The 72,089-nt window shown below is 37.6% G+C and overlaps 5 protein-coding genes across 5 annotated transcripts; 4 read left to right on the plus strand and 1 right to left on the minus strand.

Annotated features, from left to right (window-relative positions):
* Positions 1-13,970: 13,970 nt before the first annotated feature.
* Positions 13,971-14,258, plus strand: HRG_01212 (uncharacterized protein; the record flags this gene model as incomplete). The annotated part of the gene is made up of 1 exon (XM_044859683.1): positions 13,971-14,258. One exon carries the CDS (start codon positions 13,971-13,973, stop codon positions 14,256-14,258), a length of 288 nt encoding a protein of 95 aa, XP_044726083.1.
* An 833-nt stretch (positions 14,259-15,091) lies between these two features.
* On the plus strand, positions 15,092-15,622 carry HRG_01213 (uncharacterized protein; the record flags this gene model as incomplete). The annotated part of the gene is made up of 1 exon (XM_044859684.1): positions 15,092-15,622. The coding sequence occupies one exon, from the start codon at positions 15,092-15,094 to the stop codon at positions 15,620-15,622; it is 531 nt and encodes a 176-aa protein (XP_044726084.1).
* A 45,425-nt stretch (positions 15,623-61,047) lies between these two features.
* Positions 61,048-61,886, plus strand: HRG_01214 (transposase-like protein; the record flags this gene model as incomplete). The annotated part of the gene is made up of 3 exons (XM_044859685.1): positions 61,048-61,400; positions 61,462-61,738; positions 61,800-61,886. The coding sequence occupies 3 exons, from the start codon at positions 61,048-61,050 to the stop codon at positions 61,884-61,886; spliced, it is 717 nt and encodes a 238-aa protein (XP_044726085.1).
* Positions 61,887-62,166: 280 nt separating this feature from the next.
* Positions 62,167-62,626, minus strand: HRG_01215 (uncharacterized protein; the record flags this gene model as incomplete). The annotated part of the gene is made up of 2 exons (XM_044859686.1): positions 62,167-62,525; positions 62,596-62,626. 2 exons carry the CDS (start codon positions 62,624-62,626, stop codon positions 62,167-62,169), a joined length of 390 nt encoding a protein of 129 aa, XP_044726086.1.
* Positions 62,627-65,096: 2,470 nt separating this feature from the next.
* On the plus strand, positions 65,097-66,931 carry HRG_01216 (uncharacterized protein; the record flags this gene model as incomplete). The annotated part of the gene is made up of 2 exons (XM_044859687.1): positions 65,097-66,859; positions 66,910-66,931. 2 exons carry the CDS (start codon positions 65,097-65,099, stop codon positions 66,929-66,931), a joined length of 1,785 nt encoding a protein of 594 aa, XP_044726087.1.
* Positions 66,932-72,089: the final 5,158 nt, after the last annotated feature.

Consider the following 72,089-nt stretch of genomic DNA (forward strand, 5'->3'; position numbering starts at 1 on the left):
TTCGAAGCTAATTTAAGATATCCTTCGTAAATAGCTCTCCGTTAAACTATATCTTCTTTACCTCGTAGCTAAAGTAGGATTTTATCTAGTTAACGAAGTCCCGGAGGGTAGACTAGTTATACTTACTTAAGTAGGTCCGTAAGAAATAGGGGAAAACCATCCTTAAAAAAGCGTCTATAAAAAACATTACCCTAACGAAGCTTTCTTAATCCCTAGAGACGTCGGTCTAGTCGACCTAAATTTCCTTATACGGCTGGTCCGGCCGTTAAGGCGTTTATCTAGAAATTCGTCTCCTAGTCTTCCCTTAGCCGTAGTATTCGCATTTAACGGTCTTTAGGCCCCTTATTCGTACGCCCTATTATTAGCCTAGCTTATATAAAGCTAGGGGGCCCGGGTGACTAAGTCGTGCGTGCTAAAGAAGACCGTCTCCTTAGGCTGCCGGAAGAGGGTCCTTTAAACCTACCCTCCTTCGAGCAGGGAAAGCTAACTTCTCGAGAGATTCCTTCCTAAGGATAGGTCGGAATTTAAGAATAAATTAACCGAATTTCTCCTCGATAAGCCTAATAGTCTGATTCTTCTAGACTAGCCTCGTAGGCTTAGACGTTATATCCTAGAAGATTCCTTCCTCTCGAAGAAAGCGGAAGAAAATTAAGCTCGTTAAAAATCGAGGGCAAAAAGCTACCCTTTTTCGTCGAAGAATTCGTATAGACCCGTTAGGTAATTTTATCGTAAAATTTACCCTTCTATATCCCTCTATCCGTACGGTTAATTCCCCGGTAATAAGATATTCCTTTCGTGCCTTCTTAAAGGACCGGAATCGTAAGAGTATATTATAAATATCGATAGAAGCACTAGAGTTAAAGATAGCTGATTTTCGTAGGGGATAATTAGAGGGTTCTAACGGCTGGTTTTAGCCTTATTAATCTATAGGGAAGACGAAGGCCGGATTTACTATACTAACGATTTTTCCTCGAATTTACGGCTCGAATAAGGGCAGCGGCGTTAGTTGCTATTTCTTAGCAACCCGAATCTCGTCTATCTTCTTCTATAACGAGGGGTCCTCCTTAAGAGACTATTATACTATTTCTCGTAGCCTCTTTAAAGGGTTAATTCCTTTAGGTCGGTTTTCCTCGAAGACCTACTAGCAGTCTTCTAGCCGATAGGGCTTTTTGCACGCTTAGTAGGTAGGTCGATTCCTCCTCGTACGTTGTTTCTTCGAGGAATCCTCGTCCCGGTCTAGAAGGTCTGCTTAAAAACCCTTTTACCTTATTGCTAATTTTAACGAAGAGGTTCGATTTCGACTAGTTCCTTGATTTTTCGACTAACGGACTAAAAGGTCTATTAGGGGACTAGTCGGGCCGGTCTAACTAACGGGACCGGGGCCGGGCCCGGAGCAAGATACGGAGCCGGGGCCGGGCCTAGGGCCGCAGCTGCAGTTAACGACGGCGTTAAGGCTCTCGAGGGAGGAGGAGCCGGAGGGGCAACAGCCGCAGCAGCAGCAGCGGGAGCCGCAGCAACAGGGGCTATAGCAGCTACAGGGGCAGCAGGTCGAGCCGTCTAGGTCGAGTGCTAGCTACGAAGGAATAAGACTGCTTGCTATTATACTCTAGCAGCCTCTTCGTCTAGTTCCCGGCTAGCTTCTCGAAAGATAGTTAAGTAACCGTTACTAATAAGCTTTATTAGCAGAGATATATCCTATAGCTACTAGCCGGAAAGAGCTTCTATAAGGAAGTATTAGTTAGCTTCCTTAAGGATCTCTTCCTACTTAGCTAGCTATAAAGAAGCTAGTAGGTTCCTAGCAGAAAAAGCTCCTAGGTAGGCCGTATAGGTCTTCCTAATACGGTTAGTTATATAACCTCTCGAGGGAGCTATCGAGGTCTCGAGCTTTAAAAGCCACTGCCTAGGAGTCTCTTCCTCTCGAAGAGAGATTAGCTTTACGGCACTAACGGATTCCGTTATCGCCGTACAAGTAGCCGTTAGTAGCTTCGTTTCGTAGAGGTATTCCTTTCGGTGACTCTCGTAGTCGCCTAAGGTAGTAGAAAAAGCTCTCTATTATATAGAGGTTAGCTTAGAGAAGAGGGTAGCTCCCTCTATAAAGTCCGTTGCCCTAGGACGAAGAGGGGGCTCGAGAGGGTCCTACTTATTAGAGAAGACTAAATTATAGATAGTTCTATCTACCCGAGCCCGTAGCTCCTTTACCTACTTATCCTAATCTTAGGGCTCTATAAGAATCGTCCTATAGGCCGTAGGGATAGTAGAGGAGTCGATTTTCGTTATTATTACGGGGAAAGGTAGAAAAGTCGGTTAAAAATCGGCTTTTCTAGTAAGAGGGGTAAAAGGAAGCTACGAGGGATATAAGAAAGGTGCCTTTTGCAGTAGCCGGAAGGTATAGGAATTCTATTCCTCCCGGGCTTATAACTCTCGCGAAGAGAGATACGAGAAGTATATATAAAATGCACGAAGGTAAAATTAGAAGTAAGGGGTCGGACAGGTAGGGTAGAGGGGTTTAATTCTTATAGGAGTAGTAATAAAGGTAGGGGAGTAATTATTATATTGCCTTAATTATCCTTCTTTCCTCTATCTAACGCCCCTCTTTATACCCGTCTAGTATCTCGATTAATAAAGAAGATCCTACTTAAAGAAGCTACTAATATCCTTTCGACTACCGAGCTTTTTGCTGGTTTTTCCCCTCCTTTCTAGCCGTTGCCGGCCTATCCGTCTTATCTCTTACTACCTCTATAGGAAGCTATCGCTACTTCTGCTTCCCTTTATGCCCCTACCCTCCTTTCTATACCTCCTTTTAGCTCCTTCTTCCTTCTTCTATACCGGGTGTTTTTAGCTTCCTTGGTCCCTCGTGCTAAGGGATATCTCCGAGAACTGCGAAATCAGGCCACGCTTCGCGACAACCTTACCTATCTAACCCTTTACTTTTAATTTTACCTTTATATATTTTATATATACTTCTTATATCTCTTTTTATAAGAATTAATCCTTAGCTATATACTATATATACTTTAGGTATATACCCTTTTCCTTATTAAAAGTAGCCTTTAAAGCGTAAACGTATTATTCTATTTTATTTATATAGCGATAAGTAGCTTTATAAAGCTAAGAATACTTTAAGGATAATAGTATTATTTAGAAAAAATAAAATCTAGGGATTTAATAATTAAAGTAGTAACTACTTTAATAGTTAGAGTTAAGAACCTAATAAAGTAATAGGCTTACTAGGAAATAAATAATTAGATAATACCTTTACTAATAATAAAAGAAAAGTAATAAGTTAATTCTCGTAAAGAGAGATATAAGAAGTATATAAAAATATATAAAGGTAAGGGTAAAAGTAAGGGGTCGGATAGGTAGGGTAGAGATATTTAATTCTTATAGGGGTAGTAATTATAGTAAGGGAGTAACTATTATATTACCTTAATTATCCTTCTTTCTTTTATTTAACGCCCCTTTTTATACTTATTTAGTATCTTAATTAATAAAGAAGATCTTACTTAAAGAAGCTATTAATATCCTTTTAACTACTAAGCTTTTTACTAGTTTTTCCCTTCCTTTCTAGCCGTTACTAGTATCTCCGTCTTATCTCTCGCTACCTCTATAAGAAGCTATCGCTACTTTTACTTCCCTTTATACCCTATAAGAATATACCCTTATATTCCTATTTTACTATTATAAAGAAATAATAGGTATAGGGAGGCTCTATAGAATAAGCTAGTAAAAAGAGGCTCTATAGTATAGTCTAAGGGAATAACCCTTAAGAATAAAGACCTCTACTAGATATCTATACCTTCCTTTAAGAAAGGCGGGTTAGGATAAGCCTATCCTAATAAAAAATATATATATATAAAATGCATAAGTTAATTATAAGTAGAACGGATACCCTACTACCTATTTTAGCCTAGCGGTTCTAAAGATATCCGCGATACGAGAATAGGTAGGGTATAGAACATTCTAGTTAAATCTACTACTTATACTAAAACCTATAGTCTTACGTTAACTATTACGTTATAATTAGACCACCTACTAAGTTAGGAAGACATACTATAGATAGAGCTTTTTAAGTACTATAGAATATACTAGAAGGCTAACTAATCGGTCTATTAGTAAGCGAGCAATAGTTTATAAAAGACAAAGGACTTCCCTAGGAGTAGTAGATAGAATAAGTAAGTTTATAAGTATCTTTTACGACGCTATTCTTTTAATATATTATTTAGCCCTTTATATACTTATTATAAATTCTAGACGAAATCCTACCTTATACTCCTTCGACGGATCTTTCCGCTTACGTTATCGATTACCCGATCCTACGCTTATTACTTATACCTTTTTATATGCCCCTACCCTCCTTTCTATACCCCTTTTTAGCTCCTTCTTCCTTTTTTTATACCGGGTGTTTTTAGCTTCCTAGGTCCCTTATACTAAGGGATATCTCTAAGAACTACGAAATTAAGCTACGCTTCGTAATACACCCCCTTAGCTATAGCTTACCCTTATAGAAAGGGTAAAGCTAAATACTTAGGCCGGTAAGTATATAGATAAGGTCTTAGTTTATACTTATTATTTACTTAAGGAATCCGGGTTTTAGCCTTAGGCTCTTTTAGACCTACTTTTAGAAAAAAGGAGCCTAAGGAGGAAATTAAGTCCTATAAGAAAGGGGGGCTTCTCTAAGGATAAGTCCTTAAAAAGGGGGCCTTTAAGAAGAATAAGTCTTAATTAAGCTAGGGGCCCTCCTTTAAGATAAGTCCTAATTCCTCTCTTTAGCTATAAACGTCTCCTTCCTCTTTCGTGCTATTAGCTCCTCTTATAGACTCTTAAGGCGGGCTTCTAAGGATAGCTTCTCTTAAACGTCTTCTAGCCTAATTTACTATAAAAAGATAGCTAGCTTCTACTTTAATAAGGGCTTTATAAGACCGTTAGCTTTTATTAATACTATTAGAACCTAACGGACGGAAATAAGTCCCTTTTAGACCTCTTAGCATAACTAATACTAATAGATATCGATATACTATAGCTAGGTTAATAGCTTATTACTTTCCTTTATAAGAATTTATATAGTATATATATTATTATATTTTATAGCTAACGGGGACGGAATTAATAGTTATAAAGATATTAGTAGCTAGCTAAGGAAAATCGCTTCTTTTAACGCTTTTAAAAGAGCTAGTAGCTCTGCCTCTATATTAAAAGTTTTAATAATAGCTTACTTTAAAGGTCTCTAAGTAATAGTTCCTTTAAAAAGGAATATAATATACCCCTATAAGCTCTTTCTATCTAAGGAATTATCTATAAAGGATAAATCGCTTAAATAAAGGAAAGTTTTAGTAGCTAATTTCCTTCCTTACCTTCCTAGGTATAGACTATATAATCTTATTAAATAAAGATAAAGGATTACTTAGTCTATTACTTCTTAGTGCCTAGGGCTAGGATTTTAGTTATACCTAGCTAGCTAGGAGACCGTAAAAGAGATATCTAGTCTAGTAGAAATAGCTAAAAAAAGCAGGGAGCCTACCTTCTATTAATATTAATATTTCTCTTACTCCCTAGCTTAAAAGGACGGATTAAGTAAAAGCTCTTTATTTAATATTCTTATAAAGGGAAGCTTCTTATTAAGGGAATTAAGGAGGAATTTATAAGCGACCTTATTAATATAGGCGTCTTAAGTAAGCTAGATAGTTTATTAGGACCTATTCTAAAAGATTTATATCCTTAGGAACTACTTTAGCTCCCTTAGCTTAGTTATCTTATACCTTTATTATAGGCCTTATATAGCCTCCCTAGTAATAGCTTCTTCCTCTTTTAAGTAAGCCTAGATAATATTATTAATATAAAAGAAGACTATAATTTTACCCTTTTATATTATATATAGTTCTTAAGGGACTTCCTTAAAGCCTAGGGCTTTAAGGGAACCGGTTATATACTATTACTAGAAAAGGGGTAATCTTTATAGTCTATATAGAGCTTTCCTAAGCTATAGAACCTTTCCTAGCTATTAAAAGCTTAGTAGAAAGTATATATAGATAACTTTTTCTTTTTTAAGTAGGTAGTTAATAAAGGCGTTAACTATATCTATTTAATTAAGTTCGAAGTCGAATTCTATTACTATAGCTATAAGGGTCTAAAAAGATATCCCTACTAAGGTAGTTACCTTAGTAGGTAGATCCCCTTTTTCCTAATAATTCCTATAAATAACTAGCTAAGCTTTATACTTCTAAAGGAAGCTATATTTATTAGTCTTATAGATAAAGACCTACTTATAGCTAAGGACCTATTTTTATCTTACCTTTTCCTTAAGGACCTCTTTAAAAAACCCTATCTCTTTATATAAGGCTAGGTAGTCTTTCTAGGCCTAGAAAAACTAGTCTTTAAAGGGGTGTTTTTCTAGCTGCTTTTAGTTTACTAGTAGGTCTAAGAGGTCTCTTTTATATACCTTCCTTACTATTAGAGGCTTAAAAAGCTAGCCTACTATAAATGCTCCGTAGGAACCGTCTTCTATAGGCGTTAGATAGAAGTTAGAAAAACGATCGAAATAAAGGAGAAATTAGTCTTCTTTTATATCGGGCCCTATACCTTCCTTTACTTCTCGAAGTAGGGATAAAAAGGCAGCTAGGTAATTATTTAAGAGTAGTGCCTTTCCTACCCGTTTAAGGGTTAAGACAGAAAGACTAACTAAAAAAGCTGCTTTTAGATCTTCTTTTTACGTAGGAGGAGGCATAGGGAGGTAGGCGTATTCTAGCTCTACCGCTTTCTTATAGTCTCCTTCTTCGTTTAGATTATTTAATCTAATAGCTTCCTCTTCTTTTTCTTCGAAGTTAGCGTTATCCTTAACTACTTCGACGTTAGTTTCTTCTTTCGTTTCCTTATCTAAGACCTCTTCTTAAGACTATTAGGAAGAGGGAATTTAGATCTTTTAAATTAGCTAACGTTATAAGAGTAAGAAGGGCTATTAATCCCTCTTTCTATTAAAGAAGCTAGATTCGTTAAAAATTATATCTCTAGTTAAATAACCTTTTATAAAAGAGGAATCTAGATCTAGAAGATATTTATAAAATTATAGCTAATAAGGTAACTAATAAAAGCTCTAGGATTAAGCTTTCTTTTCTTTTTCTTTTTTAGCTATATATTAGTAGTTATAGCGTATACCTTATAGCTATAGGTATAAAGGTAGGCTAACGAGGCTCTTTTCTTTATAAAGAGCTTAAGGGGTAATTTCTAGTTTATTCCTTAGTTTAGTTCCTTAGGGTCCTTAAGGTCCCTAGGGGTCTAGTTTTATAGGTAATAGGCGGTCTTAATAACTTCCCTTTAAAGGTCGTAGGGAAGCCTTATAGTAAGTCTTATTATATAGGCCCTTTCTATTATAGTACCCCCTAACCTTTCTACCCCTCCGTTTTAAGCCTAGGTATTTTATATTAATAGGAGGGGTAAAATACCCCTTTTTTAAAGCTAATTTAAGATATCCTTTATAAATAGCTCTTTATTAGACCGTATCTTCTTTACCTTATAGCTAAAGTAGGATTTTATCTAATTAATAAAGTCCTAGAAGGTAGACTAGTTATATATACTTAGGTAGGTCTATTAGAAATAAGGGAAAACTATCCTTAAAAAGGCGTCTATAAAAAATATTACCTTAATAAAGCTTTCTTAGTCCTTAGAGATATTAGTTTAGTCGACTTAAATTTCCTTATATAGCTAGTCTAGCTATAAAGGGGTTCGTCTAGAAATTTATCTCCTAGTCTTTCCTTAGCTATAGTATTTATATTCGACGGTTTTTAGTCCCCTTATTTATACGCCCTATTATTAGCCTAGCCTATATAAAGCTAGGGGGCCTAGGTAACTAAGTTATATATACTAAAGAAGACCGTCTCCTTAGGCTACTAAAAGAGGGTCCTTAGAACCTACCTTCTTAGTAGGGAAAGCTAACTTCTTAAGAGATTCCTTTCTAAGGATAGGTCGGAATTCGAGAATAAATTAACCGAATTTCTCCTCGATAAGTCTAATAGTCTAACTCTTCTAGACTAGCCTTATAGGCTTAAACGTTATATCCTAGAAGATTCCTTCCTTTTAAAGAAGGTAGAAGGAAATTAGGCTTATTAAAAATTAAGGGTAAAAAGCTACCCTTTTTCATCGAAGAATTTATATAGAACTATTAGGTAATTTTATCGTAAAATTCACCCTTCCGTATCCCTCTATCTATATAGTTAATTCCCTAGCAATAAGATATTCCCTTTATACCTTCTTAAAGGACCGGAATTATAAGAGTATATTATAGATATTAAGGGAAGTACTAAAGTTAAGGATAGCTAATTTTTATAGGGGATAGTCGGAGGGACCTAATAGGTAGTCTTACTAATTTATAGGGAAGATAAATACCGGATTTACTATACTAACGATTTTTCCTTAAATTTATAGCTCGAATAAAGGCAGCGGCGTTAATTACTATTTCCTAGCAACTTAAATCTTATCTATCTTCTTCTATAATAAGGGGTCCTCCTTAAGAGACTATTATACTATTTCTTATAGCCTCTTTAAAGGGTTAACTCCTTTAGGTCGGTTTTCCTTAAAGACCTACTAGTAGTCTTCTAGCCGATAAGGCTTTTTATATACTTAGTAAGTAGGTCGATTCCTCCTTATATATTATTTCTTTAAGGAGTCCTTATCTTAGTCCCGAAGGTCTACTTTAAAACCCCCCCTTTTTACCCCTTAGTACTAATTTTAATAAAGAGGTTCGATTTCGACTAGTTCCTTAATTTTTCGACTAATAGACTAAAAGGTCTATTAAGGGACTAGTCGGGCCGGTCTAACTAACGGGACCGGGGCCGGGCCTAGGGTAAGAGGCGGAGCTAGGGCTAGGGTAGTAGTAGTAGCGGGAGCTATAGCTAAAGGGGCTATAGCAGCTATAAGGGCAGTAGGTTAAGCTATCTAAGTTAAGTGCTAGCTATAAAGAAATAAGACTACTTACTATTATACTTTAGTAGCCTCTTTATTTAGTTCCTAGCTAGCTTCTTTAAAGATAGTCGAGTAACTATTACTAATAGGCTTTATTAAAAGAGATATATCTTATAGCTACTAGCTAGATAGAGCTTTTATTAGGAAGTATTAGTTAGCTTCTTTAAGGATTTCTTCCTACTTAGCTAGCTACGAAGAAGCTAGTAGGTTCCTAGTAGAAAAGGCTCCTAGGTAGGCCGTATAAGTCTTCTTAAAACGGTTAGTTATATAGCCCCTTAAGGGAGCTATCGATATCTCGAGCTTTAAAAGCTACTACCTAGGAGTCTCTTCCTCTTAAAGAGAGATTAGCTTTATAGTACTAATAGATTTTATTATTACTATATAAGTAGTAGTTAATAGCTTTATCTCGTAAAGGTATTCCTTACGGTAACTCTCGTAGTTACTTAAGGTAGTAGAAAAAGCTCTCTACTATATAGAGGTTAGCTCGGAGAAGAGGGAAGCTCCTTTTATAAATTCCATTACCTTAGGATAAAGAGGGGGCTTAAGAGGGTCCTACTTATTAAAGAAGACTAAATTATAAATAGTCCTATCTATACGAGCCTATAGCTCCTTTACCTACTTATCCTAATCTTAGGGCTTTATAAGAATCGTCTTATAAACTATAAGGACGGTAGAGGAGTTATTTTTCGATATCGTTATAAAAGAGGGGGGTAGAAAAGTTAGTTAAAAATCGGCTTTTCTAGTAAGAAGGGTAAAAGGGAGCTACGAGGGATATAAGAAAGGTACCTTTTATAGTAGCTAGAAGGTATAAGAATACTATTCCTCCTAGGCTTATAACTCTCGCTAAGAGAGATATAAGAAGTATATATAAAATATATAAAGGTAAAATTAAAAGTAAGGGGTTAGATAAGTAAGGCAGAGATATATAATTCTTATAAGGGTAGTAATTATAGTAGGGGAATAATTATTATATTTCCTTAATTATCCTTCTTTCCTTTATCTAACGCCCTTCTTTATACTTATTTAGTATCTTAATTAATAAAGAAGATCCTACTTAAAGAAGCTACTAATATCCTTTTAACTACTAAGCTTTTTACCGGGTTTTCCCTTTTTTTTTCTAGCTACTACTAGTATATCTATCTTATCTCTCGCTACCTCTATAAGAAGCTATTACTACTTCTACTTCCCCTTATACCTTTACCCTCCTTTCTATACCTCTTTTTAGCTCCTTCTTCCTTCTTTTATACTAGGTATTTTTAGCTTTCTTAGTCCCTCTTACTAAGGGATATCTCTAAGAACTATAAAATTAGGCTATACTTCGCGATAAAAGCTATCGACCTAGCTATAATATATCGATATCTATTAGTATTAGCTATACTAAGAGGTTTAAAGGGGACTTATTTCTATCTATTAAGCTCTAATAATATTAATAAAAGTAGATAGTCTTATAAAGCCCTTACTAAAGTAGAAGCTAGCTATCCTTTTATAGTAAATTAAGCTATTAGACGTCTATAAGAAGCTATCTTTAAAGGCCCGCTTTAAGAGTCTATAAGAAGAGCTAATAGCTTATATAAGAAGGTAACGTTTATAGCTAAAGAAAAGAAAGAGGTTTTCCTTTTAAAGGGCCCCTTATTTTAATTAAGTTTTCCCTTTTAAAAAGGCCCCCTTTCTTATAAAACTTTCCCTTCTTTAAGCCCTTATTCCTTAAGTAGGTCTAAAAGAGCCTAGGGACCTAAAAGAGCCTTTACTTTCCTTAAGTAAAGGGATAGGTATAGAGCTAAGAACCTCCTTTATACGCTTACTAGCCTAAAGCTATATTAGCTATACCCTTACTATAAGGGCAGGCTATAGCTAAGGGGGTATATTATAAAGGGTAGCTTAATTTTATAGTTCTTAGAGATATCCCTTAGTTAGAGGGACCTAGGAAGCTAAAAAACTAGTATAAGAGAAGGAAAAGAGAAGGAGCTTAAAAGAGGTATAAAAAAGAGGGTAGGGGTAGGAAGGGAAGTAAAAGTAGCGATAGCTTTCTATAAAGGTAGTAAGAGATAAGACGGATATACTAGTACTAGCTAGAATAAAGGGGGAAAACTAGTAAAAAGCTTAGTAGTTAAAAGGATATTAATAGCTTCTTTAAGTAGGATCTTCTTTATTAATCGAGATACTAAATAAGTATAAATAAAAGCGTTAGATAGAGGAAAGAAGGATAATAAAAGTAATATAATAATTACTCCCTTACTATAACTACTACCCTTATAAGAATTAAATATCTTTACCTTACTTATCCGACCCTTTACTTCTAATTTTACCTTTATATATTTTTATATAGTTCTTATATCTCTCTTTATAAGAACTATCGCTTAATCTCGCTAATAGATTTCCTTAAGGGAGTATATCTTAAGTCGTTTCTACCTTAAGGCGGCCCTAGCTCTCTTAAGCCTTAACGGCCGCCTTAGCCTCTTTTTTTTTCTTTCTTTTTCTTTAAGGCTATAGTTATAGCTCTCTACCCCTTTACCGGCCTTTTAGTAAGTATAGCCTTTACCCCTCCCTTAGCCTAGGGCCTTACCTTTACTACTTAGCCTTCTTAAAACTTCTTAGGCCTTACTAAATAAGCGCCTTAAGTACTATCTTATACCTTTTATAGTTTTAAATAAGTATAGTACTATACTAAGTATATACTTTAATAAAGTATATATTAAATAGGGATTTCTTTAGTCTTTAATTAGTATATATCCTTACTACCTTTATATAGTAATACTTTATATTAGCTATATAGCGCCCTTATATTATAGTACTTAGTAATATATTTAATTTAATAGTACTAAAAGTACTAATAAAGCTATATCTTATCCTTATTTAGTTCTATATTAAAGATCTTAAACTAGATTACTATGCCTTTATTTTAAAGTTAATTTACCTCCTTTATACTTTTTATAGTTACGATAAAGGCTATCCTAGGTATATATTTAATATAGGGTTTCTATATATATTGCCGGATAATAAAGACGCTATTAACCCTTACGATCTCTTTTTTTAATACCTCTTTTCCTCCCTTCTTTAGCGCCTTAACTAAGACCCCCTTAATAATAACTATAAGGCCCTTACTAGTAAAGGTAGCTTTTACTTTAAACGCCGATTAAAGCTAAGCTTAGTTACCTCTTTAAGGTATAGCGTTCTCTTAAAAGATAATCGTTATATCCTTACTTAGGAGTTTCTATACTACTACTACTTCTCCCTTACTTTAAAGGTATTAGTTAATTACCTATACTATTTCCTTTAGTCCGCGCTATTTAAGGGAGGCGTTAATTAAGTCTTACTAAACTATAAGCTACTACTTATACTAGTTTAGGACTTACTTTTCTTTAACTATATACCCTCTACCTAAGGCCGCTACTATAGCGGCTTAGGTTTAAAGCTAAGGTATTAGCTAAAGAAGAAGGCCTTACTTAAGGGCCTTTAAGACTATATTTTTAATAACGGACTTAATACTACTTAAGGTTAAGCTTAGCGGTATTATTACCCTTACCTTAGTAGCTAAGAGCCTTTATATAATCTTTTAAATAAAGTTATAAGCGACTCCTTATATATATTTAGTAATACTAGCCTTTACTTTATTCTTAGTAATTAGCTTAAAATCGCATTAGTTTAGTCCTAGGCCTATTATATTACTATATTGTTCCTATAATTAAAAAATTTCCGTTTAGCGGTCGCTTACGTTATTAACTACTATTAGGTCGCCCCCCGTCCTACCCTTATCCTAGGGCTAATAAGCTATCCTTATAAGGGGGTAACTAAGTATAAAGAATTAAATAAGAATATTTATTTTAATTTTAGCGCGCTATAGCTAGCTTAGGACCGCTGCAAGGCCTTATAAGAGCGTTTTTTTTATTAAGATACTTATAGTTATATAAAATTTCTTTAATACTCCTTACTTTATAAATATCTCTTAAATTAAAACTAAGCTAAAGATACTTACTTAGATAGTAATTACCTAAGCTATTAAAGTAGCTTAGTAAGCTAAGCGTTAACTAGATATTGTTTTTACTCTTACTATATCTATATATCTTATTATCTATTACGTTACGCTTTAATCTTACTTATACCTTTTATTTCTTATCTTTAGTCCTTAATCTCTTTATATATATATATTACTGCCTCTATAACTATATTACTTATATAGTACTTTAAGTAGTTTCTCCTTTATAAGGTAACTTCGTCGTATAGTAATAACCTTAATCTCTATTAATATCTTATATTTCTCCTATATTTAAATAACTTATTAGTCTTTCTTTTTATCCCCGTAGTATAGAGGCTCTAGCTTTATATCCTTATACCTAAACATTTTATTTATGACTTATCTTACATCTTCGCTTTTTCGTCTAACTACTCTCGCATGCTAACACCTTGCTTCTTCTAAGTACCCTAGAGTGCTTCCGACGCCTAATAATTAATAGATAAGTGAGTGAATTTGCCATCGAGATCGAGGCTCTATTAGATCTATAATATCACCGACGACTACTTTGGGTATGTATTTGCAGCCGTCGACATCTTCTCAGGCGCTATAGTAAACTATTAAGAGTTTGTCTGACGCCGAAATCTAGCTCAATGTTCAAGCCGCTGCCTCTAGAGATGAACAAACCTGTTACTAGGAGCACCCGAGCCTTGTATGATTCCGGAATGTTGTTGTTCAATGAAATTCGTATGGTCCTCGCACTTTCACTTTAGGGGGCTATCGTTACTCCCTTGAAGGGATCTACGTTTTCGGCGCCTTGTCGAGCGTTTTCATGTCTACGCTTCAACAAACGCTCGGGAAAGACCGAAGGCCAAAAGCCACATATCTCTATGGGGTCTCTTCCATTCTCCCCGCTTGACTGAGGCACTGAAGGGTTGAAATCCCGACAGGTCAACGCCGCCAGCCAGCAAAGCACGCAAACCAAGGTTAAGAGGCTCAATGCGAAGCGAGCAAAAATTGTTCGAGCCTCATCAGCTTGACTTTGTCCCAATTTGGCGACCATGCCTGAATGTGCGTCGGCTTTTGCTTTTCCGTTGATGACCTCTTTGCCGCCCTCAAACTCGTCCGCACCGTCATCAACACCCTGCGTGAGGCATCGGTGTCGGGCGCCACGTTTTGCGAGCTTCTCCAAGAGCTGCTCATCCTGATAACGACGCTGGCGTACGTCACACGCCTCGACTTCGATAATGGAAGGCGCCCGGAGAAAATTGCGCTGCGACAGGCCGCGGGGCAATCCCGACGGACCATCGATGAGTTCTGGATTAAGATGGCCGAGTACCAACCTAATCTGTTATAGGCCGAGACGAGATACCGCTCTCGAGATTCAGGTCTCACAATAAAATGGGCCTTCTATAGGAAGGACGAGTTGGAGCATTTTAAGGTAGACTTAGACGGCGAACTCTAGGACTCGCGAATGTTGGACGATAGACGAGATGCTTAAAATAAAGAGTTCTCTGAAACTGCGCAGCTCTAAGCGGAGTGCGTATAGATAAAGAATAGGAACGCCGCAGGAGGAGAGAGCAATAAGCCACAACTGCCTACCGAGCCTTACATTACAGCGTGAGGTAGTAAAGGGGAAAACTGCCCGAACGGGAGCCTAAGGGCGCAGAATCCTATTAGGCTATTGGCTAGATTCCGCGAACCCTAAAAAATCTGGTTTTGAAGGAATGCTAGCGTCTCTGTGGATAGATGCGCTTTGATCCACAGATATAACGCGGTCTCGCAGTGACTTAAGAGAGGTCGGCGAGGTGCTCGGCCAGCGTATATGTACTCAGAGGCAGGTCCTCGAATGGTCTGCCGAAGAACTCCGGCTGTGGACTCGCTGCTCTGCACCTGGGGTTGCCGAGGAGAGAAGATTCCACGGCCAAATGTCGGCCTCGCGCGAAAGTGGAATGCTGGCGGACAGGACGAAGGTCGGAAAACGGTGGGTCGGACAGTTGCAAGCGAAAGAACTCCGGCCTCTCGCACCAACGCGTGCTGGGAGTCCGCAATTCTCGACAAATATAAGATTCGATGAATCCGCTGTCGTTTGAAATATCTTCCCGCTATCATCCAGCACCTAGCACCCAGAGCTTGAACCTTGTTCCCCACCTCCTTTAGTCAACATCCCTCGTCAGAAAACCTGCAAAAATGAAGGCTCAGGCTATTGCAACGGTCATCGTGGCGCTTGCCGGCAACAGCATCGCTCTTCCTAAGATGGGTGATATTTCCCTCGAGGAGATGGGCCTCGAGAAGCGAGCAGTCAGCGCCGCTACGTGCCTCAGGAGTCTGTGCTGCCCCAACAGGAAGCGCGACCTCCAGGAACACCAGAAGGCGCAGAGCCCCCAGAAGGGGCAGGCTATGTCGAGCGAGCAGCAGGCTCAATGCTTGATTTGCTGGAGTTTCGGCGTCTGCGACCGCGAGAGCACTCAGCGCGAGGGCGAGACCGGCAGGGTTACTGTCGAGGTCACAAACAATATTCAAAACCAGGCCTCCAACAATGAAAACCCTGGAGGCTTCTGGGTCCGTCGACGTGGCCGCGACTACTGGATTGACCAAAACGGCTCGTACTGGGAGTGGAAAGGCGGCGATGACGACGGCGGTTCCGGGAACTGGCGCATGGGCGGCCACGGTACCCTCACGAACGACGGGGACCGCTGGAATTACGTGTTTGAAGATTAGATTCGAGATTGAGACGATCTCTTAGATTCCTTAGCCGTCGAGACTGCGGTAGGAGAGCGGGTAGGAAAGGGTTAGTAGGCGAGGGATTCAACCCAACGAGGGGTTTAATACACCGTTCAGGATTTAGGAACTTCTAGATCTATAAACTCACCAAGTCTAGCAATGCATGGATACTGCAAAAAGGCGGATGGCTTGCCATGCAAGGTGGCTATAGCGTACGAAGAGGTAGGCCCGTGAGAGGCAAACCCGTGTTATGTGCATCGCGTGTTGATTGAAGATAAAGAACTAAAGGACATGAAATGCTCCGTGCCTGGCAGTTCTCTCCTCGCTACTTGACTGATTACCCGACTCTCTGCCCGTTTGGCGGTTCAACCGGCTGCCCGACCGGCTGCTCGCCCGGCCTCTACCTCTTCCTCTGCCTAAGCTTAAAATAGTTACCAGTCTCTTTTTTTATATTATTACTCGCTTATAGCCTCTAGGGCCATAGCGAGGCCAATAAGGGCCTAGGCACCTATTAGCAGTCCTAGCTAGCTATAGAGCCTAGAGGCTTATAACTAATTAGGGAAAGGGTAGCTATAATAGTAAAGATAAAGGAAAGGTTAGTCTAGTTCCTCCCGCGCGGTGATTTCCCCCCCTAAGGGCCTAAGGGCCCCTAGGTTACTCCTTTTCGAGCTACTTAGCCGTTGCTATCTCTATTTTAGCTAAGAGGGTTAAAAGGGCTTCCCTTTCTTCCTTAGAGCTATAAAGAAAAGGTAAGCTAAGGGCCTCCTTCTATCTTTTAGAAGTTAAGTAAAGGACCTCTCTTTCCCTCCTTTAGTTTAGGCACCTTAAGTTAAGGTACCTAGCTATATACCTTCCTTAGCTATAGTAGTAGTTATCTCGGTCTACCTTATTAATCCTTTTTAAGAAGGAAAATAAGAAGTTAGCCTTAAAGAGGAGCTAGTAAAAGGCTAAAAGGGTTAGCCTAAGCCTTATTATAAGGTCCTTCTCTCTTAGTAAGATCGTATATCTAAGGAAGTCTACTTCCTATATATAGAACTTACTTTTCTTTAGTTTAACTAGTAACTATATATTTTAAAGTACGTAGAGTACCTTATAGATATATTCCTTATATTCTTCTAGGGTATCTAAGAAGATTAGGATATTATCTAGGTATACTACTATAAAGATATCTAAGTATTCGCGTAGGATATTATTAATTATCTATTAGAAGGTAGCTAGTATATTTATAAGTCTAAATAGTATTACTAGATATTTAAATAGTTTAAATTTCGTTTTAAAGGCTATTATTTATTCGTATCCCTTTTTTATACGTATTAAGTTATAAGCGCCTTTAAGGTTAATGGCTATAAACTATTTTTTACTATATAGTCGATCTTATAGTTCTAATATAAGTAGTAATAGTATTCGGTCTTTTATTATAATATCGTTTAAGCGTCTATAGTTAATAACTAGTTATAGCTTACTGTTTTTCTTTAAAATAAATATAACTAGGTAGCTTACTTTAGATATTAACGTTTATATATATCCCTTTTATAGATTCTCGTTAAGGTAGTCGTATAGCGTTTATAGTTGCTTTTTATTTAGGTTATAGATCTTATAGAACGTTAGCGTTATTCTATCCTTAAGATAAATTTTATAGTCTTATTAGCTATATTTAGGTAACCCTATCTTAAGTTCTTCTTTAAAGAGTTTATTATATTTCCGGTATTCTTAGGGGATGTTCTTTATTTTATCTTATAGGCTTTATTCTTTCTTTTAAGAGCTAGTTTCTCTTAACTTAAGCTCTTTATTAATTTATTTAAGGTCTTTCCTTAGAGTAGCAATAACTTTTTAGATCTTTATATTATATCCTTTATTCTATTTATATTTATAAGGGCTTTTGCCCTATATAGGCCTAGACTAGGGTCTAGGCTAAGTCTATATATAAGCGGCCTCCGCGCCTATATAGGCTAGGCCTATACTTCTCTTCCTTTTCCCCCTTATAGATTACTAACCTTCTTTTAATAAACCATACCTAAGCTTATACCTCTACTTACTCCGTAATAGTATAATCTACCCTTTATTTTACCCTCTTTATATCCCTATATATAGAATAGCTATTTTTAGCTGCCTTTAAAGCCAACGTTTAATTACCTAGTCTAGTTAAACCGCCCGCGCTAGTATATACGCACGCGAAATATCCGTACTCCTATAGTCGTAAAATTAAGGCAAACGTAATACTTAGTTCGCCTAGGCAATCGAGAGCCTCTTATAATAGTAGGGCTCCGCACGACTAAGAGCGGTACTACCGTACCTTAGTAAGTTCGACGGCTCCTCTATAGAGCTCGAGCTATAGCTACTTTATATAGAAGCGAAGCTCTATACTAATAGCGCCGTAATAAGGGATATCCGCGCTTAATTCGACTATCTTTACGCGAGCCTATCCCTACGCTTATAAAGGTATCTCTTACCGTTTACGCGTATTAGTATAAACGGACTAGCTAACCTCCTCGTAAAGCTCCGTACTAATTACGGCGAACCTAACGTAGCTAAGTTAGTAGGCTAGGAGCTTATAACGCTCCGTTAAAAGCAAAGTAAAGCTATTCCGGCCTACCTCGTACGGTTCGAAGAGGTACTTTATTAAGTAGACGTATATAGCTAGCCTAACGCGGTAAAGTATAATTGCCTTATTACGAGCTTAAATTCGGATTAACGTACCCGTCTAAGCGAAAGGTCTATACTACTAGATATATATACCGATCTCGTCCGCCTTCTTCGCGAGCTTAGTAGCATTAAGTTTCTTTTTTCGTCTTCTTCTATAGTATAAGAAGAGGATAACGCTAGTAATACTATAGATATCTCTATCTCTGCTTTAAGGACTAAGGATAGAAAGAGGTAGCGATAGGAGGGTCGATATATAGGCTATAGTAGTAAATCCTATTAGTTTTTAAAGTACCCGCGCTAAGAGGCGCGGGTAAACGCACTTTAAGTAGTAGAGGGGCGCACGCGCTAGGACGGAAAGGAGGTTAGGTTCGACGATAGCGACTCTAGCGACGAGTAATCTTAGTAACGCCTCTACGGGCTTTATCGGCGTCCCCTCGTATACGGCAGCAGCTGCTATACGGACGGGACGTATGCCTATAGCGACCGAAAGGGCGGCTAAGATATAGGAAGGCCGCTAATATAATATAACTATAGCGAAAGGGAGTGCCCGTATAGCCCTATATAGGAGGGAGCGGAGCCTTATATACCGGAGTACCGTCCCCTACGTTACGGTACTAGGAGCTACTACCGTGCGCCGATATAAGGGGGGCGGGATACTATAAGCTTACCGAAGCTAGCTACGCGCTATTCTATATACCTCCGCTCCTTAGCTAAAAGTACTAAAGCCCGACTCTTAGGGCGCGGCCCCTACTAATAATATAGTCTATCCGAGAAGCTCGCTTAGGAGGGTATTATATATTATTTACTAACGTTTTTTCCGCGACTAAGCGTACGTAGTCCGCGTAAGGGTTCCGTCCCCTTAGGCGCGGTATCGGGTATTATTTAGAGGCGCGCCTCTTTAAAAGCTAGGTAGGGGTATAATATAAGGGCTTTTGCCCTATATAGGCCTAGACTAAGGTCTAGGCTAAGTCTATATATAAGCGGCCTCCGCGCCTATATAGGCTAGGCCTATACTTCTCTTCCTTTTCCCCCTTATAGATTACTAACCTTCTTTTAACGGACCGTACTTAAGCCTACGCCTTTACCTACTCTATAATAATATTAGATGCTAGGTTATATAGCCGTATTAGTTAGTACGTAGGTCTTATTAGTCGATTTTATTATATCCGCTAGTTCGGTTACTATTTTTATTTATATCGCTAAAGCCTATAATAATTTACTTAAACGGTTATCCCTTTTATCCTATTTAGTAGCTAAATTATGATAAAATTTTACTTTCTTTTAAATCTACTAGTCCTAGAAACTTACGTCTTTATTCTAATATAGCTATCTAGTTCTCTAGTTAATTAATAGGTTGCTCTCCTAAAGCTATAGAAGCCTTAATATAAGGTTGTATTTTCTAATATCTATAATATCGAAGTTAACTTATTTATCGTAGCCCTAAATATTAATATCGAGGTAATTAATCTCTATATTAATAATTCTATTATTATAGTTAAAGGCCTCTCCTTCGATATTTATAAGTTTATATAGATCTTTCTTATATCTTTATATAAGTTAATAACGATTAATAACTTTAAGTAAAACGTAATTACCTATTATACTATAGTCTAAAAGTATATATATATAATATCCCGCGATTTAAATATCTAATACTATTTAGTCGCTATAGCTTACCGTTACTATATATAGGGTCCTTAGATCTTATTATATTATACTAGTTTATAGCCCTTTTATAGATAGCGTACCTTATTTTTTACTTAGTCCTTATTCGTTTTATTTAGGTATTCTTCTTCGATTTATTATTAATATTGTTTCTTTATATTTTTATCGCGTAGTATTATATTAGGGCTTAAGAGACTAATATCTTATAGCTAATTAAAGATTTCTTATTTCTTAACGCTATATCGTTTATATTATATTACTTTATAGTTAATTATATACTATACTTCGTAATTCTATTTATTTTTATACTAAAGGTTAAGTTTTCGTTTTATATTTTTCTATTTTATATATAGTATTTTTATATCGATTCTCCCTTAGTCGAATATAGCTTATAGCCTTTATATATATTACTAATAATCTTTTAGTATACTATTATATTATTTATACTATACTTATGCTTTTTTATATTTATAAATTCTATAGTTTAGGTATATATATTTATTATAATCTTCTTTATCGTATTTAACTTATTATATAAGTCTTTAAAAGATTAAGGGTTTAGATATCTTAGAGTAAGTAGCGTTATACTATTCTTTTATTTTAGTATATTTATAGATTTTATATATCTTTAAAAGATATCTCGTTAATAAACTATAATTATCGCGGTATTTAAGTAGCGTGCTATAATCGGGTTCTAATAATATAACTTAGTCGTTTAGGTAGCGTTAATCGATTTTCTAGTAGTTTAGTTCTATACTTAAGTAGGGTTTTAAAAGTACTTATCCCTCGAACCTAACTAAGAAGGCGTTATATCGTGCCTTTATCTAAAAGTATATTATATAATCTAGGTCGACGTATAATATCTATAAAATATACTTATAGTACTTATAAGTAAGTAGTATTTATAGATCGTCTTTAAATTCTCCTTATAGTTACTATTCTCGTTATAGAGCTATAAAGGTATTAACTATAGCGATAGCTATAGTATAGTCTCCTTTACGTAGTACCGGTTAATATCGAATTAATATAGCTTATTAGTTTTCTATAAGATTTAAGGTGTCTATTAAGTTCTAATTTTAAGTATTTCTTTAAATTCTTCGAAGTATAAAGCGTATTCTCTAATTATAGCGTTTTCCCTTAGTAGTAAGGGTAGTAGTATAAGTTTATTCTTATCTTCCGTTTCTCTAAGTATTTCTTATTCTTTAGAGCTTATATCGTTAATACTTTATTATTCCTCTTTAAGTTACTATCTAAGTTTCGTAAGTATAAGGGCTATATTTATATCTTCTTTATTATATTATTTATAAACTACTTATCGTTATTATTAATTTTTATTTTATATATCCTCTTAGAATCGTTTACCGTTCTTCCTAATTTAGTCTTAAGAGACTCCTTTAAGATAGGGGTATTCTAGTTCTACGAATTTAACTTATTTCTATATTTTAGGATCCCTTTATTATATTATTATAAGGGTCTTCTTTAGTAGCTTTAAGAACTATCTAGGACCGTTCTTATTACTCAAGTATACTATATATTTATCGTTATAGTATATAGTCTAACTAAGGAGTTTATACTTTAGTTCCTATCTATTAGTAGCGTTTAGGTATTTCTTACCTTCTAAAGCTAGTGCTTAATAGGTTTTCTTCTCCTTATAAGGTTATCTATATTCTTTAAAGTAATATTTAAGTTTCCTATAGTTAAAATACTTTCCTTTACTTTTCTATATTATATCTAGATCTATCCTACCTAGGTTAGTTATATAAGCGTAGGTAATAGGAGTTTCGCGCTTTTTTTTATAGTTAGCGTATTAGTTAAAGTTATTTTTATAGGAAGGGTTTTAGTTTTATCTTCCTTATTTCTTTTCTTAGCGTCGCGTATACTATCTATCGTTAATTCGTACTACTATAGTAATATAGTCCGAGAGGTTATTAGGTCGATTTTCCTTATAGAGCTCGTCCTTAACTTTTTCTTTAAGCCTATTATAAAATCGTAATATAACAGGTTCGTTATCTTAATTAAGCTTTAAGGTAACTTAATAGAACTTTATAGTATAATTTAATACTAAGATCCTTTATTAAAGTTCTTAAAGTTTCTATTTAGCTTCTTATTCTTCGTTAGTTATCCTAAATACCTTAGTAATAGCTTCTTTAAATCCTTAGAAACTAGTAAAGACTTTATCTATCTTATTATCTCGTCGCGCTAGTTAGTTATCGAGAAAGTCCTTTATAATAGGTCTAAACTAAGTAAGTACCGTTCTAGATAAATAATTTCCTATATAGAGTACCTTTTCGACTAGGTCTAAGAGTTTAGTAAGGTAAAACCGGTAATAAGCCTTAAGTTAGGTAAGAAAGTCTTAAAGCGTACTATAAGTACTATCGAATAGTCCTAGCTATTTTAGTTTAACTACTTCTCTAAGGTCCCTAACTTATCTATTACCTCTTTTATTCCTAAGTAACTATACCTTATATTAAAGGGTAATAATCTCGCGTATTATATCCTAAGGCGATATAGTAGCTTTAGAGTTAGTTAATCTAGTTTACTATATAGGTATATTAATAGTTACGATATTACTTAAAGTAACGCGGTATTATACTAAATAAGAGCTTTTAATATATAACGACCGGTATTATTCCTAAGGGATAAACCTATCGAGGGGTTTATATTAGTAGATATAATAGGGCGTGGTCTAAGTAATAATAAGTATATTACGTTAGTAATAAGTCGGAGGTTATAGACTATAGACTATAACTAGGTATTTAGAATTAAAGATAGAATGGTAATAAAGATCTATATTAAAAGCTAGAGAGCTATTTATCTAAAGGAGTAAAAGTAGGTAGCTAAATATACCTATAGAGACTATCCTTAGATTATAGGCCTAGCTATAATCCCTAACGTTAGATCGTATAGAGTATAGTAATCCTATTAATCTTAGATTACTTAGATCTCTACGATCCCCTCGATCCTATATCTATTAAATAGTCGTGCTAACTATTTATCTATTAAACCGTATTACGTGCTTAATATAGTCGACCGTTAGCGGCCTAGTAGCTATAGTTATAATACTATAGTAGGGAAAGGGGTAACCCTACTATTTAGCTTAGCTTACCTAGATAATAGCTTTTAGTACTATTATCCTTAGCTTTCCCTTTAATCTTAATAGTAACGTTCCTTAAGCTACCTCTTTATATTACTTATCTATAGCGTTAAGTACTATATATACTATTCTTCTCCTTATACTTATTATAATAAAGTTACTCGCCCCTCTTATCCTTTTTATAATCCTTTTAAAATATAATAAGCTTATTTACTCTCTACTTCTTACTTTCTTACTTTATAGTTATAATAGTCGTTTATATATAAGATAAAACACTAATTAACCTTATATAGATATAGTAATATACTATATCTTCCTCTTTACCTCTACCCTTACTATACCTTTAAAGGCCGCTTAATAGCTAGAGAGGCGCTAGTAGTAAAATATCTATAATATTCTTTACTTAGCTAGATTGCCCTTTTAGATTCGCCTACTAAGATAAGTATTATATTAAAGGCCTTAACGCTAAGACTATAGCTTATATCTTCTTACCTCCTTTATTATAGTTACTTACTAAAAGATATATGCCTTTCTAATTAAATACTAATAACTTTATAATATCTATCTTTTTTAGCCTTAATCTCTTAATTTATAATTAGCTAGTTATTGCCTTTAAATAAACTAAAGAGTAGTTTTTTATAAATAGCTATATCTATCCTTACGCCTTTATATAAGAGGTCGAGCAACGAGATAGTCTTAAGTCTAACGCTAAAGGCATCCTTTTTTATACTATACCCGCCCTTATTATCCGCGACTAAGGCTACTAGCTATAAGGACTACTTAATTCCTTTATATATACCTTAAGTACTAAATTTAGCTAAAATATACCTTAAGCGTTCTTCCTAGGCTCTTTACCTCTATAAATAGCTTCCCTTATATCCCCCTTATTATTTCCTTTACTAGCCTTATCGTTAGCCTTAGCTACTCCTTACTATAATAGGACCTTTTACTAGGTTTAGACGCTACTTAGCTTAGGTACTATAGCTTCCTTTAGCTTTCGACCTATATTACTCCTAGGACCCTAGATAAGATCCCTCTAAGGGGCTTCTACCTATTTTAAGTCTTTATTATCTTTCTTATTTACGCTAACCTATAGGCTATCCTTTATAAAAAGATAGCTAAGAGGCGTATAAGAATATACCCTTATATTCCTATTTTACTATTATAAAGAAATAATAGGTATAAGGAGGCTCTATAGAATAAGCTAGTAAAAAGAGGTTCTATAATATAGTCTAAGGGAATAACCCTTAAAGATAAAGACCTCTACTAAATATCTATACCTTCCTCTAGGAAAAGCGGGTTAGGATAAGCCTATCCTTACAAGCAAAAATATATATAAAATGCATAAGTTAATTACGAGTAGAACGGAGACCCTATTGCCTATTTTAGCCTAGTAGTTCCGAAGATATCCGCGATACGAGAATAGGTAGGGCATAGAACATTTTAGTTAAATCTACTACTTATACTAAAACCTATAGTCTTACGTTACCTATTACGCTATAATTAGACCACCTACTAAGTTAGGAAGATATATAATAGATAGAGCTTTTTAAGCACTATAGAATATACTAGAAAGCTAACTAATTAGTCTACTAATAGGCGAGCAATAGTCTATAAAAGACAAAGGATTTCCCTAGGAGTAGTAGATAGAATAAGTAAGTTTATAAGTATCCTTTGCAACGCTATTCTTTTAATATATTATTTAGCCCCTTATATGCTCGTTATAAATTCCGGACGAAATCCTACCTTTTACTCCTTCGACCGATCTTTTTACTTACGTTATCGATTACCCGATTCTACGCTTATTGCTTATACCTTCTTATAACGCGGGACTCTTAATTTTAAACTAATATCTCCTTTACCTATATAAGTAAGGTTGCTAGCCTCCTTAATTACTATATTATAGTCTACTAGCCGAGCTCCGATAAAGACTATATCTTTATTATCGTCTTAGATTCTTAGACTTTTCTCGATAAGGCCGCTACTATTATAGCCGCGTTAGCCTTAGCCCTTATATCGCTACTAAAGCGGTAACTATCCTTTACTTTAGCGGCCTACTAAGATACCTATGCTACTTCTTTCTCTATTACTATACTTAGCGCCCTCCCGCTAAGTCCTCTACCTTTAGCTTCGACTTTAGCTTTAGCCGATCCTATTATACCGCTATAGAAGCGTCCTTATCCTAAGCCCGCTAATACGCTAATAAAGAAACCGCGCCTATTATAGTTAACCTTAAAACCTTCTATATCGGCTACTACTAAAAGCTTTACTACTTAATCGTTCTTACTTTCTACTACCTCTTCTTCCTTTAAGCTAAAGATAATAAGATAGAGTCTTACCTTAGGAACTATCTTAAGACCTATTATTAATTCGATCGTTACCTATATATTAAACTTATTAGCCTAGCTACTTAGAAACCGCTACCTAAGTAAAAGGATAATAGAAATAAAGTAACTACTTAATATAATAGTCTATTAATATAAGTTATAATATTTATAGATATAAGGAACGGTGTTCCTACTATAAATAAAGCAGCTATAGTATACTCTCTTAATTATATAAGCTAATAAGTAGTATATTAATTATAGATAAAATTTCATCCTATAGAGTAAGAATCGCTCGTTATTTTGCATGTTATTATGCATTAAACGGGTTGCCGGTTATCGTATAATCGGGAATCGAAGGAACAGAGCTAGCTTAGAATACTAGCTAAGACCTCTTAAGAATACCGGCACGACCAACCTCCTTTAAACATAAATATTAGTAGAACTAAGACACTTCTAGATTTACTCGAGGTATCACGGAATTCCCTAGTCTTAGGGCTATACGGCAGCCTAAATCTAGTCCTAAAAGGTTCTTCCGTTTAGCTATAATTATCTATATAAGATAGTATATCCGCTAGTAGATAGATTAAGAATCATTAACTTTAACACCTCTTTTATATATTAATATACTACTAATAAATTCCGTTGAAAATCCTACCTTATACTCCTTCTTCCCCTCTATTACGTAGTCTTAAGTAATTCCCTAATTTCCTAAAATTCCGCTTTTACTTATATACCTTAAGAATAGAAAAGTAATTTAGTTCTATACTTTATCTTACTTCTTAGTAAATATCTATACTAAGCTATAATCTTATAATACTTTATTTATAACTTTAGATCTTATTATTATTCTCTTTTAGACCTTCCCTTTTTAATAATCTTTTCTTAGTATATATACCTTTTTATAAACCTTTTAGTTTACTTTTTAGTATTCTTTCCTATAATATACTACTTTATAATATCTACTATAGCGACTTACGCTTATAGTCGCTTTATATACTTTATATAATATAACCTCCGTTTAACTAATATATCCTAAGAACTTATTATATATTTTATACTCTTACTATATTTCCCTTATTATTAGTTATATTTCTTATTTTATTTCTACCTTATACTACTTACTTTTATATAAAGATATAACCTAAACTATAATATAAGCTTCGTCTATATATAGTAAAGATATTAGACTCTATAAGATATTTATTATAAACTACTTATAGTATTTATAGAAAGCCCTTAATACGCTATAATATATTAATTTATACTCCTTTATAAAAGGTATTATAGCTTATATAAATTATTCCTTATATTTAGTATCGTCTTTAGTATAGTTTACGCTAGTAATAAGGCTCTAAGTAATACTATAGCTATATATAAATTACTTAGTACTAATTTAATATATAAATTTAAATCGAACTATAGATATTACTATAACTAACTTAGCTATAATTTAGATACTATAGGTAATAATATATAGGTAGGTATATATAATAAGAAGGATAGGGAAAAGCCTATAGCTTAAGATCGGATTCTACTTATTTAATCTATTATATTAGCTCTTTTACCTATCTATTCTTACCTTTACCGTACTTTTCTTAAAACGTTATACTATATAATACGTTAGCGCGCGCTCTTAAGGCCTCTACGTTTTACCCTTAACTAGCCGTCGCGTAATATAAGCTATTATAGGAAGGAATTACTAGTTACTTAGTACTATAACTACTATAAAAACCTTTAAATAAATAACTCCCTCTTTAATATTATCTTATCTAATATTATTTTATATTAACTTAATCTTCTTACTTTTATTTTAAAAGGCTCTTTACGTAACCCCTATTAAGTTACCTCTCCTATATTAAATATATACCTATCGATATCTATTAACTACCTTAAGATTATTACTTTTATTTCTATCTATTTATATTATGCCATCTTATACTTTTACTTTCTTTACTCCGTAATTATATACTAATATAGTTATCTTAAGGGTAGGATCTCCTTTACTATAAGCGAGATACCTATACTACCCGCCTTACCTATAAAGCTAGTCAGCCGCCTTTTATATTATCTACCTACTAAGCTCTTTTAGCTAGGCCTACGCTATTATTATCTCCTTAAGTACCCGGTTCCCGACTAAATCTTACTCTTATACCTTTAATATAAGTATAATACTATCGAGCGTTAAGTACCGCGATAGCTATATATATAGGCTATATAGGTAATATTCTCGCGAAGAGAGGTGTAAGAAGTATATAAAAATACATAAAGGTAAAATTAGAAGTAAGGGGTCGGATAGGCAGGGTAGAGAGATTTAATTCTTATAGGAGCAGCAATTACGGTAAGGGAGTAATTATTATATTTCCTTAATTATCCTTCTTTCCTCTATCTAACGCCCCTCTTTATACCTATCTAGCATCTTAATTAATAAAGAAGATCCTGCTTAAAGAAGCTACTAATATCCTTTCGACTACCGAGCTTTTTACTAGTTTTTCCCCTCTTTTCTAGCCGTTGCCGGCATATCCGTCTTATCTTTCGCTACCTCTATAGGAAGCTATCGCTACTTCTACTTCCCCTTATACCCCTACCCTCCTTTCTATACCTCTTTTTAGCTCCTTCTTCCTTCTTCTATACCGGGTGTTTTTAGCTTCCTTAGTCCCTCGTGCTAAGGGATATCTCTAAGAACTACGAAATCAAGCTACGCTTCGCGATATACCCCCTTAGCTATAGCCTGCCCCTTAAGGGCATAGCTAATACGGCTTCGGGCTAGTAAGCATATAGAGGAGGTTCTTAGCTCTATACTTCTCCCTTTACTCGAGGAAAGCAGGGGCCCCTTTTAGGTCCCTAGGCTCTTTTAGACCTACTTAAGGAAAAGGGGCCTAAAGAGGGGAAAGTCCTATAAGAAAGGGGGCCTTCTTTAAAGGGAAAAACCTAATTAAAATAGGCGGCCCTTTAAAGGGAAAAACCTCTTCCTTTTCTTCGGCTATAGATATTACCTTCTCGTACGTACTATTAGCTCCTCTTATAGACTTTTAAGGCAGGCTTCTAAGGATAGCTTCTCTTAAACGTCTTCTAGCCTAATTTACTATAAAAAGACAGCTAGCTTCTACTTCGGTAGGGGCTTCGTAAGACCGTTAGCTTTTATTAATGCCGTTAGAACCTAACGGACGGAAATAAGTCCCCTTTAGACCTCTTAGCGTAACTAATACTAGTAGATATCGATATACTATAGCCGGGTCGATAACTTACTATTTTCTATAAGAATTTATATAGTCTATATATTATCGCATTCTATAGCTAATAGGGTCGGAATTTATAGTCGTAACGATATTAGTAGCCGGCTAAGGAAAATCGCTTCTTTTAACGCTTTTAAAAGAGCTAGTAGCTCTGCCTCCGTACTTAAAGTCGTAATAGTAGCCTACTTTAAAGCTCTCTAAGCAATAGTTCCTCTAAAAAGGGATATAATATACCCTTATAAGCTCTTTCTATCTAAGGAATTATTCGTAAAGGATAAATCGCTCGAATAAAGGAAGATTTCGGCAGCTATTTTCCTTCCCTACCCTCTTAGGCGTAGACCGTATAATCTCGTTAAATAGAGATAAAGGATAGCTCTATCTACTACTTCTTAATGCCTAGGGCTAGGATTCTAGTTATGCCTAGCTAGCTAGGAGACTATAAAAGAGATATCCGGTTTAGTAGAAATAGCTAAAAAAAGCAGGGAGCCTACCTTCTATTAATATTAGTGTTTCTCTTACTCCCTAGCTTAAAAGGACGGATTAGGTAAAAGCTCTTTATCTAATATAGGCGTAGAGGGAAGCTTCTTATTAAGGGAATTAAGGAGGAATTTATAAGCGACCTTATCGATATAGGCGTCTTAGGTAAGCTAGATAGTCTATTAGGACCTATTCCTAAGGATTTATATCCCTAAGAACTACTTTAGCTCCCCTAGCCTAGTTATCTTATACCTTTATTATAGGCCTTATATAGCCTCCCTTATAGTAGCTTCTTCCTTTTTTAGGTATGCCTAGATAATATCGTCGACGTAGAAAAAGACCGTGATTTTACCCTTTTATATTATACACGGTTCCTAAGGGACTTTCGTAAAGCCTAGAGCTTTAAGGGAACCTATTAAATGCTATTGCTAAAGAAGGGGTAATCTTTATAGTCTATATAGAGCTTTCCTAAGCCATAGAACCTTTCCTAGTTATTAGAAACTAAGAGGAAGTCGTATATAGATAACTTCTTCTTCCTTAAGTAGGCAGTTAATAAAGGCGTTAACTATATCTATCTATTCGAGCTCGAGGTCGAATTCTACTACTATATCTATAAGGGTCCGAAAAGACATCCCTGCTAGGGTGGTTGCCCTAGTAGGTAGATCCCCTTTTTCCTATTAATTCCTATAGATAACTAGCCGGGCTTTATACTTTTAAAGGAAGCCGTGTTTATTAGTCTTATAGATAAAGACCTACTTATAGCTAAGGACCTATTTTCCTCTTACCCTTTCTTTAAGGACCTCTTCGAAAGACCCTATCTCCTCGTATAAGGCTAGGTGGTCTTTCTAGGCCTAGAAAAACTAGTCTCTAAAGGGGTGTTTTTCTAGCTGCTTCTAGTTTACTAGTAGGTCTAGGAGGTCTCTTCTATATACCTTCCTTGCTAATAGTAGCTTAAAAAGCCGGCCTACTATAAACGCTCTATAGGAACCGTCTTCTATTAGCGTTAGGTAGAAGTCGGAAAAACGATCGAAATAGGGGAGAAGTTAGTCTTCTTTAGTATCCGTATCGGGCCCTATACCTTCCTTTGCTTCTCGAAGTAGGGATAAAAAGGCAGCCGGGTAATCCTTTAAGAGAGGTGCCTTTCCTACCCCCTTAGGGGCCGAGATAGGAAGACTAACTAAAAAAGCTACTTCTAGATCTTCTTCTTATTCCGTAAGAGGAGGCGTAGGGAGGTAAGCGTATTCTAGCTCTACCGCTTTCCTATAGTCTCCTTCTTTGTCTAGATTATCTAATCTAGCAGCTTCCTCTTCTTTTTCTTCGAAGTCGGCGTTATCTTTAACTACTTCGACGTTAGTTTCTTCTTTTATTCCCTTATCTAAGACCTCTTCTTAAGACTATTAGGAAGGGGGGATTTAAATCTTTTAAATTAGCTAACGTTAAGAGAGTAAGAGGGGCTATTAATCCCTCTTTCCGTCGAAGAAGCTAGATTCGTCGAAAATTATATCCCTAGTTAAAATAACCTTCTATAGAAGAGGAATCTAGATCTAGAAGATATTCATAGAATTATAACTAACGAGGTAACTAATAAAGGCTCTAGGATTAAGCTTTCTTTTCTTCTTCCTTTTTAGCTATATATCGGTAGTTATAGTATATGCCTTATAGCCGTAGGCACGAAGGTAGGCTAGCGAGGCCCTCTTCTTTATAAAGAGCTCGAGGGGGGATTTCTAGTCTATTCCTTAGGTCTTAAAAAGGGTCTCTAGGTCCCTATAGTCCCTTAGTCCCCTAGGGTCCCTTAGGGTCCGGTTCCGAAGGTAATAGGCGGTCTTAACGACTTCCCGCTAAAGGTTATATAGAAGCTTTATAGTAAGTCTTATCGTATAGGCCCTTTCTATTATAGCACCCCCTAATCTTTCTGCCCCTCCGTTCTAGGCCTAGGTATTCGATGCTAATAGAAGGGGTAAAATGCCCCTTTTTCGAAGCTAATATAAGATATCCTTTATAAATAGCTCTCTATTAGACCGTATCTTCTTTACCTCGTAGCTAAAGTAGGATTTTATTTAGTTAACGAAGTCCTAGAGGGCAGACTAGTTATGCTTACTTAGGTAGGTCCGTAAGAAATAGGGGAAAACCATCCCTAAAAAAGCGTCTATAAAAAACATTACCCTAACGAAGCTTTCTTAATCCCTAGAGACGTCGGTTTAGTCGACCTAAATTTCCTTATATAGCTAGTCCGGCCGTATTAGGGTCCGTCTAGAAATTCGTCTCTTAGTCTTCTCTTAGCCATAGTATTTATATTCGACGGTCTTTAGGCCCCTTATTCGTATGCCTTATTATTAACCTAGCTTATATAAAGCTAGGGGGCCCGGGTAACTAAGTCGTACGTGCTAAAGAATGCCGTCTCCTTAGGCTACTAGAAGAGGGTCCTTTATAGTAGACCTATTCCTCCTAGCAGGGAAAGCTAACTTCTCGAGAGATTCCTTCCCAAGGATAGGTCGGAATTCGAGAATAAATTAACCGAATTTCTCCTCGATAAGCTTAATAGTCTAATTCTTCTAGACTAGCCTCGTAGGCTTAGACGTTATATCCTAGAAGATTCCTTCCTCTTAAAGAAGGCGGAAGGAAATTAGGCTCGTTAAAAATCGAGGGCAAAAAGCTACCCTTTTTCTTCGAAGAATTCATATAGATCCGTTAGGTAATTTTATCGTAAAATTTACCCTTCCGTATCCCTCTATCCGTATAGTTAATTCCCTAGCAATAAGATATTCCTTTCGTACCTTCTTAAAGAACTAGAATCGTAAGAGTATATTATAGATATCGAGGGAAGTACTAGAGTTACGGATAGCTGATTTTCGTAGGGGATAATCGGAGGGTTCTAACGGTTAGTCTTAGCCTTATTAATCCGTAGGGAAGATAAAGGCCGGATTTACTATATTAACGATTTTTCCTCGAATTTACGGCTTAAATAAGGGCAGCGGCGTTAGTTACTATTTCTTAGCAACCTAAATCTCGTCTATCTTCTTCTATAATAAGGGGTCCTCCTTAAGAGACTATTATACTATTTCTCGTAGCCTCTTTAAAGGGTTAATTCCTTTAGGTCGGTTTTCCTTGAAGACCTACTAGCAGTCTTCTAACCGATAGGGCTTTTTGCATGCTTAGTAGGTAGGTCGATTCCTCCTCGTACGTTGTCTCTTTGAGGAATCCTCGTCCCTTTCTAGAAGGTCTACTTAAAAACCCCCCCTTTTTACCCCTTATTGCTAATTTTAACGAAGAGGTTCGATTTCGACTAGTTCCCTAATTTTTCGACTAACGGACTAAAAGGTCTATTAGGGGACTAGTCGGGCCGGTCTAACTAACGGGACCGGGGCCGGGCCCGGAGCAAGAGGCGGAGCCGGGACCGGGGCAGCCGTTAAAGACGGGGTTAAGGCTCTCGAGGGAGGAGGAGCCGAAGGAGCAACAGCCGTAGCAGCAGTAGCGGGAGCCGCAGCAACAGGGGCTGCAGCAGCTATAGGGGCAGCAGGTCGAGCCGTCTAGGTCGAGTGCTAGCTACGAAGAAATAAGACTGCTTACTATTATACTCTAGCAGCCTCTTCGTTTAGTTCCCGGCTAGCCTCTCTAAAGATAGTCGAGTAACTATTACTAATAAGCTTTATTAGTAGAGATATATCCTATAGCTACTAGCCCGAAAGAGCTTTTATAAGGAAGTATTAGTTAGCTTCCTTAAGGATTTCTTCCTATATAGCTAGCTACGACGAAGCTAGTAGGTTTCTAGTAGAGAAGGCTCCTAGATATACCGTATAGGTCTTCCTAATACGGTTAGTTATATAGCCCTTTAAGGGAGCTATCGAGGTCTCGAGCTTTAAAAGCTACTGCCTAGGAGTCTCTTCCTCTTAAAGAGAGATTAGCTTTACGGTACTAACGGATTCCGTTATCGCCGTACGAGCAGCCGTTAGCAGCTTCGTTTTATAGAGGTATTCCTTTTAGTAACTCTCGTAGTCGCCTAAGGTAGTAGAAAAAGCTCTCTATTATATAGAGGTTAGCTTAAAGAAGAGGGTAGCTCCCTCTATAAAGTCCGTTGCCTTAGGACGAAGAGGGGGCTTTAGAGGGTCCTACTTATTAGAGAAGACTAAATTATAGATAGTTCTATCTATACGAGCCCGTAGCTCCTTTACCTACTTATCTTAATCTTAGGGCTCTATAAGAATCGTCCTACGGACTATAGGGACGGTAGAGGAGTCGATTTTCGTTATTATTATAGGGAAAGGTAGAAAAGTCGGTTAAAAATCGGCTTTTCTAGTAAGAGGAGTAAAAGGAAGCTATAAGGGATGTAAGAAAGGTGCCTTTTATAGCAGCCGGAAGGTATAGGAATTCTATTCCTCCCGGGCTTATAACTCTCGTAAAGAGAGGTATAAGAAGTATATAAAAATACACGAAGGTAAAATTAAAAGTAAGGGGTTAGATAGGTAGGGCAGAGAGATTTAATTCTTATAGGAGCAGTAATTGCGGTAAGGGAGTAATTATTATATTTCCTTAATTATCCTTCTTTCCTCTATCTAACGCCCCTCTTTATACCTATCTAGCATCTTAATTAATAAAGAAGATCCTACTTAAAGAAGCTACTAATATCCTTTTAACTACCGAGCTTTTGCTGGTTTTCCCCTTCTTTTTTAGCCGTTGCCGGTATATCCGTCTTATCTTTCGCTACCTCTATAAGAAGCTATCGCTACTTCTGCTTCCCTTATACCCCTACCCTCCTTTCTATACCTCTTTTTAGCTCCTTCTTCCTTCTTCTATACCGGGTGTTTTTAGCTTCCTTAGTCCCTCGTGCTAAGGCATATCTCCGAGAACTACGAAATTAGGCCACGCTTCGCGATATATATAGCGATAGTACCGCCCTCCCCTTAACCGTTATTATCCTCGCCCCTTATAACTCTAGCGCTATATACTCTAGCATCCTACCCTATACCTTATAGTTAGTATAGGCGAAAGCCGCTACGTATAGTAAGCCCCTCCGGCTAATATCGTTATACTACTATAGCCGCTTTTACTACGCTATAATCTTAACGCTAATAAGCGTTAATAGGATCGTCCTAGCTAGTATCTTAATAAAGTAAAAGTCCCTTATTATCTTTAAAGCTAGTATAATACCCGCCGGCGGCCTAAAGTATATCGTTAGCTCGGCTAAGACCTAATAGCTAGGGAAGGCCCGGTTAAGGATAATATCTATTATTATATAGCCGGCCCTATTTACTAGCTTTAGCCCTTAATACGTATTTTAGTTTATAATAACTAGTATACTTAGTATAAAAATAAAGATAGCTAGTACTAGCGTTATACTATTATCGCCTTAATATAATATTAATACTGCCTCCTCCTTTATTTATAGGCCCTCCCTTTACTTATACTAAGATAGGAATATATACGCCGCTATCCGCTACTACGCTTAAAATATAAGCGTTGCCTTTAAGTTAAGGTTCTAGCAGTTATAATTAAGAAGTATAACTACTATTAGGCCCGTTTCTTATAGGATCCGCCTACCTAGCTAGTAGTACCTTAAGTTAAGTAGCTCTAGGTCTAACTAGTCTTACTCCCTTTAGCGGATACGCCTAAGTAGCGGCTATAGCTCTAGGTCGCTAGCGGCTTATATCTACTTATTTAGTATAATAACTATCGTAAACCGCTACTATAGCGCGTACGCTTTATCGTACTACCGCTATTACTTAGCCGCGAACGCCCTATCCTTATCTTATACTACTACTATGCTTAGTAGTAAGATCGATCGCTCTTATATTAGCTAGAACTAATAAAAGTTACTATAGAAGATTACTACTAAGATACCGCTAAAGTCTCGCGCTAACCCTTATAGCCTATATAGCTACTTATTAATAGCGTATAGCGTTTATACCCTAAGTATACTAACCTCGTTAATTACTAGTACCTCTTTCTCTTATTAGTCTATCTACGACTAGCTATCGATAAAGTGCTTACCTTAGCCTGGTAGCTATATACTATTTATATCCCTCGTTGCCCCTTCCGCCTAGCTGCCTTAGCTAACTATAAGGATATAGGCCGAGTATAGTATAATACCGTTAATCTATACTACCGCTATACTTAATATTACCGTTATTAGTAGCTAGCTTAAGTTAGCTTACCTACTTAAGGGCATACTTACTTAAGGGCACGTCTTATATAACTAAGATAGTATATTCTAATAGTAATTAAAGCCGCGTTTTTATATCGCGATACTTAATTATAGTGTTTTCCTACTATTCTAGCTGCTAGCTTCTATATAGAGCTTTAAAATCCGCCTTCTAATTAGCTATTGCGATAGTAGACGGCTTAAGGGCGCGTTAAAGCTATTTCCTCGTCTTAATAACTTATTTAATCTATATAAACTAGCTATTTAGATCTTAGGCGATTTTTCGTTGCTTTTAAGGCTATAGACGATATAATTAATACTTAAGCTATTATATACGTAGCTATACCGTTATAAGCTATATATTCTAACGATTAAGGCTACGGCTAACTTTGCTAAAAAGTATATAGATCGTACGGTTAACTTAACCGTAATTTTCGAGCCCCCTAATAAGCCTACGGACTTCCTACGATCGTCTCGGTATTTTAAGGGCATCGCTATTATCTATTAAGCTTAAATTCTTCTTCTTCTTTAATAGTAACGGCGTTAATAGCGTAGGCAAGACGAAGCGGCTTATTAATAGCTTTGCTATATTAACTAGCTAAAGTCCTATCCCTCGCTACCCCCCTTTAATATTTTTCTTAGTTAGGCCGGCCTGCCGGGCCTAATAATAGTAGCGAAGGAAAAGTGCCTTACTAATTAGTACTATATCGTCGAGAGAAGCGATTTTTTAGAGTTAACGTCGGTAGGCAGCTTTAATCGGCAAAAGAATCGAGATATTAAGAGGTTAAAGGATATACGAGGCGTATAAAGGTAGGAAAAGGAGATATATACTATATAGGAAGCATTTATATATAAAATCGTTAGTCTAATAGCTTCTATAGCTATCTATAATTAAGAAGACGTTGCCTTATAGCTAGCTTCTTATTTATAGGATAAAGACCTACTTTAGCTATTAAATCGCGATAGAGTCGCTTATCTAGCCCTTTAGAGAGGCTATAAAGTCCTAATCCTTTAGAAAGTCGAGTTCTTTAAGGAACTATTAGTATTAAAGGTCCTAACCTTTAAAGATTATAAGAGGAGTTAAGGCCCGGCTAGTAGTAAAGACGTATTCTACTATTATAGTCTAATAACGCGACCTAAGCCGCTTCTTAAGCGTCTCCTTTTTCTTTAAGCTCCCTAGCACGAGGCCGTTATAGCCGAGGCCTTTAAGGATACCTATCTCGTCTATATTAAAGCGTGATTCCGGGGGAATAGCCTATAAAGCTAGGAGCTTAAGTAACTAAAACTACTCCTTAATCCGGGCTATAGAAGCGCCGTTAATACGAGCAGAATCGAGAGCTTTACCTTTAATCGTGCTAACCTTTAGATTTCGGGCTAAAAAGCCTACTACCTAGTATTTTCTAAGTAGGCGGGTATCGCCTATAGCCGTGATAATACGGCCGGCGAATTCCCTTAGCTAGAGATATATTAAGGGGAGCCTAAGGGCAGCTTAGGTAAGAACTTAATCTCGGAGGTATTTCTCTTACTCTCGGCTAAGCCTCTAATAGTATTCGTATGCCTCTCTTTTTAGTTAGGCACCTTTAAGGCGTTTCTAAAGTATTGTCCTTAAAATACCTTACTTCCGACTAGCCTATACCTAACCTATGCCGAATTTAATATTAGCTAGAGCGTTCTAAAGCTAATCTTTAGTATATTTAGAAAGCTAAGATATTACTAATTTAAATAATGTTTTTTTAATAATAATTAAGTATAAGATATATAAGAATTCGCGGTTATAATATACGAGTTAGTCGGCGTATTAGTATTATAGAGACGTGCCCTTAAGTAGGTATGCCCCTAAGTAGGTAAGCTAACTTAATAGGTCCTTTTAGGTAAGTAGCTCGATAAGCGCCTTAATAACGCGTGACTTATTAATACCGCCCTCGCCGCTAATAAATAAATAAAGCTAGCCGCCGCTATTACTACTTACGTCTTCGCTTTATTAGATTTCGTTAAGCTATCGATATATAATTAAGAGAGCGATAGCTTACTTCTTATTAAGCGTTAGCTACCTTACTAGCTCCTTACTAGCGGCGATAAATAAGCTTAATAAGCCGAGCTATATATATATCCTTATTACTATACTAGCGTTTATATCGCCGTCGGCCGCTATTATATTTATATTATTATTACTAAAGCCCTTTATTACCCTATAAATAGCCGCGCTACTATTAGCCTTAACGCCCGCCGCTACCTTACTACCCTAGATACCTTAGATAGCTTGCTCCCGCTTCCGCGCCGCGCTCCTTTACTATAACTTAATAGCCTATACTTCTTCTTACTATAGTAGCGCTACCTTTAAGAGCTCCGAGCTTAATAGGTTTACCCGCCTACCTACCTTCTCCTTTACTACTACTATCGCTATAAGCTTAGCCGCCGACCTTAGCGCTAACTATTAAAACTAGTAAAGATACTATATTATCGCTAATAGCTTTATTAACTACGCTATAACTTATCCTATACTAGCGGTATTTTAAATAATATCGATAAGCTAGGCTATATTACCCGCCCCGCTAGTATAGTATACTTCCTTATCCTCTTTTAGCCGCCCCCTTACTTTTATCGCTAGCCTATAGCGCTATTATACCGCCCTCTTTAGCTATAGTAGCTTACTACTTAGCGTCGCGCTTTATATCCTTAGCTAACCGCTAAAGGAGCTATATATTATTTATAAGCTATATAACCTTTAGCGCTAGCGACTCCTACGCCTATACTTAGATATCGTTAATATCGCCTACCTCCTCGCTAAGGAAGGACTCTTATAGTATAAATAGGGCTAGGTACTATACCGCCGCCTTAGGTACTATTAGCTAATACCCTTAGCCGCGCTACCTTCCTTTTAAGCGCTCCCCGTTTTATAGTATATACCTTTAGTAGTATAACTTATTATCTTATTTACTAAACTCCTTACTAAGGTATCTATTAAGGTATACGGTCGCCCTACTACCTAGCCGCCTAAGCGCTTATACCTAGCCCTTCCCTAACGCCTAGCTCTCCGTAAAGGGTACCTTGCCCTAGCCCGTCCTACTATTAATACCGCGGCCGTTTTACTTTAGCCTTACGAGCAATATATAGTTATAAAGGCAGAGGCCCTATAAGAGCTTACCCTTATACTAGTAGGCCTCGATAAGGGGGATCCTTAGCCCGGCCTCTTTAATAATAACCGTCTTATTTAGCGCGTTGCCTATTACCTCTATACTACTCGCTTATTAAAGGTACCGCTACTAGTAAAAGACGGCCTAGTAAAGCTAGTTTACGTTTATATATACCTACGCCGAGCTACTACTAAATTTTACTAGGTACCTTAAGAGGTATATAATTACCTTAACCTATAATAGCGGCCGCTCTATAAATACTTAGTTTACTACCTTAAGTAAGAACGTTTTTATTTTATTCCCTTTTATAGAGTCCGCCGCTATCGCTACCCTTTTAGCCCTACCCTCTTATCCGGCGTTATAGTTAGCGCTACTTTTATTACCTTCTTTTATTAGCTTTAGTATAAGAAGGAACTTAGCTATAGCGGCTATATACGTTTATATAAGGTCCTCTACCTTTATTATATAGTTAGTAATATAATAAATTAAGGCTATAATCTTATACTATATCGCGATAAATAAGATATTATAGTTATACTATAGACTTACTACTATCGCTTAGTTCTATTAGTTTACTATATTATACGTTTGCTAGATCTTAAGCACCTTATTTACTATTAGCGCCGTCCTCTTTACTAGCTTCTATAGCGCCTTAAATTAATAAAGGTCCCCCTTCCGCGCCCTTATATTAAGTAAGTATTTTATATAGGTCGTGCTATATATATAGATCTACGTCGCGCTAGTATAAAAGTTAGCCTCCTTATTAAAGGTATCTATAAAGTATATAACGTTATCGAGCTATAATAATATATTTATTATAGCCGACCGCTTTATTTATATAGTATAGTAACCTTTTATATCTAGCTCTTATAGCCTTAAGTTAGCTTAGGGCCCTTTAGCTTACTATAAATAAGGGCTTAAGGGGGGTTATTATCTTAAAGCAGCCGCTTTACCTTAAAGAAAACACTATCTATATAGTAGACGATATACTCTTAGTACGCCGCTTACTCTTTTATATTAGGGCTAGCGAGCGCCTTACTAAGGCCCGCGTTACCCCTTAGCTAGAGGAGCCTATAGATATAGAGAGCGCCTTACTTATTAGTCTCGACCGCTATATAATATACGCTAATATACTTAAATATTAACTCCTCCTTAATATTAACGTAGTACTTAAAGAAAAGCGTTATTTCTTAGTAGAAGAAGATAGCTAAGCTTATTAGGTCCGATATAGCTAGCCGCGTTTACTTATATACGGTCCTTAGGTCTTATAGGAAGGCCTTAGCTTTATTTAAGTTATAGCTATAGTATACTACTAAATATAACTTTACTAGGTTTATAATATAATTTAGGTTTAATATAAACTAAATAGCCGGTACCCTATACTTTATAATAAGGGAGAGTATCTTTATTTATATACTAAGCTAGCTCTCCTTTAATATTAGCTATTAGTAGCCGAATATAAAGAGGGACTAAAAAAGCTCCTTTACCTTATCGTTGCTAGTCTTACTTATAGCCTTAAGCTCGACCCTTGCCGCCTTAAGCCTCTATACTATTAATAACTTTAATAGGCCCTTAACCTTTATAAAGTTCTTCCTTATAACGCTTAGTATACTAGCTTAGCGGTTCCTAGACTATATACTTATATTAAAAATAAGGAAGGCGAAGATAAGGTATATTATAAACTAGCCGTTATAGCGCTATAGTATAACGTCGGCCTATACTTAAAGCTTTATATTTTACGTTAATATAAGGCCCTCTATAACCTACTCTACCTATATACTTTAGTTCTTAACGCTAGGGCCTACGCTCTTCTTAATAGCGTCCTTATTAGTAAGCCTTAGCCTACTTAAGCTAAAAGGGAATAAGGTTAAAAAGGCCTTTATAAAGAAAGAGGCGTCCGCTAAGTTAGCGAAATCCTCGCCGCGCTATACTTATATATATAGCTTAACGTTACTATTATCGCCCTCTACCCCTTAAGCTATAGTCCCTACTTATATCCTTAGGCTAGCGCGCGCTCCCTTAGGCTTAATAGTATCGTAGGTAAAGCGAATCTTCTTAGTATTAGCTACTTTTAGCGCCTTATTTAATAGGAATATACTAAAAGACGTTACCTTATTAATTATATCCCTATTCTTTTTAAGCTTAGCGCTATCCTTATTATTATCTTTATATATAAGCCTAACGTTATAGCTCCCTTTAGTAGGGTCCCGCCCTTACCTTAGTATTATAAGGACCTCCTTAATCTTAACTATACCCTTATTATCTATAGCCCGCTTTAATAAGGGCACTACCTATACTATTTATATCCTTTCTTACGCTAATAGCTTGCTTTACTTTAGCCGCTTATATACTACCGGCGGCACCTTATATAGCGGCGCCCCTTAGCTAGCTATCTCCGCTATATCGATCTTAACCTTATTATAAAGCAGATTATTTTCCTTAAGCTAAGCTAGCGCCCTTTCTACCGCTAACCGCCTTACTAATAGTAAGCTTAATAGGTCGCGCGTTCTAAGCCTCTTAGTACCTTACTATAAGATATAGATCTTATTTATAACCTAGAGTAGCGGGTATAGTAGTACCTTAGCTACTAGGCCCTATATATTATTTAAGAATATAGTAATATAGCCCTTAATATACCTTATTTACCTTACGCTTTACCTTTAACCGCTTAGGATACTATACTTTATTACGAAGCTATAGTATAAGTTAAGTAATATAAGCTTCTCCTTAAGTAGTATAAGGTCCTTTAGCTTATTAAGGTACGCGTACTTATAGCTAAGCTACCTATAGAGGTATATAGCCGGCGACGCCCCCTCGCGCCTAGCTTATTATATATACTTTATATAGACCGGTACTAGCCTACCTTTTAAGAAGTAGCTTTTATATCTAAACTAAGACCGCCCGCCCTTTATAACGCTACTCTATAACTACCCCTCTTATACTATCTCCCTTAGCTCCCCCTTAGCTCGCTTTTAGTAGTATAGTATATAGGTCGCGATTAATAGTATACCTATATCGTAGAACGCTTAGTAGAACCTTTATACCGTCCTTACTTACCTCTTACGTAGTACTAGCGCGTACTATATTTACTCCTTAGCTAGCCTCTCCCTTACCTTAAACTCCTTATCGAGGTACTATAGCGCGCTAGCTAGGTCCTTAGCTTATAGCTCCCTTTATCTTAGTATCTTTTTACTTACCTTAGTATGTTTTTACTTAGCCTACTTACTACTAAGATAGCGTTTCCTTTTTTACTCTTTTCTTACTTAGCGTCTTATCGCCGCTCTACTTATATCTAGTTAGCTATTACTATTATATACCTTTACCTCGCTCTATAACTATACTTACTAGTATACTATCTCTACCGCTAATAAGCGGCCTAGCTATAAAGGGAGTTATAGTAAGGGCCTTGCTTTTACTAGCCGGCTAAGACTAAATAGCTCGCGGTATATACTTGCTTCCGGCTAAGACTATAGCTAGGCTAGTCCCGCTTAATAGTAGTAAAGGCTTAGTAGCCCTCTATATCGGCTAAGGCTAGGTATCTTATAAAGCCCCCTTACTTCTAGCCGAGGCTATAGCTAAACCTATCCTATTTAATAGTAGTAAAGGACTAGCGGCCCTCTATATTAGCTAGGGCTAAATATCCTATAGAGCGTTTAAACTTCTCGTTTATAGTAGCGAGGGCCTAGCGGTCTTTACCGTTAGTAGAGACCGGATTTCTCTTAGTACGCACTAGCCTTTCCTTAAGGCTAAGATAGCGCTAGGCCTACTTAGTAGTAGCTAGTACCCTAGCGCCCTCGGTATAAGCGGTAGCTAAGTTACCGCTATACTTAGTATCGGCTAAGGCTAGATATCCTATAGCGCGACTTAGCTTACGCTAATCCTTTATTTCCTTAGTCCTAGCGGTCTTCCCTGCCTTTACCTTAGAGGCGCCTCCCTTAACGCCTCTTCTTACTTTCTTTAAAAGGCGCCGCGACTAAGTACTAGCGCTACTATAATCGGCCGGATCTCTAGTCCTATATATAGCGCTACTTAGGCTTTTAGCGCTAAGCTTACTCTATTACCCGCTCTAAACTAAACCCTTTTATTAGCTAGCTTTATCGCGATACCGGTTTATTAAGGCCCTTATAGGCCTCTTATCTTCCTTACTTACGCTACCCTTTTTAGCCCCGCTTACTTATAGTACTACTAAGCTCCTAGTATAAATCTTATACTTATAGCTATATTATTATTTTATAGTAAATAAGGATATAAAATTAAGATAAGGTAGGAAATATAGGATATAATAATAAAGGTAGGGTAAGCGGGCGGAAATAAGAGCGCGATATAAATATAAGGGTAGGATATATAGAGTATAAAAGGGAAGGCCTACTAAGTTTATAAAGAGATAGTAAGAGTAAGGAGGTATAGCTAATACTTAGCTATTATATACTATAGTAAGTAATACTAAAAAGAAAACTAAAAGGTATATAAGAAGGTATATAAGCTAAAGGTAAGCTAGGGAGCTAAGAAGCTAGCGAGAGGAAGTAAGTAATACTATAGAGGCAAGCTTATAGCTAGCCTTAAATACTATAACGGCCTTTATAAAACCTATTAACTTTAACGACCGTCGTCCTTATAACTTATATAACTAAGGAACGGTATATAATATTTTATAGTAGAAACCTATATCCTTTATATAGAGTAATAACTAATAGGCGAGAAGTAAAGTTAGCTTTTATAATAAAGACGCCTTCTATTAAAGTATAACTATAAGCCCTTTATCGCCGCTAAATATAGCTAAGAGATATAGTAGTAAGCTGGTAAGGAAAAGAAAAGGGGTAAAGTATAATATATAGGATATAAATAAGGTTATAGAGAACGTTTAAAGGTAAGTACTTTTATAAGAAATAAGTTTAAAAGCTAAAGCTATCTTTAAAAGGGATAAACGCTATAATATATAACGTAATAGTAGTTCTATATTAATAATTTATATTAAGAGTTATACTCTAGGAGGGAGAATAGTTTATTTTAGTAAAGGTAGGAGGTATAAGAGAGCGAGAGGTCTATAGTAAGTAGCTTATTTCTATATATAATAGTAAAGAGGGTATATAAGCGGGTTAAAGGTACTCGCAATAATAAAGTTAAGAGGGGAATCTAAGCTAGCTATTATACGCTATCTATATCCCTTATTACCCCTCTTACCTAGCCGCCCTAACCGACTATAAGGCTATAGGCTAAGTATAGTATAATACCGTTAATCTATACTACCGCTATCCTTAATATCGCTATAACTAATAGCTAGCTTAATAGGTCCTTTTAAGCGAGTAGCTTAATAAGCGCCTTAATAACGCGCGACTTATTAATACCGCCCTTACTACTAATAAATAAGTAAAGCTAAGCACCGCCCTCGCTACCTACTTTATCGCCTTATTAGATTTAGTCGAGCTACTAATATATAATTAAGAGGGCAATAGCCTACTTCTTATTAAGCGTAAGCTACCCCGCTAGCTCCCTACTAGCGGTAACGAATAAGCTTAATAGGCCGAGCTATATATATATCCCCGCCGCTATACTAGCGTCTTATCGTTAACGGCCGCCGTTATATTTATATTATCCTCGCTAAAGCCCCCTATTATAACTTAATAGCCTATACCTCTTCTTACTATAGTAGCGCCGCCCTTAAAAGCTCTAAGCTTAATAGGTTTACCCGCCTACCTACCCTCTCTTCTACTACTACTATCCCCGTAAGCTCGGCCGCTAATCTAAGCGCCGACTACTAAAACTAGTAATACTACTACGTTATTACTAATAGCTCTATTAACTATACTATAACTTATCTTATACTAGCGGCGTTCTAGATAACGTCGATAAACCGCGCTATATTACCTACCCTACTAGCGCGGTACGCCTCCCCGCCCCCCTTAGCCCCCCCCCTACCTTTATCGCTAGCCTATAGCGCTATTATACCGCCCTCCTTAGCTATAGCGGCCTACTACTTAGCGTCGCGCTTTACGTCCTCCGCCGACCGCTAAAGGAGCTATATATTATCTATAAGCCGCGCGACCCTTAGCGCTAACGACCCCTACGCCCGCGCTTAAATATCGCTAATATTACTTACTTCCTCGCCGAGGAAGGACTCCTATAGTATAAATAAGGCTAGGTACTATACCGCCGCCTTAGGCGCTATTAGCCGATGCCCGACGCCTAGCTCTCTATAAAGGGTACCTCGCCTTAGCCCGCCTTATAATTAAAGCCGCTACCGTTTCGCTTTAGCTTTACGAGCGATATATAGTTATAAAGGTAGAAGCCTTATAGGAGCTCGCCCTTATACTAGTAGGCCTCGATAAGAGTAATCCTTAGGCCGGCCTCCTAGATAACGACCGTCTTATTTAGTATATTACCTATTATCTCCGCGCCGCTCGCCTATTAAAAGTGCCGCTACTAGCGGAAGACGGCTTAGTAGAGCTAGTTTACGTTTACGTATACCTATACTAAGCCGCTACTAAACTCCGCTAGGTACCCTAGGAGGTACGCGATTACCTTAACTTATAATAGCGGCTACTCTATAAAGACTTAGTTCGCCGCCTTAAGTAGGAACGTTCTTATCTTATTCCCCCTTATAAGGTCCGCCGCCGTTACTATACCTTTAGCCCCGCCCCCTTAGCCGCTTATAGTTATACTCTAAAAGATAGCGTACGAAATTACTATTACTTATAAATATACTTATAGTTAGCCTATATAGATTAAAAAAGAGCTTTATATCGTTAGTATTATTAATAACTAAGAGCTACCGCCTATAGTCTTTTTTTTCTAGCTATCTCTTTACTAATAGTAATATATTTATCTTTAGGTTATTATACCTTAGAATCTTATAATCCTATATAATTATATTAAAGGACTAGTAAAAGAGCTTAGTAATACTTATATAAACCTAAAATACTAATACCTCTAAATACGTCTCTTAAAGCTAATAGATATACGCTAGCGTAATTTAGGTTTTTCTTTTTTAGTTAGTTATAAAGTAATTAATAGTTAAAGCCTTACCCTATAACTTCTTATATATATATCTTTACGTAGAAGGAGAATATCTTACTTTAGTAGCTATTAGTAATAGAAGTACCGCGCTATAGTACTTAAGCGCTTAGATCTGCTTTCTTACTTATAACCCTTGCCTTTTATTAAAGTCTCTTTTCCGCTACTATTATATCCTTTACCTTACTATCTCCTACTTCTACCTTCTCTCTTCTCTCTCTCTCTCTCCTCCCTCCCCCTTACTTTTCTTCTACCTTATCGCTTATCTCTCTTTTAACCGCCCTAAGTTACTTTTAGTTACCCTCCTCCTTTATAAACTTTATCGCCTCTATCTTATCCTTAGTCTTTACTATAGTTATAAACTAATATATACCTAGCCCTAGTAGTTAGTTTAACTTAGCCTTAGAGCCTACTCTCTTTTATCGACCTTATATAAGGACCTTTAACTTAAAAGAGGCTCTAGCTACGCTATAGTAATACCGTAAATATCTACTTAAGGTAAACTCTTATCTAGATCTAGAAACTAAAAAGCGCTAAGAGGGGATATAAGAGAATTAGGAAGAGTAGGTCGTAAGACTATATTATAATTAATAGCTTCTTATCTTATCTATATATATAAACCTAAATAGCTATTAATACGTATTCTATTATATAGTTTAACTCGATCTATTAAAATCGACCTAAAGAACGCTTAGTTTAACCTCTACCTTAGGTTAAGAGAGGTTATATTATACTTTTAGGAATTTCTAAAGATATATATTTAGGACTTAGTTACTAAACGCCCTTATTTAAGACCCTATAAATATAAGTATATACGGACTATTTAGAGCGCTAGCTTAGCTAAAGACGTTTAGTATCTTTTTATTAATAAAGCTAAGTAAAAGGTTATAAGGCCTAAGTAGTAATCCGACTTAAGTTAAGTATTATTTTAGTCCCTTAAATTCTTATTATAAGCGATAGCGTAAGGCTATAGCCTAGCTTATAAGATTAGTTAAGTAAGTTATACTCTCGCTATTATATTCTTTACCTATATTTACTTTTTACTAACGCGCTAAGGGGGCAAGGGATTAGTAGATACTAACTCTTACTAATAAGCTCGGTTTATCTAAGAAATAAAGCTTTAAAAAGTTAAAGATAACGTCTTCTAATATTATTTCTCTCCTTAATATACTTTAGAGAAAAGCAAAGGATATCCCTTACTAGCCTAAGACTAAGCTCGTATTTTACTATATAATAGTACTTAAGGGCCTTAAGGGTTAAAGACCTAGTAGTCTATTAAAGATTAAGTATTAAGACGTCTTAATAGTATAGATTAAGGACCTAATAGATCTTATAAAGAGAGAATATAAGTAATAAATTAATTAAGTTCTTTATCTTTTAATTCTTCCTCCTCTTTAATAAAAAGTTACTCCTTATAGTTCTATTACTTATAGCTACCTTATAGTAGTAATATCGCTACCTAGGCCGCTTAAATAACGTTATTATCTAAAAGGTTTAATACTACCGCTTAATAATAATATTATTTATCCTTCTTAGTTACCTTTACTAAAGTTAGCTTAACTAAGTAACTTCTAGACTTAGATCGTTAACCTATTTTTATAATAATAAAACTAAGTAAGACTTAGCTATTAGTTTATATTACGATCTATTATATTAAGTAGCGAAGGAACTAAATTAAGAGAGATTAGCGTTTAAGGTATTATACTACTCCTCTATTTTTCTTTCCCTTCTTACTACTTATCAATCTACTATATTAATTACCGCTTAACTATTAAATTAATAAGTTAGATATTACCGATTAAGAATACCTATTTTACTTATTTTTCCTCTTAATTATTAAATACTTAAGAGAAGTAAATAAAGGTATAGAGGAGCACTTAGATACTTAAGGGCTAACGTACTCCCTAAAATCGTTTTTAATACTTCTATTAGAATCTATACCCTTAATTCGCCCTTAACGTAATAGCGCGTCGCGCTTAAAAGGTAGATAAGGTACCGATAGTAATCGACGGCGGTAAGAAAGGGTTAGCGTAAAGTATATACTACCTTAATACTAGCTAAGGAGCGTTTATAATAATATCGCGTACTAATCCTAACCCTCCTATAGACCGAGACTAGCCTAAGGGATACGTATAAGAAGCCTACTAATATATCGCTAGCTTAGTATATAGGGAGACCTTTTAAGGCGTCTAAGAGGCTATTTAAAAGCTTTTATACGCCGATCGCGAGGCGTATACGCTATATAGCTAAACTTCGAATAAACTTACTATAATAAAAATAGAACTCTTAGCGATAGTTAAGGAAGTAGTTAAAGTAGCTATAGGAGGTAAAACTATAAAAAAGACTTAAGCAGAGATCGTAGCTAGCGTATAGACTGCCCGCTAATACCTAGCCCTTATAAAGAAACCGGTCCTTACTTACTTTAATAAGGAATTAATAGTCTACGGTAGCGGTATTACCTAAGATCTAAGATAACGTTACCCCCCCTTAGAGATAGTTTAGGCTATTAATTATGCTTTTAGCGCTACTATTACGATCGCGGCCTAAGTACTTTAAAGTAGAGATATAGTTATTACCTTTAAGAAAGACGCTAAATAGTATCGTATAAGGATAGACTAGCTATATAACGCCTTTAGACTATAAGCGACGCTCTCTTAGGGCGGCTATATACTAATTATTAAAGGAGTTCTTATTAAGGCACTATAAGACTAAGATAATAAGACCGCGATAAAAGCGATTATAGTAGAGAATAAGGTTAAAGGTATCTACCTTAAAGTATATAAAGTAAAGGGCGCCGGAGTAATAAAGACGACCCTTATACTTATAGTAGACGGGGTAAATATAGTAAATAAGATTTACGATTAAGGACTACTTCTTTAGTCTAAACTTTTTAACTTAGAACCTTATAACGACTCGCTTAACCTAAAATAGTGCTTTTACTACTATTAAATAAGTTACTTTACCCGCTACTATAAAGTAAAGCTAATATATAAACGGTGCGGTACTAACTTATACTTAGATAATAAGTACTTAGCTACCTTAAGCTAATCTCCCTATAAGTATCCCTTTTATAGCGGCGTATATCTAGTATAGGACCGCCGCTATAATAAGACTAAAGAGTACTAGGATAGAGCGTATAAGGCCTATACCTTTAAAGCAAGGCGGTTTAAAAGCCGCGGCCGCGACCTAATACTACGCCCTTAGCTACCTAAGCTTAATAAACTAGCTAACGACTCGCTACTACCGCCCTACCTTAAACGACCTCGACTAGCCTTAGCTAGGCTAGGTCTTAAGGTATATGAGCAAAAGCGGAATTTTGGGAAATCAAGGAATCACGTAAGACTACGTGATAGAGGGGAAGAGGGAGTATAAGGTAGGATTTTCAACGGAATTTATTGGTAGTGTATTAGTGTGTGGAAGAGGTGTTGAAGTTGATTATTCTCTATCTATCTACTAGCGGACATACTATCTTATATAGACAATTGTAGCTAAACGGAAGAACCTTTCGGGACCAGATTTAGGCTGCCGTATAGCCCTGAGACTAGGGAATTCCGTGATATCTCGAGTGAATCTGGAAGTGTCTTGGTTCCACTGATATTCGTGTTTAGAGGAGGTTAGTCGTGCCGGTGTTCTTAAGAGGTCTTAGCTAGCATTCCAAGCTAGCTCTGTTCCTTCGATTCCCGATTATACAATAACCGGCAACCCGTTTAATGCATAATGACATGCAAAATAACGAGCGATTCTTGCTCTATAGGATGAGATTTTGTCTATAATTAATATACTACGTATTAGCTTATATAATCGGGAGAGTATATTATAGCTGCTTTATTTATAGTAGGAACACCGTTCCTTATACTAGGCCGCCCTTTAACTAAGACCGTATATATATAGGGCTAATTAGTACTCTTAGCTTCTATAGTTAGCTAGCGGGCTGCTAATATAATAAAGTATCTTAAGAGAGAGTCGCCGACGTCCTTATAAATAATACTAAATATTAATTATAGTAATATATTAGAATATAAACTAATAACTTACTCTTACTAAGCTTATACTTTAAGCCTTATACGCCGCTAACGTTATTATAATCTAAGAGCCGGCTAAGAACGCTAAGACTAGCTATTTAATATACTTAAGTAAGAGCGGCTACTATCTTATCTTTACTACTAGCCGCGCGGCGCTTTATATTTATAAATAGCACGATATTAGGTCTAAGACTAGTAATAAAGGCGTTAACTAATATAACGTTACCTTTACTAAGCTTAATACTATAATCTTCTTTATTTATTCCTTAATTTATATAAGTAAGCCTAAGTAAAGCTTACTTCCTACTCTTATATTAAGTACGCTATACTATAGAGCTACCTTTATTAATGACTTTAATATCTACTACTTATTCTAGGATATCTATAACCGAACGTTAGATAACTATAATAATATACTAGAGCTAGCGAGCTAATAGAATCTTACGCTCGCTATACTTAAAGGTAAAATTACTTATCTTAGTAGGCTAGGTAAGCGTAATAGTATAATAGACCTCGCTTAGGTCTTATAAGAACTTTTAGCAACGTACCTTAGTAGAGTAGATATTATAGGTTTAGAATATATCCTATAACTCCTATAACTTAACGTTAGACCGCCTCCGCCCTACTTATAGCTCTAAGGACTTTTAATAAACTAGCGCCTACTTAAACCTAAATATACCTATACGGAGGTAATAACGCGTTTTAAGCCCTCGATCGCCCTTTTTATACTATAATCTATTAAAGAAATTAACGCTTATACTAACTAGCTAGTTAACTAACTAATAGAAATCGCCTATTACGCTACGCTTAAGGTCCGCGGTTAAGCTAATAGAAGTAGGGAAGAGTAGTAAACCCGCGATATTAAAAACGCTACCTAAGCGGCTAAGTAAGCTAAGAGGCTTTACTTTAAAACTAAGAACCTAGCCTATTAAGAAGCGCGACGCGACGCTATAGTAGCGTAAAGTTAAGCTATATATAAAGCGTATAGGAGCGTATAAAGGAGATATCTCTATAACGCCTTAAAGATAAAAGGTATCTAAGCCTTAAAGTAATAGGCTAGACTTAGAAGTACTTAACTACTTATATTATTATACCTCCCTAACCTCTTATAAGTAGAAAGCGACCTAACCTTAGTTTATACGCGCGCCGATAAAACTAAAGTATTAGCTAAAAGATTCTTCTTAATACCCTCGGCCGCTTATCTTAACGTTACTAAGGGCCCTGCCTATAAACTAGTTATAATTAATAACTACTTCTCTCTTATAAAGGTTTAGTAGGTTATTAAATAGATAGTACTATAAAAGGCGGCGGGGGAAGATAGTCTACCCTTAAGGTTAATAAAGCCTATAGTAAACTAGTTACTATCTCTATCCTTATATTAGTAAACTCTAGCTACGCTCTTAGGTATTTCCTAGAGCGCTTTCGCTATATAGATATAGTAGTTATCCCTAAACTTAATAAGACCTAGGCTTAACTTAACCTAATAAGCAGCTAGCGCTTAATCTCCCTCCTTAATATAGTAGGTAAGATAATAAAAGCGATAATTACATAGCGGCTTACTAATACTATAGAGATATATCTACTACTCCTTAAAAGATAGATAGGTAATTAGCTTAGACGCTTTATAAAAGTAGTAGTTTATATTATTATAAAACTAACGTATATAGTATAGGATTAAGGCGGTATTACGTCCCTTTTTTAACTTAATCTTAAGAGTGCTTTTAATAAAGTAGACTATACCTACCTCCTCTAAGCTTTAAAAGAGAGAGGTATCCTAAAATAGCTCCTAGCTTAGATCTAAAGTTTCGTAAGTAATAAAATAGCTTACTTACTCTTCGACGGCGACGTATTAAACCCCCTTAGTATATATATAGGCGTCTTATAAGGATCCTAGCTTTCCTTAATCCTCTTCCTCTTCTATATCGCCCCCCTTTACGACGCTTTTAAAGTAATAGCGGGAATAATACTAGTCGGCTTTATAGATAACTTAAATATTCTCGCCTTTAGTAGAATTATAGATAAAACCGCTAAAAGGCTTAAAGGAGTATAGTCTATATATAAAGGCTAGGCGCGCGCTATAAAGGCAGCGTTTAAACTAGTAAAAAGCAAATTACTATACTTTATATACGCTTACGCCCTACCTAAGATATACGTTTACCTTAGTAATACTATAATAGCGCTATTAAAGTCCTCTTACTTCCTTAGAGTTTAGCTTTACTATAAGCTCTAATAAGGCCCTTACCTTAAGTAAATCTAAACTAAGTTTTAGCGCTAATAGGTAGTACTTACCGCGCTCGCTATATCTATATAAGGATATTAACTCTTATATATATAAGAGATTTATACTAAGGTTATTTATAGTACTATTATTTATAGAGGCCTAGCCTTTTATATACTTAGGCTACTAAATAGATAGCTAAGGGGAGTAGCTTATACGCTCTATAGCTTATAAATAATATGCCTTTAAACTATCGCCGGCGTATATAACGTTATACTAACCTATACTTTAGAAATAAAGACTAAAGTCCTACCGCTTAACCTCTACCTTAACGAATAACTAGCGAGATTTTAAAGTCGACTTAAGACCTTAGGGATAGTAGCGCGGCTACGTTTAGCCTATATAAAAGTTAGTAGTATACTTTAAAAACGTAAGGGTCTATAGCGTAAACTTAGAAATAGTAGTAAGGAGTAGTAATAGCGCTAGTATATAAGCTTAATAAAGCCTTATAAAGCTCTATAGCGTAAATAGATAAGAAGGTAGGAAAGAGAGCTATAAGACGTAAAGGCACGCTATCCTTATTATGCCCTCTAACTATTAAATATAGAACCGCCCCCTTTAAAGCCCTAGAGAAGGCTAAAGGTCTACGCCGACTTCTATAAGTATAAGAGCTATACGCTTATCTAGCTCTATATAGGGAAGATAGGTCTTAATAGCTTTCTCTATTATAAGAACGTTCTTAGTATAACGACCCCCCTTTACTAGTATAGTAGTAGGGAGGAAATAGTATTTTATATCTTTCTCCGCTACCCCTTATAAGCTAATAACTATAGGCTCCTCCTAGCTACCCTTTATACTAACGCCGACCTCCGCGCGCTTCTTATATAATATAACTTAATATAGCCTTATACCTCGTTTAATAGTTTCTTAACTTTTAGCCGATACCCTACTATAAGGTAGTAGTAGATCTTATAAGACGCTAGACCGCTAGCGCCGCGATAATAATATAATTATAAGTAGACGGAGGGTAGAAAGAGAAAATAAGGTAGGTAGTAGTAAATATCTTTACTCTTATTAGCTCTTAATCCTAAATAGCCGCGAAGGGCCTATATATACTACTAGGCCTCGACCCTTATAATAGTCTTAATCGCCTCCCTTAGTATAGCTTATACTTAGGAGCCTAGCGGGCTATAGATAACCGACCGAATACTAGTAAGAAATTCCTAAGAAAGGAAGTATAAGTAGGATAAAGTTCTCTATCGCCCTATACGCGCGTTAATAGCTATTTAGGTATAACGCGCCTACGGGACCTAACGCCCTAGCTTAGTTTAGAACGGAGGTCCCCTACCTATACTAAGCTAGCGGCTACGACTTAATATACTTAATATCGCGATAATAGCGGCCCGCGGGCTAAGGTAGATAAGAAGGTTATATATAGGTTTTCCTCCTAAGCTACTAAGTTTTTCTTATATAGGTAATAAGTAGAGGCTCTAAAGCCTATAGGCTAGCTAGTATAATAAACTACTACTACTACTACTATTACTTATCTATCGCTATTTAAAAGCCTTTTCTACGATCTAATAAATAATATATCTTTTAGATAATAGTTTATAAGTTCCTATACTAATCGTCCCTTATAAACTCGTTTACTTTATCTCCTCTTTTTATTATTTAAGCGATAGCTAATAATACTTTTAAAGCTAAATTCGATTCTTATAACTAAGTATTATATCCCTTACCTCTAAAAAAGGGCGTTAACTTTATACTACTAAAATAGAAAACTAAGGTACTAGATAAAGAGATTGTTCTAATATAGTATAGCACGTTCCTAGAGATATAGACCTATATATACTTTATAGTAGGTTCGCGTAAGAGGAAAAGGCTATACTCCCTAAGAGTCGGTACTAGCGGCTAGTTAAAAGGTAAGAGCGATTCGCGAGTATTAAGGGATTTACTAGTAATCTACTAGATCCTATAACCCGCCGGACTTATACGCTGCTATAAGCTCGATATTAATATATAATAACTCTATAGTAACGGGGCTCGATTTTCCTAAATTTAAAATACAACGAAAATATAATTATAATTATCGGCGGACTAAGGCAGCTATATTAGGTAGGGACCTAGAAAAGGGATCCCTAGCCTATATAATAAGAACGTATAAAGACTTCCTAAGTAAGGAAGGCTACTACTTTATATATAGGCATAGCTATATATATATAGGTAAAGCTACTTACTTAAGAGGTCCTTAGATAGCCCTAAGACCTCTTATATAAATAGCCCTTTTAGACTGCCCCTTTAAAGAGAGAAAATATATCTTAAACTAAGTAATATAACCCCCTTATTCCGATATATATTAATATAATATTTTACTAATAGCAATATATATATCATCCTATTTTATAGTCCTTAAGCTACTATAGTCGCTTACTATTCCGCTATAAGCGTCCTAAGCTCTAATATACTACTACTATCTCTCGATTACTCTTAATAGCTAGAGAGGGTCGTTAAGCATAAGCTATCTAGTTTAGCGGAATCCTTACCTTCTTTACTAACCTATCTTTTAGCTGATCTAGCGGCTACGATATTACCGGAAGCTCTAGGGTTAGTAGAAGAGCGATAACTATTTCGTCTAGAGTCCTTAGACTCTTCTCTTAAGCTTTAAAAGGCACCCGCTAGGGCCGCGGCTTTTATTGCGTACTTTCCTAGCTTAGACCTTTAAGATCGTCTCGAAGTTATTAACTAGCCGCTTTCTCTTACTTCTTCGCTTCTTTTTCCTATAATTTTCGCTCCCTTTTCTCCTCTCGCTGCTTCTTTCTTTCTAACGCTTACTCTTTTTACTCCTCTGCCTTTTTCTATCGCTAAACCCTTTAGAATCCCCTTTAGATTGCTTCCTCTTTTTTCTAGACCTCTATCGCCGCTTTCTTTACTCGAGCTTAAGCTACTTTTTATAGGCTAAAGACCTAAGTAGAGTTAGGATCCGTATAGTTAAAGAGATAATCTTTTAAAGCTATATTACGCTGCCTATACTATTTCTTATAAATTATAGTCTTATAGAGTCCTTTATTCTTATATCTAAGTAGCTTAACCTTAGATTAAAGGCTTTTAAGAGTGCTCTTTAGCTTCTAAGAACTAACTTTAGTATTAGTAGTAGATTTATTAACTACTTTATCGATAAGCTATTATAATTCTTAAGTAATAGGTTACTATAATCCTAAGGAGTCTTCTAAATCGCTATATATATTAAAATCGTTATATTCTTTCTTTATAATTTATAATAAAACGACTTTAGAGTTTAAAAGTAAGAGGCTAGTCTATATCTACCTACTTATAATATTCTTTAAAGAGAAAGACGCTTTTAATATATTCTAAAATAAAGTTTAGAATTCGCGTTTAAATAGCTTAATAAGTCCTTATATTTTTACTATCTACTAGATAAGCTAATTTATATATACTATTAATAAGGGACTAAATAAAGATACGTTTAATGGCTAGAGCTAATAAGTAAAATAAGGGGGAAATACTATAATAATAATCCGATACTAGTTATACTACTCTAGAAAGTCTATATTAATATAGCTCGAGTAGCTATTAGTAATAAGAAGGCGATAATTACGCTTATTTCGCCCCTTTACCTTAGTAAACCGATTAAAAACGCTAATAAGCTACTTTTTTCTAAGCTCGTAGTTAGTCTAGCCTATATCTAAGGTCGCAAAGAAGGCTAATTAATACTCTAGGTTAAATTCTATAAGCTAAGCATCCTAAACTTATCCTAGCTTACCTTAGTAGATAAGAAAAGGAGGTAGCGATATTATATCCTAATAGATATAAGCTACGAACGTAATCTAAGATCGATTACCGTCTTACGATATACTAAGTAATTTACCTTGCTTCTTTTAATTAAGAGAGAATACTCTCTTAGTTCGGTTAATAATACCTAAGAGAAAGCCTTTTTCGTCTATATTATATATATTATAAGGGGCGATATCGTATTCCTTAATTTTTAAGCGTATCTTTTACTATTAGTAATAGAAATAAGACACTATATATTAACGTACTAGCTTAAAATAATCTTTATACCTTAAAGCACTATCGGCTCTCTTTCGCGCTATATTAAATCTATCGAACTAAGTATAACTAAGCTCGTTATAATAATAGTTAATAAAGCTATACGGCTAGTTCTTTCTAACCTCTATTTTCGCTATATCCTAAGCGAAGTTCTTAATTATAGATAGCTTAAGCGGGATACTATATAACGAAAGCTTATAAATATAAGTAATAAGATCTAGTTCCTACTATTTAGATAGTCGAGATTTATAGAGGGAGTTTATATCGCGTCTTAAGCGCTATTTACCTTAATAGCGGCGGCGTAATATAGTCTTATTATAGCTAAATTAGCGAGCTATTTTAGCGTAATTAACTAATTCTAAGGACTTTAGGAAAGTAAGCGCTTCGTTAATAGCCGCTATAGTTATTAAGATATTCTAGATTAATATTAAGATAGAGTGTTAGTAGGTAGGTAGGACTTATTTCGCCTAGAGGGAGGTCCCTATACCTTAAGGCCTTTATATAGTCTAGAGTATAGTTTAGTATATTTATTCCTTAACTCCCTAAGCCTAATAAATTATCGTTTTATCGTTTACTAGTTAGCCTCGTTATTATTAGTCCTAGGGTAGCGATTAACGCAACGTTAATTATAAGGTTATTAACTAGGTTAATATTAACTAACTTAACCTAACTTAACGGAGCTAATTCTTACTAATTAACTAACTTAATATTATTACGATATTAAGTTAGTTACGTTAATAAAGGTTAATTAGGTATCGCCGCGATATTCGGAAATTTTAGTACTAGGTAGCCTAGCCTAAACTATGCCTAGGGGTTAGTATATATTAAGGAGTACTTCTATATATACCTAGGAATATTATAAATCTATATACTATATATAATATATTAACTAGTTATAGGCTCAATACGTTAACGCGTCCGATATAATTCGCTTATATCCTATTATTTTAGTACTAGCGTTAGCCTAGCCTCCCTTTACTACTCGCTTCTCTAGACCCTTACTTCTTCCGCTTAATACGTTTAAAAAGTTTAGATTTCGAGGCTATAGATTTCGTACTACCTCCCCCTTTCTTACCGGCTCCCTTAACGCTAGCTCTATCTATACCTAAGCCGTCTACGCTAGCCGAGGCCCGCGCCGCTTAACGAGATAAAGATCGATTATTCCGATATTTCTATGGTTATATATAGGCCTAGCGAAGCTAAAGTATAAAATTATAGGTATAGGAATATAGCTTTAATATCGAGAAGGGCTCGGATCGGCGATAGGTTTATAAAGTTTATATCGAACGGAATAAGCTAAAGCCTAGTACTATAATTTCGATTAGTACCTAAAACGCTAAGTAGTATCTCTAGGACTATTATAAGATCTAAGATCCCTCTAGAAAACGTTCTACGCTAGCGCCTTAAAAGAAACTATCTATAGGATACTAAACGATAACGGATGCCTTTAACCTCGATTTAAATACGCCCTAAGAGTAAGCTATTGTAAATTACCTTATTAAGAGCTTTAATAGGAATGTCTTCTAACGTTTAGTAGTCGAATAGATCGTTAAGAGCAATATATCGTTCCGAGAACCCGAAAATATAGGGCTACGGGCTATTTTCGAGTGCCTTAACCTATTTATTACGAGCGCGGATGCCTATATTAGCTATAATATAGTTCGTAAGCGCGCCGTTACTAAATTTAAAAAGTATAAGGGGAAGGTTATCGAGGTATTAAGGAGTTTACCTAGGTTAATATATATCTCGTTCGATAGTTAGGGATCGTAGAATAAGCACGCTCTATATAGCGTTATATACTTCTTTTAAAATATAGATAGTAAGTCCTATAAGCTTATTCTTAGAGTGCTTAAGCTAATATTTTAATACTTAGGGGCTAATATTAAATATAAGATTATCGAAATACTCGAGTTATATAAGATCCTAGATAAGAAAATAGGGTACTTTACGCTTAATAATATACCGAATAATAATACTATAATAGATACTATTAAGAAGAGATTTAGGTTCTCTAGAAAGGAACGACGGGGCCGTTACTTTAGCTATATAATTAACCTTATAGTTAAAGCTATTCTCTTTAAAAAGGATATCGATATATTTAAGTCCTAGCTACGATATAGAGACGTTTTAGCTACGACCGAGCATAAGCTTTAGCGGAAGAGAGGCCCGGTTAGTAAGCTCTATAACCTTATAGTTACGATCTACCGATCTAATATACTTACTATACTTCTCTATAATATCTAGCGGCTAGAGTTCGATATATCTAGGGATCTAAGCGTAAGAATTCGGAAGCCCCTTAAGGTGGTTATCGATAATAAAACGCGCTAGCTATCGTAGCTATATATAATCTAGCGGGCCTTAAGGCTTCGACCTTATCTCGAGACGCTAGTCTTAAAGTATAAGTAAGAATAGGAAAAGGATAATACGTTAAAGCGGTCGAAGAGGCTTAAGGTAAGCGTAGTTATACCTACTATATATTAAGATAAGAATAAACTAAATAATAAAGACTAGTCCGTTCTAAAAGCGTTTAAGGATATCTTATAAAGCTTTAAGGATATAGTTAAAGCGCTTAAAGGCGACGGGATTTAATAGAAGCATAAGTAGGGATATTTCGAGTCCTATAGTAACGTATAGGACGTAATTATAGGATATAAATTCTTACTAGCGGAATTAGAAAAGGCTAAAGCTAGGATCGATAAGTATCTTAACCCTAAGTATTTTAGAGCTAATATTAATCTTAGCTAAAAGAAGCTTAACGAATACTATAATAAGCTAAATAAGACTCCGATATATTATATAGTACTAGTACTATACCTTACTTATCGATAGGGTTATTTTAAGACGGTATAGTCTAAACGGCCGACATAGGTTTCTAAGGTAAAAGACATAGTATAGTCCGTTTAGGACAGAGAATATAAAATATTAAATATCTCTATAAAGGATTATAACGAACTAGCCGTAAAGCGTTAATAGACGTAGTACTATTCTCCGTTTAAACGATATAAGGATAAAGCTTAGACACGTCCTTATAAAGAAAACGATGCTAATAAAGTAGAGGACGAGTATACTAGGTAGTAGAAGGACCTATTGCCTATAGATAGCGATATTCGTAATCCGCGTAAGTATTAGTATATATAGCGGTTTAAGTACCCTAGGCTTTCGCGAATAGCTATAGACTTTATAACGGTTTAGGCGATAAGCGTAGAGTGCGAAAGGCTATTCTCGGCGGCAGGTCGTATAGTAACGCCTCTTCGGAGTCGGCTAGAGGCAAGCACGATTGCTATTTACTAGGTACTACGGTTATAGTTATAAGCGGGTATTATAGAGGAAGTCAATCTAATACTATTAAATAAGGCGGATAAAGCAGTAACTAGGGAGCTAGTCGAGGAGAAGGTAGTTAGAGGATAGCTTCGGGGTTTGCTAATATAGATACGGGAGGAAGAAGCAAGGTAGGAATAAAGTTACGTTAGGTCGTTTAACTCTAAGGTAGCGATTATAGCACTAAGACGGGGTATAGGGAGCTAGTTAACTATTAACGTAACGCTAACTAACTTAATATAGGGCTAAGGTTAATTAACTTAATAGAGGAAAAGCTTATTAATCGGTTAACTTACTTAACTAAGGGCTAAGGTTAAGTTGGTTGCGTTGATCGTTACCCTGATTGGTCCTATAATAGGCCTGCTTAAAGGCCGAATTCTCTAAGTATTTAGCATCCTATTTATAGCAGCTAAAGCGCGGTCTGCTAGTTCCGAAGCTAAGATATATTAGTAAATTAGTGTAGTTGCTTATTAGAGCTTAGTTATCTTCTAATAGTTCCGGCTTTCTATCGAGTCGTTCCGTCTTAATCGCGAATTTAATTGCCGCATAAACCGCCTATATATCTAGCTTCTACTTATCGCTATCCGATATAGCTTTTCCTCCTAAGAAGAAAGACAAATTCCTAATCTTAGCTCTCGCGCATTCGAATAGGACACCCCGTTACGCAATCTACTTTATATATCGAAAGAGAAAGTAATTAACTATTTCTGCTGCCTAGCCATAATTATATAAATCCGAGTCTATAGCTCCTATTATATATAGGTACCCGTTTAGTCGTAATATGCCGGTGCGAAGCTAGACGAGAACGTCGGCTTCCTTCCTTATCAGAGAATCGTAAAGTATACGGGTGTGCTTCCCTAGCAATGCTTTATCGATGCGTTTTAAGTGCTTTCCTATATTTTCCGGAAGCTATTCACACTATGCTCGAGCGAGTGCTAGACGGAGCGTAGTAGATCTTGCTCGGTACGACGGCTTTTCTGCCACCACTTAAGTATTAATTCGTATTCGAAATACGTCGTAGAGGTAGCAGCACGTCTACCTATATAGACCCTCTACCTTATATCCCCTTCGATCCTTATCCGCTCCTTTACGGGGTATAGCCGGTTCGTAAGTCAATACTAGTTTACTCCTTAAGCCTCCTTTAACGGCTAACTTAGAGATTCTATCCTCGATAGCTACCCGTAAGATTCTATCCTCTTAGTAGACCGACACGCGCGTCCGTCCTCTCGAGCTATATAGAAAGTATCGTAACTATGGCCCGCCTACCTAGTCTTCCGTCGCTTCTATTATATACTGCGCCCCGTAGATTATTAGATCTATTTCGCGCTGCCTTATAAGATCTCTCTAGTAAGGTCGACCGTGTCTCGCAGAAGTTCGTCTATTTATATCCTCTCTATACCCGGAATAGCTAAGCGACGTAGTATCGTCCCTCCTACTAACTAAGGTGCCTCGTCGTTCTCTATACGGTTATAAGTGCGCCGGTACTTATCGATCGTTTCGCTATAACTATCCTATTTCTTATCGTTTACCTAGCGCGGCCTTATTTCTATTCTAATAGAGTAGCCCGAAGCACCCTAAGGGTGTCCTATTCTATAACCCGTTTGTCTATCGTGTATAGGCTCGATTTCGCGGTCGTAGGTTAGATAGTTTTTAAAGTATTCCCTTATAGCTTATGGCCGGTGCCTAGGGCTAACGAGCCCTATATATAGCCGTAGCCTAAACTAGCGGACAAGTGCTGGCTGGTGGTGACTCTTCTTAGCTCTGAGAATGCCCCCAGGCAAAAGGCATTCCCAGGTTCCTAGCCAGCACCGCGTGGAGGTGAGAGTCGTCGCTGGCCGCAGAGTGTCGGTGTAAGTCCGGCGGGTCACGGGATCCGGCAGATCACCGGTAAATCCCTTACTTGAAATAGATTGCGTGGTCAACTTACTTGACTTACTTGATATACGTGACTTGATACCGGTACTTGAATTGGGGTCAGCGCTGGTGACGATCCGTTTTTTACCCTGGAGATTGTTGTCGACGGCAACACACGCTGGAACTCAATCTACATGACGATTAAACTCGGTGAGTTCTGTCATGCATGAGCGCTCCCATTTGCCGACAACCGGGCGGCTTGCATCAGCACTCGAGCTGCGACGCGCCATTGAACTCTTTCAATCTCGCTGGCAGAAACCCCCAACGGACCCAGATCACCGCGACCTGACGAGAGACTTCCTTAACGCCGCGGACTGGATTGAGCTAGAACGCTTTCACGAGTTCTTGAAGCCATTTTACATCTTGACGAGGACTATGGAGGGCAACGCCGGCAAGCTGGGTGAGGAAGGCGGCCATGGTGCCGTGTGGGAGACCCTCAAGACTATGGACTACTTGTTTATGAAGTTTAAGCAGGCGGCAGAGATGACTCGACTCGAAGAGGCGTCTCATTTCAAGTCGGGGAATTGATTGCGGTTGGGCAAAGCTTGAGAAATATTACGCCAAAACTGATAGAAGACCCGTTTACCGAGCTGCTCTCGCACTGCACCCGTCCTATGGTTATGACTATTTCGAGAGACACAGGAAGAAGGCGATGAACAAGCCAGACTGGTATTGCGACATGCGGTTAGCTGTTGGTAACCTATTCGATGAATACCGACGTCAGGTTGAGGCTGAAGCCCAGGCTGGGTTTCTGGATGATGACTCTGAAAAAGCCGATACTGACAACGAGTACAGCTCGTTTGGCAAAAGATCGATGAGCTCATTAAGCTCGCAGCGAAAGAAGGTCAAGGCAGTAAGTGAGCTCGACTTATTCCAGACCCGGCCAATTTACACCGAAGACATTGACGTTGCAGACCCTCTTGAATGGTGGAATCAGCATCGACTGGAATATCCGGTCTTGTATCGAATGGCGCTGGATCTGTTCTCTATTCCAGGCATGAGTGCTGAGTGTGAGAGAGTATTTAGCCAGACAAAGATGATAACAGATGAGCGCAATGGGCTGTTGCCTGGGATAGTGGAGGCTGACCAGCTTCAAAATCACTGGTTGATGAGAGGCCTAGTAGCGTAGAACTGTCTATGATCCTACAAAGTGCTATTTTTTCCTGCTGGGTTGAAAAGGTAACGGGTACGCCTTGCACCACAGCCCTGGAGAGTAAAGTGCAAGGTGTGGCGCAGTATTTCATAACTAATGTGGTCTAACTTAAGGCCTTTTATGTCGCCTTAGACACCTGAGGTCTTGGGCTGCTCCTCGGAAGATTCGTCCGGAATGGGAGGCTTTTCCGCCCCACTAGCCTTATTGGGAGCATTGTCGTTGAGGTTATTCTTAGGGCCCGTGGTTCCGTCAGTGTCCCCCACGATGGACTTGATCTCATTGTTGATATCATCGTACATTTTTTTAATCTCTTTATCTGGGCTGTCTTCGATTTTTTTCTCAAATGCTTCAATCATCTGCGGGATCTTGCCTGGGCCCCCGATTTCGGGAGCTCCATCAGCAGTAGTATTCTGTCGCCTGGCCAGATGTATGTCGGCGCCGAAGGTGCCTTGAGTGTTTATTGTGGTGGCGAAGGCAGTTGCGGCAACTAAATTTTACATTTCGTTAGTGGAGATGAGAAAGGGCGGGAGAGTATATAGTCTATATTCGTGACGTACAAGCCAGGGTGACGGCAGCGATACGGACCATTTTAGGTTTTCGTAATGGAAAAAGTAGTTATAACGATGTATCAGATCTATAATAAAAAAAGGAAATACGCAACTTCACTTAGTCACTAGGCTTTTAACTTGTTGCTTGATGGAGTGATAAGTTAGATGCTTGCTTGTCGAAGTGTCTTGCTCAACTTGGAATATGGCCTCAATTTATATTTAAAAATGCCGTCTAAGACAATAAAGTGCCAAGTAGCTGAGTCATCTGACGCTCTGTAGTTAGTTTCAAGCAATCTGGGTACCTAAACATTCGCTTTAAAGTTCATGACTACCCGTTGGCTGAAGCTAGGCGGGGCGCCTAGTCAGTCAACTTAGTGCTTCGTAGGCGCCCCGCCTAGCTTCAGCCAACGGGTAGTTCTAGTTAGTTGGCGGATTCCCTAGTAGTCGGTGGGGTGGACCACCTCCATGACGAGACGATAAGCCATCACTCTCTCCTGTGCTTCTAGGACGACCCGTGTAAGGGACGCCTGCGCACTTTCTTCATTATTGTATACAGTAAAGAACTTTTGACTCGAACCCCCAGTTAAACATAGCCACGCTCCGTATAGATGTGACTATGTATATAACTAGCTTAAAGTCGCCATTTTGCGTGATGACATGGCCCGGCGTTCCTGGTCGTTCCAACTTGTTCCCTCCGCACCGCATCGTTATCTTGCCCCTCCGCGCGGGGTCTAGGTAGTCCCACACCCCAACGGGTGCTTGTAGCTGCTTCTAGAACTTCAACACGGTCCCTGTCAGCCTGATCGTCACTTATCATGCGTGGGTTCCATCAGGCGAAGCCAGGAATGGAAGCCTATGGGCCAGCATCGTAGGACAGCTCAGACTTGAGCTGCTGAATGCCTGTTTAGTGATTCATGCGAAAGGGACCCGCCGTAGGTAAATCTCGACTCTGTCGACGCCATAATGTTAAAGGTATGCACGGCCCCCGAACTAGCTGCGTTTGACTCGACCACCTGGGCTGTATGGCTGGCGAAGAGAGCATGACAGTTTAGGAAGCTACAGGGAGTTATAAGGCGTTATTGAGCTGCTATAGTGTAATTACAGGGCACATGCGACGCCTTGGGCCCTTTCCTTATGACGAAGTACAGGACGACTAAATGGACCCGATGCGGACGACCTCGCCCGATGGTCGAAAGCTGCCTGCGCAACGCATTAGCCACGCAACCAACACCTCAACAACGCCGCAAACTCTCAACGTCGCCGAGTCCAACCCCTACGATATCCACCAACCACGATAGGCGACAAGATGCTCAACGTTTAACCTTAAAGACATATGCGCAGACAGGATGGAAGAATAACCTTACGGGTCCAAATAGGCATTTCCCTTACTGCGAACCACGCATTATGAAACAGCCACTTGCGCACCGCCTGCCGGAGCGCGTTTCCACTTTTACAGGGTGCCATGGCTGAGTGGAACAGGATTCCATTTATGTAATTATTTAATTGATCGACCCTACTCGTACATTCGGTTCCCAGCTGAAATTCCCCACCTCTTATGTGGCTGAGTTCGTATGCTGAATACGAGTAAGTTATGCGGATATGTCGCACCTACTCGTGCATTTTTGAAATGAAATGTCCTAAATCAGGGCCTTACCCGTTGGTCAAAGGCAGGCGCGGCTGACCAACTTAACTGCCGTTAAGTTGGCCCAAAAAATCCGGGACAGCACAAAACCCCCGGGACAATCTTAGAATAGTGGAAATTACTAATACAACCGTTAAGAATTAAGTACCTCAGATTTTAGCCTATTTTCAGAGAAGTACTAACTTGACACTTTTTCTAGTAAATTACTAGGCCCCAGGATTGTCCCGGGGGTTTTTGTGCTGTCCCGGATTTTTTGGGCCAACTAAGTGGCGAAGACACTTAGTTGGGCTGCTGTGGCCCCACACCTAGACCAACGGGTAGATATGCATGCTGTATGGGTTCCTCGCGATGTACGAGTACTGACGGGGCTTTTCTGATTTCATTGGAGTGGCCATTCACATGTCTACAGTCTAATCTATAAAAACGAAGCCTCGTCCTGCCGTAAACTTGCTGTTCCCACCAACAACGTGCGAGCCCTGCTACTCATCCACTCCAAATTAACGTCTAAACCAATTGTTTGACAGACAATACGACAATGAAGTTTCTGGGAAATAAGCTATGGTTTCCTCTTTTAATGACCTCAATGGTGGGATGCCAACCACCAGATTCTCCGCCGGAGTTTGTCTGGCGTGGCTCCCCTAAAGACCATATCGCGATAAAGCTTGCCGGAGGCTTTTTACCTATTGCGGATGAGGGGAAAAGGGATTACAGGCTACCCAAGCACCTCAACTCCGGCTCCCAGGACCCCCTCGCACAATCAGGTTTTGTCTCCACATCCTCGAAGCCGGAAGTAGCTCTTCGGTTTTCCCAGGAAAAGATAAAGCCTCAAAACCCCGGTTACCTCTATAAGATCAAGGCTTCGCCAAATATGATCGACGTTAACAGCATCCTTGGTCCAGGACATAAACACTTTGAAGAGTTCGAATTCGCAGCTGTTGATGGCGTGAAATGGGGGCAGGTACACAGTCACAGAAAAGTACCAGCAGAATTTTTCCCTGACAACAGAGCCCTCGACGAAAAAGCAGTTCAATCCTGGTTACAAAAATGGGATACAGAAGCAAACGAAAATCTAGACTACTACAAGTCCAAGCTAAAAGAATTTCGCGCAGGCGGAGCACCGCCGGAGTTCAATACCGAGGATGAAGCGAAAGCAAAAAAAGCGTATGAGAAATTCAAGCGATCAGAGGAAGTTAAAAAATTCAAGGATCTCAAATTATCCAGCGGGCGTAACTCGGTCATTCTTGAGGAGGACGAGGAGCTACTTGGTCATTCTGATGCAGAGGAGCCAGCTAGTAAATGCAAACGTGACGGACCATGCAGTCAGAAGGAAATCGCCAAGCCAGAGCCCCACAAGTCCGCAGCAGAGCCGCCCAAGATCGCCAACAAGGAGCTGGAGAAGGCCATCGAGGAGGCGTCGCAACACGAGTTTGAGAAATCCGCCACGCAGCATAGGGTCAAGTCCGTTGTCGAATCCAAGTTCAACCAGCCGCTTGAGAAGTTCCGCAAAGACGTTCTTAAGTATCGGCCGCTCTCAATCAAGTCGCCTCACCTCGGCGGACTTATCGGCGCAGGGCTCGGCGCAGGGCTTTATGTCAAAGACATTGTTGAGACCTTCCAGGATCACAATGCTCATGGCATAGACCGCCTCGCAGCGCTGACTTCGATCGCGCCTGTAATGGGTTGCATTACCAAACTGGGAAAGGACCTATCCCACGCAAAGATCAACGGACTCGATGTGCTGGATGATGCCTTGTGCGGACTCGGCGACGTCTTGCTCTTTACTCCCGCGGCCCCCCTTGGGCTGGCGGCACACGTCGCCCGCATTTTTATCAGCTTAACTCGAGAAATTGTCAACGTCTTCTCAGGACCGGATGAACAGCTTCTAAAGACCCTCAAGGACAGCCGCGATAAGTACTGGTTGGAATTCTTAGAAGACAGCATATTACTCCCAACTTTCAATTCGAAAGAATTCGCCGACACTGTAGGCCGTGTTCTCGCCATGGAGACCTTGGCCGTTCTCTCCGATGGCGCACAAATGTTAGGCCTTATTGAAGCGACCCGGGATATGCCGAAGAATGGTGCAACAGCGGTACAGAGCTCATCCCAAGAATTAGTCCAAGCTACAATGGAAGATGCCCGGAAAAATGTTACGGTGCAAATCGTTGAAACACATCGCCAGACCCTATTGAAGCTCGTTGAGAAAGTAGGAAATCAGCAAAAAGAGGTCGTACCGTTGCAAAAGACAGCCGACAAGTACAACAAAATGTTCATCCAGAAGTACAGGGAACGCGCGCGAAAACCACCTCCACGAGGGGACGAGTCACTGATGGCCTGGAAGATCGGAAAGGATCTCAAGTTTAGATACAATAAAGCAATCGCGAACCATTTACGTACCGAGGCGCTAGCGCTACCCGACAGCTTCGCCATCGCCTACCTTATCGGAATTTCATTGGGGCAAGACGCCACTCTGCCGACGCTATCGCCACCCGAAAACGAGAGCGCATCCATATCGTCCGACAATACTGCCAACTGGGAGATGCACCCATTAACACTAAACGCAACAGATTACCTTCTGAAGAAGCAAAGTGGCATATCCAAGGAAGACGCCGACACCATTGCCATCCAGCAAACGTATGCTATCATGCTGTACCTCGAGCGCAAAATGCTTGAAAACGAAATAGCGTTAGCGTCGCCAAATCTTAACTCTTCAGTTGCGCAGCAATTTCGACTTTTACTTACTATGAAACTGGGAAGAAAATTCAAGTACATCAAACGATTGGAAGATGGAAAGCTTCATTTCATTCCCCAGGAGGTTAAAAATGACGTGGTTGGTACCGTCAAGTCAGTTCTTGGACTTGAGGGTCAGGATGACAAAATAAGGGAACTTACCAAAACGCAATCCATGATTACTGAGTGTCCTTCATTTATCGATGCACTTCCCAGTCTTTTCGGTGCACTTTCCGGTCCACCCAAATGTCCTGACGGATGGACTAAGGCTGATTCTATTCATCGTCATGTTCCGGGGTGCGTTTTTAACAGCAAGATCAGGTGCTACCGATGCCTCTCGTCCTCATGCGAATCGCCGACTTGACAGCCGCCGCAATGTTCTTGTCAAGATCGGAACGCTCATTCACTGTGCTGCCTAACAGGCAGCAAGCAGTTCGTAATGCCATATTAGTGATGGATTCGAACCTTCTAGGTGACGTCGTTATCTATGCTGCCTGGGTGGCAACATCGCCACTCAGCCCAAAATCACAAGTATAAGAAGCCAACTTTTCACCATCACTTAGATAGAGAATCAAGAGTCTTTCGTTGCCCGATTCACAGGGGATCTCCTTCCCGATCGTTGCTCAGTCATCCATACTGTCCGTGCCTCTTGTTGTGTGACAGTATCGAACCGCCAATAGCCAGAGCGTCTAGGCCCTATGGGAAGTATCCTCTTGGCGAAATAAATCCATACCAGACATCAATGAACAACAACCATGGCACCGATTGTTGAGGCCCTTGATTTTTCCTAAAGTCGGAATTAATTAATGCCTTTTAAGTGACTATCCTAGAGTCCGTGTATCCTGAAACTAGCTTAGCGGATGTTAAGAAAGTAGAAGGAGTAGGTTTATTTAGCAAAGACAAATACTTAAAGGTTTAAAGAACTAGCTACCGCGCGTCTAGAGCGTGGATAGGTCGGAAAATACTTTTACCGAGAAACCACTAAAATAGTATAGTTAAAATAGCAGAAGCTTTAAATTGTTTAACTAAAACTATATAAAGAACGTTAAAAAGTTCTTAAAGGGCTCCGGAGGCACCTAGTGCGCTCCTTAATTGCTAGTAGCTGTGTCGGATGCTTAAGTTTTTCCTGCTTGCCGTCCGTGTCCACTTCCGCTTAACGTTAGCGGGGCAGAATGCGGCGCAGCTTAGAATACGTAAAAGGGGGTAGGTGCCTGAACCCATCCGAAATTCGTCTTCTATCACGATCAGGATATCATCAAGCAGCATACTTTTAACATCGACAATCACTAGTTTTAGCTTATCTTCCGACGTTAAAGATAATTATATTACTCTATCTTAGGATAAGATTATCTAGACGTTCGCTCGTAGCAGATAACTATAGCAATCCCTCTCTAGAGGAGCTAGCTTAGTCGACCTATAACGCGATACTGTTAGGCTATCTAGTTTAAATCATAGACTACTAGCTATACCGGATAATTTGCGGGGCAGAACTAAACTCACTAGACAGGCGACGTGGTAGATAAGGTCTACCAGATATATGGTTCCCTATAAAGCTCGAAATAAGGCGAAACGGCGATAGAAGCCGGCAAGGCTCCGGCCGACACTTTATATGATTTCGGGTTATAGCTCTTTTAATTATTCGGATAGTAAATCTAATAGCATTGCTCTTCTATTCTTCGGTTAGGCATATATTCTCTATATATCTCTATTAGAGAAGTAGCACGTTTCGATGTCCTACGCAAACATACCTTAAGTAGTTCCTTAGGACGAAAGCGACTCGGAGCGATGCCTTACGATTAATATTAGAGCTATACGTAGCGAGGAATATTGCTAGTAGGCTTCCCTCCTCTCGCTAGGCCAGGGATAGCGATCTATCACTCTAGAATAGCTAGTATAGGCCATCGTATATATAGTAAATATTAAGTTTCGGCTAGTAGCACGAATAGCTATAACGAGGTCGCTATAATTCCCCCCGCCTTCGAGTAAGCAAGCTATTGCGTTTCTCTTACGGTTTGCTTCTATATATAACTTAGATAGTTAAGCTCCGCTAGCACTTATAATAGCTTTAATACTTCCGCTCTATAACGAAACCTTATTAATAGTAAAGCTATTAAAGCCGTCCTTTATTAAATATAATACTAGATTAGCCTCTCTATCTAGCTTCGATCGAGAGTATAGTAACTTAGCCTACTATATAACTCTTAGCTTAAACCCCGTCTTCCTATCGTTAGCTCTTTAAGGTATTTTTTAGGAACTAGGAATAGATTGTAATTTAGTTAGCCCTTAGTGCGATCCGATTATCGAGGTTCTTAAACTATTAATCGAATACGATAACTTAGAGAAGCTAGGCTATATATTTGCCTTACGCTAACTAAAGATTGCACCTTTATAGTACGGAATCGCAGCCTATAGGCATACGAAAATAGTTCTTAGTATTATTCCCTTTCTCCGAACTTTGCACTCTCTAGTACCTTTAAGGAGGTTGCCTCTTAGACAGACTCTCCTTAATCGTTTATAGATCTTTAAGGATCGGGACCTTACGTATATAATAATAACTAGGTTGCCCGAATAGACGTATAGCGGTTACGGTATTAGTTTTAGGATACTAAACTAGAAGGTGCTCCTTTTCGAAATCCGCTAACGTGCCCTTAGCCGCTATTTAGTTTTATAGGTATTAAAGAATTAGAAATCCCGGTACGCGCTTATATTAACTATCGGAGATATTACTAGGTCTATACTCGATAGACTTAGCTCTTTAACGATAGGACCGAGATACTAGATAAACCTCCGGAATAGGGATATTAGCTTAGGTTCGAAAATAGAGAATATCTTATCTCGCCTAAAAACATAATTGCAATATCGGGCTATATCTTAGACTATATAGCCTTAGAAAGAGCTATTTACGATATATTTCGGTAGGCTATAACGGAGATAGAGGTTACTAGGAAAAAGATATATATATATCCTTAGGTCGACGCGCTACTAGACTTAGATATAGATAACGATAAGGAGACTAATTCCGGCTCTAGTAGGGGCCTAATTCTATCTAACTACCTCTTACGACGAGTCACGGATTAGGTTATAGGGGTTAACGTATACGGTAAGCTTACTTTATAAACTAGTAAATTATTAAGTATTATTTATAGTTCTATTTACCTATTTACTGCTATGCTAAAGAAGATAATTGCCCTTAATCGTCTACCTATACTATGTTTCTATAGGCATCTATAAAATATACTAACACCCTTACCGGAGGTAGGGAGGATATAATATAGTCCGTTTCGTTAAAGCGATATAATTAGTTATAAGTATATTAGATTAGAGAGAAGGTTTAATAAGGAAAGATAACGGACTACGAGCTAGCGATATAGTACGGCGTAGTAGGCTAATATAGAGTAGGGCTATAGGATATATTCTAACTAGTCCCCGGTAAGTAGGGATATAAGACCTATCTAACTAATAAGAATAGAGGAATTACCTTCGAGTTATCGTCGTAATAGAAGTCCTTTAGACTAAATAAAGTAGTATTATATACGCTTAGGAGAGGCTATAAGGACTTTAAAAGACGAAATATATATATATCTTTATACGGCTAAAGGGGTAAGATAGAAGTATTATAATAACTACCGGGTCTACGTTTCTCTATAGTATTCGGACAACCCTCGGAATAGCTAAAGATTAGTAGTTAACTACTAAACTTTACCTCTTTACTATATATAACCTCTATTTAATATTGCGCCGGGACTATAGTAGTAAAGTTCTAGACGTTATAGTAATCGGTAGACTCGGCAGACTTAGATATAAATATCCTTATATAACGTGCCTGCCTAATAGAAATCCGCCGATCGTTCTCTATAGCTAGGAATATAATCGATAGAATGTCTTCTGCCTCGCCTCGAAGCGCTTTCTACCCCTATATCACCCGTTACGTTAGTATTCGCAGCAAAAGGCACGTATATCTAGGACTCTCGCACCTGTTCCTCTTGCGACATGCTCTAGACTTGCTGAAGAAATCTAGTAGAGAAGGGAATAGCTTGAACGGCTACGACTGATTAGTCGTCGTCGTGGATTTAGGTAATGAGAGAAACGTTCCGTTGGGCCGCCAAACATATATCTCGGTGCCCGAAGTTTTTTCACTATTAACTGGCAACCTCAAACCATAGTAAAAGAGGGGTTTGACCCGAAAATTTACCGCTTATTAATTAGGACTGGCCCAACTAGGCATGCCACCGCCTATCGACTTACGCGTCTTTAAAGTGGGTCTAAATGTGCCTCATTTTGCTGATTTCCTCAACACTATTTCCATCCATTTTGGCCATCGAAGGCCACATTGCTAACGTAGCGGCTGCGGCCCTACTAATAACAAGTTCGATGGCGCCTTAGAGGACCTCGCGGTTCACCTTTCAGGCAAAGAGGGCGGTGTGGTTGATCGACTACCGCCCGTCAGTGTGAAGGAACATCATGCATGTCTCACTTATGAAAATTATACAACTAGCCAAAGTGAGAGCCTTCCTTACGAAGCTCTTTCTTTCCCCTTTCTCTCCTTGTAGACAATCACTTTGTCCAAGCCGCACTCGACCTCGTTCGTGCCTTATACCGTCACATATTGTCTACCGATACCACAATACGGCATATCACCGTCCTCGACGTGAATATCGCCAACACCTCACCAGCCGTCCTCAATCCTACCCCAAAAAACTCTTTCCAGCAAAAATTCCACCCGCTTGCAACCAACCAGAGCGACCAAAGCAACGCAAAGAATTGAACTAAACGTAACGAAGCGAACCAAACGAAGCGAACCAAACGATTCCAACGACGCCTCACGAAGTTAACCCTACCGAAGCCATGGGTAGCGCCGTCGATCGGGTACCACCCTGCCCACTGCTGAACGCCAGCAACACTGAGGAGACTTTCCGTAGCACATTCGCAGCCAAGCCCTCCGATCTGATGAAAGAAGTCTTCCTCGTGTGCAATGCTGCCTACAGCATGCAAGGCGTCATCGACTCTCTGCGTGCTTCGGCCGCAACAACAAGTGCAGAAGTGGAGTATCTCCAAAACCGCCTTGAGAACACTCTAATATCTAAGAGCGATGGAGACGTAACGATCACCCGTCTGATGGCCGAGAACGAAGCAT

This window comes from Hirsutella rhossiliensis (assembly GCF_020360975.1).
Source record: "Hirsutella rhossiliensis strain HR02 chromosome Unknown scaffold00001, whole genome shotgun sequence".
Lineage (NCBI taxonomy): Eukaryota > Fungi > Ascomycota > Sordariomycetes > Hypocreales > Ophiocordycipitaceae > Hirsutella > Hirsutella rhossiliensis.